Genomic DNA, 72,089 nt, shown 5'->3' on the forward strand with positions numbered 1-72,089 from the left:
CAAGCCCCAAGGAAGACTGAACCAAAACATCTGGCAATTCAGTTACGGGGCGGGATTAAATGAGTAGGAGTAACTTATTAGGAGGGAGGGAGAAAAAGGCAAGAGAAAGGAAACACAATAATATATAGGAAGAGGATGCCACCCACCCTTCACCCAAAGTACGTAACCCCCTCTACCAGGTCAGGGCAACCCAGAGCCACAGATGGCACTGGAATGCTGGCAGCCTCACTCACCTGCCTGCCCTGTCCTGCCGGCCGGTCCCCGGTGCTGGCCTCTGCACTTGGCTGGTTTTTCTCACCTCGCAAGTATTGCCCCAAATGCACCACCATTTAATCTTCGTAAACCTGCTCGGTTCCCTCTCCCATCCTCGTCCCTTCCTCTTCGCTGCCTGCCTGCACAGCCGCCCTTCTGCCTTTTAGCGCGGCTGCAGTCCAGCCCAGTGTCTCTTTAGATCTCACTGAATGGGAGGTGAGTAAGTAGCGGTCTGGGAAAGGGAGGGAGATTTCTTCAGTTTGAATGATTTTTTAAATTCCTTCCTTTTTCTCTTTTCATAAAATGAAATCTCTCAGTATCTCAAGAAATAAGTGATGTGTTGAAATTAACTCAAAGTTTAAGGCCTGTGAGCAAGTCACAAGTCAAGTTGGATTCTTTTTTTTCCTTTTTCCTTTCATTCTCTTTCTTTTTTCTTTTTAATGGCGAGTCCAAGCAGGAAGAATTGCCAATGTGCTTATGAAGAAATTGACAGATGATCCATCTGCAGAGAAAACAAACAAACCAATAACTAAGTCTCCAATCCAGGAGAAGTACATCAGCTTTCACCTGGCATCAAAATGCCTTAGTGTAATCAGATTGAAAAGCAGGAGAGTCTTGCTGGCTAGAAATGAACACACAGAATTTCAGGTAAGGTCAAATATGAGATTTAAGCTATATGTTGGGTTAGTCTTCCTCCCTTCCTGGCACCGGGGAAGCTGGGAATATATTCCTGGCCCTACCATTGTCCTGCTCTGTAGGTGAGGTTAACACATCTCTGTGGTTCTGTTTCTTCCACTACAAAAATTTTTGGTACTCGGACTACTCTGAAATTTGACCCCTGCAGCTGAAACGTTCAGGGTAGTTGTGGCAGGGTTTATAAAGAGAGAGAATATTTTTTATTAATGCCAGAGATACAGTTGAAAAAAACATCAAGCTTCTGAGATCCCCAAACCTCCTGCACTTCGTTACTGGTCCTTGTTTAGAACAGCATGCTTGAGCTCATTAAGATCACATACTGTTCATGTTAGCTGAGATAATAAAAGCTTATCTGCTCACACACCCGCAGAGGAGCACAGAGAGGCGATGGTGAGGGGGAAGCCCAAACAACACCCTGCTCTGGCTCCTTGCAGGCCCATCGCCACCAGCCCACCACAGCCCATCTCTACAAGCCCAGAGGAGCCCAGATGCACAGAGGTAAGCGGGAACCCAAATTAAGGACCCAGAGGAAGGGACACCCTGCCCAGGCCCCTCCCTGGGCTCTCCCAGGAGACCCTCAGCCTCAGTGGCCAGGTGTGATACCCAACACGATGAGTCAATGCTGGAGCACCTTTCGGATGGGGCGGGGGGGGTGTACGGTTTACCCTAAGGGTGCAGGACACGTTGCGGGACTTATGATGGGATGTTTAGGGGAGGAACCAAAGGTGGGGAAAGGGAGGCATTTTGGTGACCAGGGGAGGAACAAGCACAGGCAAACAGAGGGATAAAGCATTAAAAGGGGGCGGTTGCATGTACATAGTTTGCTAGTCAGTATGCTCATCTGGCCATTCCTGGCACCTGATCAGTGCATTCTGTCCTGTCTTCTCATTAAACTCCACTTCTAAATCTTTTCCTGGGCGAGGGACTCCCCATTTGGTGTGCATGTGTGTGTGCAGGGGTCTGAGTGCCAGCACCTGGACTCAGGCTGTTGGTCTGTGAGTCCACAGTGCCAGCAGCTTCGGCGAGCGCGGGTGTGCGACTGCTGGTGCAGATGAGGCTGGACTCACTGGTGAGTAGATGAAATGGCCAGAGAGCTGCGGCGGTGTGGGTCTCCTCTGAGAGTGACACCGTGGGTGAGTTGGCTACTGAAGGGGCTGGGGGAGCCCTGGCCAGCTGCTGGAGAGCTGTGTGCATGCACATGTGTGCTCACGTGTGTGTGTTGGTGCTTACGTGTGTGTTCATGAGATGGTCTGTACCAGCAGCTGGAGTGGGGCTGCTGCACTGGGGGCTTGTATGTCCAGGTGTCAGCACTGGGGAGACTGGGACCACCGGCAGCTACTGGGCTGACTGAGTGTCTGAGCCCAGCTGATGAAGGGATATGCATTACAAATTTGTGTATTTTCCACCAACAGACCTTCATCCTGATCAGTCAGAGGGGGAACTGTTCGCCTTTGTGTGTGTTTTGAGTGTGTCTGTGTATGTGTGGCCACTGGGAATACATGCTCAGTCCCACCACCGGTTGGACCTGGGGACCTGCTGCAGCCTCACCTCTGTTGGGCTTCCAGATTGGGCTCTCCCGAACAGTCCACAGTGTTCAAGGCGACAGAGCCAGATGACTCAAAGTTGCCAAATTCCGCTGCTGAGGGGTTCAGTAAAACAAGTATTCAGCACTTCACGCTGACAACCACTCAAGCGTGGAAAGGAGAAGCCATAGGGTGGTATTTGAGAGCAGGGTAAAACAGGTAAGGCTGGCAGCTGAGTGACCCAAGGGATCGTGGATTTTACCGTAACCAAAGTTAAACTTCACTCCGTGTCCACCCACCCACCCACTCAGCTGTGGGCAGCCACAGCAGCCACAACAGACACCTGAGTCCGCTCAGGTTGAGTTATTTTTATTGAAAAAAGCAGGATGTGGTTCAAAACCCACTGCAGGCGCTCAGAAGGCTCCCATCTATTTGCATGATATAAGATGTTGAATACAGAAATGGTCTGCTTTGGGAAATGGCATTATTGCATGAACGTATCCTGGAGTGAACCAGCTTGGAAAAAACAGCCTCACAGCAGTGATGTTCGAGTGGGATCTTCCTCTGCACATCCCCAGCTATTTCCCCCCCACCCCCCCGTATATGTACTGTAAAAGACAATTGGACTCAGTGTTGAAATCTTAGAAATATTGTGAGAAACATTATTCTTGGAACAGCAGATGTATGTGCTGAGGGATGAGAGGGAACGTGTGCCAGTGTGGGGTGGTTAAGGGGGCTTCAACCACATTTAGATTAAGGCCAGATTTAGGCTCGGCCCAGGAACTTGGATGGGTATTTGTTTCCTGTTTTCCAAAGCTAAAAGCTGAAACGGAGGACAACTGATTGAAAAGAGGGAAAGAAGCATGTTTACAGTGTTAATCTATGTGGGGTATGAAAGAAGCAGGTTAAAAACGGTGGGGCTTTATTAGGAAAAAATATACATTGAACCATTTCCAATGTTTGTTGTAAATGCAACCACAGTTTAACAGCAGTTGGAAGGGTTGTACTGCCAGATCTGCAGAGCAAAGGCAGGCCTGGAGCTCTTGCCTACGACCAGGTTTCGTCCCAATTGCAAAGGGACAGTAAATATTCATCTGTGGCAAAGTCAAGGCATAAACTCTGCTGATTCTTCAGCGTAAACTCTCCACATTACCTGGCATCTGCCCATTTCACTGAAAAACTGCTTTAGGAGTATGTTAATGAGGAGATTTAAAGATCTTGCTTATAAACCCAACATATCTTTCCTCTACATAAACTCTGAAAAAAAAGAGTAAGTAGTAAACAGAGATGTAAATCCTTCTCACTCTTTTTGAATTCAAATTTTAGCTTCACTAATGCAGCAATTTTTCTAGTTTTCCTCTTCAAAATATGACAGAAGTACCACAAAAAGTAAGATGATTTCTCTTTGTTCAGAAAAAATCTGTTGAGTCTTTTCAGATGTTTGGTTTACCTTTTAAAAAGAAAATTGATTGTGAATAATACTGTGAAAACTTTCTTGTTTTCCATTTTTCAATGTAATTTTTAAATGGAAAATGTTTTTCATGCAAAAATGTTGGCCAACTACAATAGTGCAATTTTTGAAAAGTACCTTTTTTTAAAAAAAGCAATACCACTGGAGATGATAAAACAGTCACTGATATTCCAGGCTGCCCCTTGGTTTGCAGTGAGTGGCATAGGAAAGCAGACTATTAAAATTCAGCGGATATTCTAGAACGACTCCTGTGTCTAATCCCCAAGGGCTGTAAAAAAGGAGAGCTTTGTTACAGCTAAGAGACATTTAGCTTGAATTGTATCAAGCTAGGTAACGTCAGGAATTAAAAAATAAATCTCTCAGGCTCTGCTGAAATGTTTTTTCCCTCCAATTTCCTCCACAAAAGAAAGGACAAAATAGAGTGGAGTGGAGAATTTTAGCCATGCCCAAGTTCAGTGAAAAGACACTTTTTAGCTATAAGAACCAGCTTGTTGCCAATTTCCGTCAAAATAATTCCTCAGGTTAAATCCTGGTCCTATTGAAGTCATTGTCCAAATGCTCATTGGCTGCGAGGGGAGATCAGGATTTGTCCCGTTCAATTCATTAGTGATGGTATGAACCCCAAGTAGTATTACGCTTCCTTTAAAGAAAGAGAAGCTCCTACTTACTGTTTATATACTAACGCTATTTCTCACACGTTTATTGTGTTACTCTCCTTAATTTGGTGCCATGCTGGGTCCCTGTGGGATGCCACTCAAACATTATGTCAATGATCTCAAAATTGAACTCCAGTGCTTTATTTTACAAATGGCTTCTAGCAGATGTGTGGCACACTTTATTAACTTAAGTACCCATTAGTTGAAAATTTCATTAGTTTGGGGGAAAGGGATCAGTTTCGTCAATAGATCTGGTATGGGTGGACCCTTTGTGTCAACCTGACCCATATCAAAATGGATTATTGTTGTAAGTGAGACAAGTGACCTAATGTTCTGCCTATTATGCACACATGATCTATAACCTTTTAAAATACTAGTGTGGGAAAGGAGCACACTTCACTGCATCCCCAAACCGCGGATTCTTAACAGGTGGCAGTCCCTCTCTTAGCAACGTTTGCCATGGGCTGTCTGCGCGAGCGTATGAATTATCAGGGGGTACAGTTTCCAACCAGGTAACCAGGGGAAAACCGGGATGGAGAATGAAACCAGAATAATGAACGGCCGCGCAGACGTTTTAATGAGCGCAGAAGGCAGCCGGTGGAGCCGGGTCTGTAGTGCCATCGTCTGACTGACCGGCGCATTTCGGCCACGGCGTTTCGCCGGCTGCCTGCATCTTTTGGGGTAATAAAGCCGCAGAGGTAAAGCTGGATTCGGTTACAGCAGCAACATATGGTATGTTTTACTCCACAGTTTTAATGTTTTGATGCTGTTTGCTCCTTGAATGATGGCAGCAGTAGTTTCCAATGCATTCGCTTGACCTTGTTTTGGAAACTGTTTGAGGGCCAACTTGACGGCCCATGCGAAAATATTTGGTGGGACCACCCACTGAAAGGTGCACTATGTAACCCTCTGGCTGTTTTGTGCAGCAGCTCTCACACCTGCCCTAAACTCCTTGACCTTCTGAAGAGGGAAAAGTAAATCTGTCTGGAAGCGATGAATCATTTCACGCAGCAAAGGACAGTCCTTATATTAAGTTATTACTTCATGTTTCTCCTCACCTTGTATTCCACACTATAACACTGGGATATAAGCAGTAATATTACAGCAGCATAGCAACTTGTTTCTGGAGAGCAACCACTAACCATGATGCATCCTGCAGCCTACTGAGGGCTCTGCCAATACACACGCCAAAGTCCTCTGTTAGTTCCCTGCTGCATCATAAGTGGAGATCAGCACGTGAAAGAAATCCCAGGTAGTCTGATAAGTGGGTTGGTAGAAAGTGCTGTTCAAAGAACCAGAGGGAAAAGTACAACCCGCCAGACACTGCAGGAGTGCTTCCATGCTGCAGGGCACGGGTGCCCAAACATCTTGTTCTGGCGGCTGGCTGACTCCTCTGGAAGCACTTGGAGGTGATCTGTTTCCATTCCTCCATCATCACGCCGTGAGCAACGTGGGCACATGTGCAGTAAAGCTGATCCGAGTGTGTGCCCTTAACCCAACCTAAAGGAGATGTGCCTCATTCGTGCATACAAACTGAAAAGCACATGCAGTTTCCTGCTGTAGAAACCTCTGGCAGCGTCTGGGAAATCCCTGAGAGCAGGATGCTGTTGCAGGGAAGATCGTACAGCTCACCTCTGCTGGGCTCTGCAAGCTGAGGGGTGGGAAGAGGGGTTAGGCTGGATGAACTGCCCTGGCTGGGGCAGCCCCCTTCAGCTGCCATCCTCAGGGTGCTTCTCGGCCCTTTCCCTGTCATATATTGGTCACCAGCACGTTGGTGATGTGATGTGAGGTAGCCAGGAAGATACCAGCTGGGGTGAACTGATCCTGCCACAGCCCTTGACCTGATTTGCAGCCAATTCCTCCCAGCAGTGTCTGGGCAGCCCACAGACAGGACCAGCCAGGCGAAGCTGACACGGAAAAAAGGCTCGTTTCAAGTGTTGTGATTTTGGGAGGCAAAGGGAGGGTTGGTTGTGCTCAGTGTTTGTGGAGAGAGAATCAGTTGTGGAGACACCTGTTCATCTCCAATAAGAGAGACACATTTGCCTGGAACAACACATTTCTCTCTGCTGTTAATTAAAAGCAAAGGCAAAACATAGAATCAGTAAACTCCAAAACCGAACAAATCAAGTTGGGCAAACTAGATTTCCCAGTTTAGGGAAGGGTTTTCTTCCTCCTTCTGCCAGCTTTGCTTGATTCGCAAAAAGAGGCAAGTTTGGGTTTTTTTCAGAGTCAACTGAGCAGAGAGAGGTTGTCTAGCTTCTTCAGGAGCTGATAGGTATGCACTGATTTCTCTAGGAGATACAGGTTAGGTACAGAAAAAATGGCTCAGGAAATCAAAAGGGTATAGTGTGTGCCTTGGCCCATGTATTCCCAGTTGGGTTTCTGGGCTTCTAAGTGGTTGTGGGACACTTTTAGTTCACTTTTAGTTGCTCGTACCTGTTTCCCACCTGCCTCCTACAGAAAGTGTTTTCAGGTAGACTGAAGAAAATTTTATGAGAGAACGGAGTATGTCAATTCTTATCGTACAGTGTCACACCATCATAACTTGTGTCGTGAAGCAAAACCACGTTGATGTTATTACGCTTAATCTTCTGTCTAGCGCTGAACAAAGAACTTAGGGAGAGCTAATTCTAGCCATTGCTTCTGCTGACAAGCTGAGGACCTCCCTTTCTCAAGTCAGCAGGGAAACATGCACTCCAGTTGCTTCTTCAGCTCAGGTTCATTGCAGTAATTTCAGTATATTTTGCTGGAAAGTGCTTTCTCACAGCCAGGTCTCCCATGATACCAATATGAAGTGTACACTATATTCTTTCCCTGTTTCCTCCAGAGCCTAATATATCCTTTGCAGCACTTTCAGCTTGAAATGAAGTGTATGACCTAAAGTCTATAGAATAACATGAATCACTGGACAATAATTTATAGGGTCACCTCATAATTACTATTGAGTATAACGTGACCCTGTTTATTGGAACATATACAGGAGAAAGGTTGTTTTTGATATTTTTCTTGCTTGTTCAAGCCAACATTGCTCCAGATCTGAATGGATTTATTGACACCACATTAAAAATAATCATTGTCAAAACAACTGGGAGAAAAACTTTTCAAAATGGTAGAATCTTCCTGCTCCTGAAATTTTCTTGCAGGGAGGTGGGGAGACATCTATGGCTCATGGCTTTTCTGTGAAAGCTGATTTTTTTTTTTCCATATATAAAGAACTGAGATCTGCTTAGGGATCTCCAGTAAGAATGAACTAACTAAATGATAATAAAGCATGTTGCATGTTAATGTTAAAAAAAAAAATGTTGTATTTGGAAGGAAAGCAGGTTAAAGCAAAGAAGAAGCCAACAACTTAAAGGGGGAAGTTATGTTTTGGGCTTGTTTTGCAGATTCTGAGGTTTCTGCATTTACTGCCCTTAAGTTATAAACCCCTGTGCTCTTCTTCACAGGAAAGGTAGAAGCAGTGAGGGGTAGAACAGGCAGTACTCAAACCAGTGGTGTTTTTGGTAGCAAACGCAAAAATCTTTGGGCAAAACACTTCTGTGTTATTTTGATTATCTGGAAAACTTGGAGGCTCTGAGGAAGCATTTTCTTTTTCCATGACCATATATGATTTTCAGGGCCACCAAGAGCCCCCTTGAGTCCTGCAAAGGCTTAATCCTGACGGTATACCCTCCCTCGGTACTTCTGGTGTTGAGGTGGGGAAGGAGGAATTTTGATAATCGCAACGTTATCTGTGCTCAGGACTCTCCCTGGCCTGCAAGCCAAACTCTCCCAGCTCTCCAGGCTGAGGCAGGGAGCATGAGAAACATGCTGGGGGTGGAGAGGTTGTGGAGACCCGTTGCCTTTTTTCACTTGGGCAACAGCTGCAGTTACAGGAGGGACTGGGGTGTAAATGACCTTGTGTGTTTTTAAAGAGCTATAGTGGGAGGCTGAAATGTCTGACTGGTGTCTGCGTAGGTCTGTGCATATGAAACCTGCTTGGGCATACATTTTCAGAGGTTTCTAAGAATGGTTTTGCATTTAAGGTGGTTGAAGGAAAGACCTCACTTTTCCAGGAGCAGTGCTGTAGAAGAAGTCTACCTCTGGCATATGTTTGTGGGACAAGAATGAGAGACCTTACTGAATTCTACCAAGGTTTGATAGGTTAAAAGCACCAAGACACTTCACACCAGAGCAGCGACTGTAGAGGCCTGACAACCAGAGGAAATCAAAGCCTGTGCAAGAAATATAGTAAATGCTGTGCTCCGGAAGCCCAATTTGTTGCTTTTCTGGTGTTCAGGATCCTTTAACTGTGCTGTTGCACATTCCAGATGTGCATTCCAGACTGCTCCAGTTCTGAAAGTATGCTTGGCTTGACCAAACATGGGGGGTTTTATTCCAAGTAGAGATGTATTCATTTGCAGTCATCAAAAAAATGTATATTTATGGAGGAAAGCTTGGGCGCAGCATGCCAACACACCGATTATGAGTGTGTAGAGTAAAGAGGTACTGTCAGGCTGCATATGTTTTAAATAGCTAAATTCAGAGACCAAAATACATAGGGACAGCAGATGGATTAGTGACACATTTGGAAAACTATGGGTACATGTATTCTGGTAAATTAAACAGTGTCAAGGCACGGGCACAGGCACTGGAACTTACTCATCCATGCTATTCAATTGTTAGACAGTCCGTGGTGTGGTTTTGGCCCAGATCAACTAACAACCTCCCAAACAATTCCTAGGTATGGTTTGTGAGTTAGTACAGGCCAGGGACCATTGCCAGTAGGCAAACATGCAGGCGGCTGTCCTGTTCTAGAGATTAAGAGAGTTTTATATTATGGATGCGATCAGATTGTTCCAGATGGCTTGATGGCCCTGACACTGTTTAGTTTACTAATATAGATGTAACCTTTAGGTTTTTATACTCATCCACTTGGACCTGTGACTCACATACGCCAAACAAGCAGCTGTGGTGATTTAAGATGTTATTGCACCTGAGCTCTTTGTTACTGGCTCTTGCTGGAGGTTGCTGACCCCACTGTAGAGCTGCCAAAAGTAATGTACTTCAAGTGTTTTAGACCAGTGAAGGTCAAGCCACGATGTGAGGTCTGTGCATGTACTGAATATGGGGAAAAGTCTGGTTTAAGAAAATTCTTCCTCCTCCCATTACATCCATATAATTATAAGGCGTTAGCTAAGGCCAGAGCTCTCACTGGAGCCGTTGCTGTCTCATTCTTCAGCACAGGATGCCCTTAATCATGAGTGACCTTTTGGATAATACCCCTTTCTTAAAGCTACTATTTGGCTTCCATGGGCTGCACTGCTTTTCCTGAATCTGTGCTTTTCTGACTGGCATTGCACAAGAGTTTTGCACACTAAAATCTGTATAGCAATGATGTCTTCCCCAATTGCAATCACTCTTGCTTTTAGAGATAAATTAACTTTAAACAATTTAATGTCTGTTCAGTTGTGCCAGGCAGATTTATTGTGACTAGAGCTTCCAGCTGCCGGTGGGACTATGATGTAGGACTGACGGGGGCTCTGTGTGTTTCCTTATATCTTAGATCATTTTCCTTTTAGAAAGTTGCAACACTCTGGCCGAGTGGCAGAGGCTATGGTCTCAGTCCCATATCCAGAGCTGTGGCTGCCAAAGGACAGCAGAATCAGCAAATGGGGCAGCCACCCTTCATCTCCATGGAGAGCCCTTGCCTCCCTGCCTGGTGTTCTCCCAGACTCCAGCCAAGGCTGTCCATCCCATGTCTCCCTGACAGCCAGCAGACACCGCTCCCAGACCACCCGTGGCAGCCACCAGTGTCCTGCCTGCTGTGACAGGGCCATTTCATCACCAGGGATGGTGCCAGGAGATCACGTGGGGCCCAGCCAGCCCTTGGCTACCCAAGGCAAAAGGGTGGCAATCTCCCGCTGCCCGTGGCTCTGGAGAGCTTCCAGCTCCCTGCAAGACCGTGATGGGGTACTTACCTGTCCTGTAGGGCTTTGACAGCTCTCCAGAGGAAGAGGACAGGACCATGCTGTGGTCTGGTTGCATCCCTGTCTGTATGTCCAGCTATAATGCACAGGAGAAACGACGACGGTGGAGCAGCCACTCTGCTCTGCCCTGCCCTCCCCTTCCTGCCCTTCCTCACCTGGCCAGACTGCCAGCTTGACCACCAGCCTGAGCTGGCACAGCCCTTTTTATACCCACTGGAGCTGGCTGTGTCACCAACCAGCCTGTGACATGGCCACCACTAATGTTCTGCCTGCCGTGACATGGCTGCTGCACCACCAGGGTTGTGCTAGGAGCTGGTGGCTGCCTGCTGTGACATGGTCCTGACATCACCAGGGCTGGTGCATCACTGTGACATGGCTGTTTGCCACCACTCAAGTGAGAATAAACAATTAAATAATAATAATAAAATAATATAATAATATAATAACAACAACAACAACAACAACAACAGCTAATGCGGAGCAGGGAAATTAAGTAGCTGTACCAGCAATTTAAAGAACAGCCTCAGGACAGGTTAAAAGAGAATTAAAAGCAGATGGTCCTACCCACTGCCCAATTTTAACAACTTGTGCTGCTGCTTGCTGCTGAGATGTGTGAGTTTGAAGGGTAAATTCTGAAGAAAAATGCTTGTCAAGTTGACTGAAGGTAATATTTCACACCTTTGGAATTAAAGACACGTCCACCTCCAAACCCTGCATCCACGAGTTACTGATGGCACTGAGGATGTTTCAGTGTGAACTGCAAGGCTCACATCTTTCTTTCCCTGACATGAAGCAGAGATTTTGCCAGGGAATGTCTTGCGCTATGCACTTCAGTTGGACACTGGAGCAAAATACATAAGTTAGCTCCCATCTCCTTGGTTCACTGCCGAAGTGTTGCATCCTCTTTAACTGACAGGACCAGAGGCAATGGGCACAACTGAAATACAGGTGGTTCCCTCTGAGCATCAGGAAAGACTTTGTTATTGGGGGAGTGGCACAGGTTGCCCAGGGAGGTTGTGGAGTCTCCCTCCTTGGAGATACTCAAAGACCATTTGGACACGGTGCTGGGCAGCTGGCTCTCCGTGGCCCTGCTTGAACAGGGGGTTGGACAAGACGACCTCCACAGGGCCCTTCCAATCTCAACCATTCTGTCATTCTGATTCTGTGAAAGTATTTAACAAACAGGGGCATGGTCCGACAGACACTCACTGTGCCTTTTGGCAGCCACATCAGCGGCTTAAACAAAGGGTAGAATATGGAGAACTCCCCCATGGCTTTCTACCAGACACTTCTAGGGCAGTATCTGAAGGGACATGAAAAGGACATAAACAACTTTGAATACAAGGAATTGAAGCAGTTACAGCCCTCTGAAAAAGGTTCCCAAACTCTGGTGTGCATATTGCAGTTGGTGTACATATTTCAGTTCTACAGACACTCCTAGAAAGATGTGCATGTATGCATGAATGGTCTTTTTTGTGTGCTTTTTCCCAGAGGGCACTATCTCCAAAAAACTATGCTTCACAACCTGGTATTAGAAAACAAGTCCAGAGATAAGATTAACTGGGCATAGGCTGCTTGTCTTGCTTAGAGTCTCCTTGCTTTCTTACAGTGTGTCTTTGGTTGGAGAAACACAGGGCAGTAAATGTAATTTAAAAGGCATCCGTAACATTTCTGACATCCTCAGCATCATAGCACATGCCATTCTCATCCTCCAAAATATGTGGGAAAAGTGTGGTCATCTCACACAGTGCAAAAGGACAGCTGCTGGTTAATGGTTCTGCTAATCACAAGTGCATTCTAATAACAAACAAATTCTACTACTTCTTATTTTAAGCCAAGTTTATGTGTTTATTTTAAGAACAAAGGCCCAATTGCATAAAGTATCAGTGTTGCTCTAGCCAAAAAAATTGTAGACATCCCACCCCTCCCTTCCCCAAAAGAAAAAAGAAGCCTTATGTGGTTGACTGCAAGAGCAACATTCTTAGATTAATCTCAAAAAGGCATCTAATGAGTAAGAGGAATGCATTACATCAAAACAAAAGATCACATTTATTGGCTTATCTTTTCCCAAAAACAGTTTCTACATGTGTTGAAGATAAACAACAGCAGCAAAGCAGGGAGTCTATGACCACAAAATGTCATCTAGGGCAATTTTCTGTGACTTCCAGTGTGAGTGGGAAACATGAACTTCCTCCATTTACGTTGCACTAAATAGTTTGGGGAGCACAAGAAGTGCTGAAGCCAGATTTAATACACATTTGTGTTGCGTCGTTGATCATGAGTTCCACTGAAAGATTTTCTGGTGGCTGGAGCATTCATAACTAAGCTTTTCTTTGAGGAATCTCTGCCATTAAATAGGTGTGAACTCACAGCCTTTCAGTTTTTTGGGGTGCTTACAGGGTTCAGGTCTTACCATGAAATTGAGTAATTGAGCCTCTCTGGGATCTGTGCTGGTGTTTGATCACTCACAGGGTGACTTTTTCCTTCTTTTTTTCCTTCATATTACTTTTATCTATTGTTTTTTGTCTTTTCACTCTGAGAAGACCTTGACTCTGTCTTCTCTATAACCATGCAACAGGTAGTGGAAGAGAGCAGTAATGTCGCCCCTTAGCCTTTTCCTCTTAAGACTCAACAAACCCATCTATCTCCCTCTTGTTTGCATGCTGTGTGCTCCAGCCCCCTGACTAGGTTGCTGGCCACTGCTGAGCTCACTCTGGTACGTCCATGGCTCTCTTTCACTGGGGATGCCCAAATCAGACACAGTAATCCAGATGTGGTTTCACAAATGCTAGCTACAACTGCCCAGGATGCAGTTAGCCTTCTTGGCCAAAACACCATACTGCTGACTCCTGTTCAACCTCTTGTCCACAAGGAGGACACAGATAGGTAGGTATAACACGTAAATGTATATATTATACATTGCAGATTACATATTATATGCATATCTTAAACTTTATAATCCCCAACGGAAAAAAGTGTGCTTAAAAAAGTTCTGTTGCAACCTTACCCACAACGGAACAAATGGACTATCTGCTAACTACATTATGGTGGATATCAGTAATCACTATGGGAGTACTCGACTTCAGAAACAGAGACTGGCTGCACACCAGCCAGAGACGGGGTGAAGAAGCAGCTGAGCTTAGCATCAGACTTTCCAATATGTGCTGACTTTTCGGTATCAATCTTTGCAGGCTATGCTTTTCTACTTTAAACACTTTTTTGTTGCAATTATTTGTTTTTTTAATGGAAAAAAAAAAGTAATGTAATTTTATTAAATAAATCATCTTCCCCCTATAATATCGACTAGTTTGCATGCCTTGCTAAACATTAAACCAGATGAAATGGGGCTTGGTTACATACGGTTAAGTGGCATGCTTTTTGTGAACGGCAAATGAGATAACTATTTGTTATTTTTAAACAAATGTTCACCCATAAAAAGAAACATCTCTATTAGACAGAAAAGTGACTTCACAAAGGTGCATTATGTGGCAGCCAAAAAGTGAAACGGGTGGCAGATTATTTCCAAAGTTAAAAGTTTATGGCGAAACCACGATATAAATTAACTGCTAGCAGCCGTTGAGTCCATTCCTCGGATCATTTATCTGTATGAGTGTTATATGTTTGATGCCTGGTATGTATGATAGTTTTGGGGTGGACTAGAGTGTTTCTGAGTGATTTAGCACATGAAATCAACTCCAAGTTTCTAAAACAATAAACATGATGATGGGAGAGAGAAGTCAATACATGTATCTTGATTTCTTGTTACCACTACAGTGTGTCTATCTACTTCATGGTCCTGAGCACCATTAGAGGTATTAGATTATCTCCAGGATATGAATTAGTTTTATTCTGACAAATCCATTGAAAAGCAGAGAAGTATAATTCCCATTCTAGTGCTGGGAAACTAATATATGAGAAAATGAGGTGACCAAATCATGCAGTGGATATAAAACTGGCCTAGGAACTGAATCCCAATCCAGAACGTGAGCTATTAAGACTAGATCCTGTCTCTGTAATGGGCAATATGTTGTAAGGGGGGTACAGACGTGGGATACATATTAGGAAGATTTGTAAACAGCAGAGAGATAGTGACATTCAGTGGAACCTTAAGAGGGAAGATATAGAAGTCCAGATGACACACACATATACATGGCCACAAAGAAGTCACCAGGTCATTACCAGGCTAGCAAAATATCAACAAATTTCTTTAAAACAAAAGTGTGTTTCTAAAAGGACTAGAGAACTTCAGTTCAAATCTTTTGGAGGAGGAACTGGCCAATGTTGAATAAGATCAACTGTATCACTTCAACAAAATTGTACATCAAATTCATCAGCGCATTTCAGCTAAAAGGAGAACAAAATTAAGTGAAACTGCCTCACTGCAACATTTAAAAAATATAACTTTCTGATTTTGTGTTTAAACAAAAATGGAAGCTTTAGATGATGAACTTGGTGGAACACCATTGGTGAAGCTGCTGAATTAATGGGACCTGAGTGGGAAGAGTTACATCAGCTAACTGCTGACAGGCATGGTGGGAAGCCTTGGCTGGCTCGATGTGTTGAAATGAAGGGGATGACCTAAGGATTAAGGATTAGCTTTAGGCTTTTAACTTGACAGTAATGTACATTGTACGTGTGCGTGTGTTTGCATGGATGTATGCACATATAGACAGATGTGTCTGAGAGAGAGACGAGGTGGGGTTTGTGCTGCTGTAATGCATTTGACTTCATAGCTTTGTGTATATGGGCTATGTGTGAGGGATGTGTGTTCCTTCAAATTTGGCTGGTTTTCTGTTCTGCAACTTTGAAATTACATGCTTTTGCATAATCTTCTGTATTGTTTGTAAGGAGTTGTAAGCCAGTCATTACCATAGAGAAAAACAAAGGCTTATTAAAGAAACAAATATAATAACAACCGAGAAGAAAGAACATTATGGAGAGACAAACAGCCTGCTAACAATGTGAAATGTCTGTCTGAAGTGTCACACAACACAAAGGTAGCAGGTGTTTGTGAGATTTTTTTTTTATTAATATCTCTTTGAGAACATTCAAAGGTAGTAATCTTGAAATAAATTAACACCTATGCTGAACTTCAGAGACAGTGATACCACCTCGCCACTCTTCTTTTTTTGCAGCATAATGTGATGCAGATTCAGTGGGAGTGTGGAGTGTGAGGGAGTGAGGATGTACCTGGGAAATGAGGATTGCTGGCTAGATGCAGAATCTTGATTCGATTGCCTTAGCATAGGGGTCCAATAGCATCTTGTTACTGGCTTTGGATCTTAACTGCCTCTCAGTCTAGCCACTGATTTAAAACTTAAGAATATTAAAGGCTTTAGAAGGAAAAGAAACAAATGGCATTTCAGAGTCACTGGAGGGTGCCGTGTGGGGATGTTTGAGAGACTGGTGACAAAACAGTATATTAGTAGATGGAGTGATATCTGGGGCTTCCAGCAACAAAACCTTCCATACATGAAACCTACCAATAGAGCTATAATTACCAGTGCTTTCAGAGCAGTGGTAGAGTTGAATACAAGGGCATCCATAAAACACTTTCTACAGAAAACAGTTCTGAATAAAAACACTATCAAGCTTTTTAGAAATGAAGTCCTGTAATCATAGCAAATACCAGAAAAGGTGCTACTGCAAAATAACGAGTAGGTGTATGTTCACTTTTCCCTCTACTTGGCAACAATATCAGAATACATCTTAAGTGTGGCAGAGGTAGTGCTAGCAAGGGAAGTGTGTGAGGAAACAAAAGTATGTTATGGAGGTTAGCTATTTGCTTTCCATCCTTAGCCAAAGCTGTACACAAACCAGAGCAGAATATTACCTCTGTAAGAATAACCAGGTTGCCCAGAAACCCAGGAGTCCCCAGCCTCTTTTAGTATAACTTCCATATAGCAATTATAGAAGTGGCAGGCAGCACTCAAAGAGTTGCAGGTCTGTTACTTCTCCCCATGCATCTCCTTGATTAAGAACATCTTTACTCACCCCAGTGGCTTCCTCTAAGTATCTAACCATGCCATTTGTAGGGTAGACATAGTGAGCATTTTCATTCTGTATGCTCTCTCTGCTGTCCCTTTGGTTCACTCCTTGCTTCAGACTAAGTCTCAGGTCCCTCAGACATCTATACTGCATATGGCTTTTGGCTCCCTCTTTAAGGAAACTTGGACACTGAATAGACACTTGTTCCAAGTCCTGTTTCCTACAGGCTATATAACGTTTGAGCTAGTTCATATCACTTGTTCAGAAACCAGAACTTGCTCCTTGAGTCCCAGAGGCAGTATAGATTTATCCATAAATTCAAGATTGTTTCTAGCATGTCCTCTTGAAATCTTTTGCTGGGAAATCGAAATGAGGTTATAACTTGTGGTGGGTCTCTGCTTACAGCAAACACCTGGCAAGTTCTTCACAACAGAAGCATGGTGTAAGCATCTTGCATGACCTTTGTTACTTCCATAAGTTGGTGGTGGTACTGCTGCTCAGTGTGCTCAATCCCCTCACTCTTCTGATGCCCAGACTAGCAGATGACCCTTCTCCAGACATTCTGAGAAGACCTAACATTGCTGCTTATTCTCCTAACAGCTACCAAAAAATCACACTTTTGTAGTCAGTTCCTGCATGGTGGTAAAGCATTTGAGGGGCAGAGGGGTTCTTCTGTCTAATTCGACATGACTAACACAGAAGAGGAAAGATGCAGAACTGGCTGAGAAGATTTCAATTGCTGGAATGCTTCAGGGGAATTTAGGATGCTTGCAAAGTGAGTATGGACCAGATAAAGAGTACAAGATATGGTTGTGGGGAATGATAGCATTAGCCATGAAGAATTTGTCCTACATTGTTACCTATACTACCCACTTGATTTTGCAAACCTACACTCATGTAGGTACATACCCAGTATAATAGGACTGACTGGCTGGTTGTGAGCACGATTACATATCCAAATGCATGGCAAGCTAACAGACAAAAATACTTTAAGGACGGTAAAGGCAAGGGCAGGCCTTGGCCCATCCCCACTGCAGAGGCATTCTCATCAGTAAGAGAAACTGTGAGATGTTGCTGCTTGTGCAAGAGTAGGTGAAAGAAAAGGTTTCCAACACTATAAGTTAAAGCAGGTCTGAAATCTTGTGGACTCACAAATTCTGGTGGGCTTGGAATGCAGAAATATTAAAGAGAAATTAAGGAAGACTTCTGCAGAAGATGGTCCAGGTTGATACAAGTGAGCATCACAGGCATTGAGGGTCAAAGAAAACGATGTATTATATCAAATAATAATATCAGATAGCTGGCAGGTAATACCCTGGGAACCATGCAGTTTGCTAGGGGGTTTGTGTGTTTTATATATATGGTTAAGGATGAAGCTATTTCCTGGAGAGAAGACAGCTGGAATAGAAACATTGTGGAAGAGCTGGTGTAATATCTTATTGTCAACCTAAAGACAGAAGTTCAAGCCCCCTAGCAAACTTGCCCTGACACCTACTTCCCCTTAGTTTGGCCATGACTGGTTATCAGGTTGCTTGAACTGGAGATAAAAGATGGATGGACATGATCTAGTTTGCCTTGACCACACTATTTCGATTTCCCGCTATTGAAATGTGCCTTCATCATACCAGTTCAATAGCATTCAAAACTTCTGGCAGTACTCTAACTGGACTGTTGAATGGTGGATATAAAGGTTTTATCAGAAATACACTGGTATGTACATGCGTGGTGTTTGATGCTGCCACAACAGTAGTAGGCTAGTGACAGAAAGTATTCAGATTGGTGGTTCCCTATGAGTTTGGTATTGGGACCTATGCCTCATGGTTGCAATCAGAACGATAATGTATTTACACACAGGGATACCATAAAACTTCTCTGTCTTTGTGTAGTGATATATTAGAATGATGATGAAGCCAATTTTTCATAAACCATTTACCAAAGGGTAAGTATGGTAACCTAAAGCCATATTGGTTTAGTCACAGAAGATCACAGAGTAACTCAGGTTGGAAAGGACCTTGGGAGGTCTCTAGTGCAACCTCTGGCTCAAAGCAGGGGCAACCTTCCACTCCAACTGGGTTGCTCAAGACTTTGTCCAGTCAGGTCTCACATGCTTTTGTTCTACAAGGTCCCAGTTTCCCTTAATGCTTTCGATGGGTAACGAAATGAGGGAAAGGGTGATGAGAGGTATGTGGATATTTCCGTGTTTAAGGCATGGGACCGGAACCCAGGATTCTTGGCCCTGGCAGACTTTCTCTGTGATACTAGGTAAAACTGGGTAAAAAAAATACAAAGAGGCTCTGGTTAGTGTTGCACAGGCAATCTTCAGTCTGGCCTGTCTTGAATTTGTTAGTGATTAACTTTCCTGTCTGCATGGTTTTTCAAAGATATTTTTGTGTAGATTTTTAATAGATAATAATATAGCCTTTGTCCTACAGGATCCCAAAGTGCTTCTCAAGTTATACACCTAACTGGCCAAAGCCTACTCCTGCTGAGGCCAACAGACATTTTGCCATCGATTTCATTTGGGCCAGGATTTGGCTGTGTAGAAATGGAATACAAGCAATTCTGTATGTCCGTACGGCCTTTAATAATTTCTGGTTTCCCACCTGACCAATAAATCTGCCAGCAGAAGAGTAGTACAAAATTTGGTGTCACTTACTGAACAACTAAATGTTTCAATATAAACTTTGTAAGGCATCAGTAGGCCATAATGACAGTTGCTCTAAAAATATCAATAGCATAATTTAGAGCCAGAGGTGGATGATGCACTGTATGGGGTGTGTGGATGTGGATGCATGTGTAGAATCTCTGTATATGCAGCAAATTATACTTGTATTTTTAAATCACTTAATAAAAGATCAGCTCTAGTTAGTTGCATAATCTAAAATTCTGGAACGTTTTTGCTGTCCTACATCTCCAAAAGTTTTTCATTTAGGAACACACACATTTCTTGTCAATGTTATTTCTACAGTCACTTAGTTAGAGCAGGGCATATTGTTCTCTGAATTTCTTGTTAAAATGTTTCACTTAATTAAACTTTTACAACCAGTTCTGCTCTATGTCTGATACTTGCTGTAAATTATAAAGAAAAGCCCCTCTGGCATTTATGAGAATTCAGATGATGAAGACTATAGGGGAAAAAAAAAGAAGAAAAGAAACAGTGTCACTGAGCCCCAGATAGTTGCTGATTCCCTGTTATCTCCCACACAATTCAATTTAATGAAATATAATATTTCTTGTTATATAAACTAGACTGAAAAAGAAGCCAAAATAGAACCAATAATATTTCAAATCATTATATTGTAAACTTTTCATAAGTGGAATGAATTGCAGCATAATTTGAATAATTGTGGGTTTGTCTACATTTCTGTAACATATTATATGGAAAATAAGGCTAAAATTTGCTAGAACCTGAAAGAAAAATGAACCCAACAAACAAACAACAGGAAAAGTCATGGAAATCAAAGCTACACCTGGTTGTACGTGCTTGTGGGACGTACCTGTGCACACATGAAACAAACACAACCCCTTCCTGTGTCAAAACACTGCCAGAGTTTCAAAGGGGTGCTTGAGATGACCTCTATGGTGTGGGGATTTAACAACAGCTAAATTCCAGCAAGATCTCATTTTTGAGCGCAATATTCTGTTTCCAGGCCCTCCCAAAACCAACTGTGGGATGACTGCAAGATGGCTGTCACATCGATTACAGGATTGAGAGCTTTAATCCAATTGGCGGCAATGCTGCTATGAGACTTGGAAATCTCCTCTAACCTCTAACCACAGTTTAGTGTGCAAACTATTGTGTTTGCTCTTGGGAAGCTTCACTCTTGCCAAAGACAGCCAGTATTTATGCTATTTGGCATATTTATTATTCAGTTAACCCATTCCTTATAAGTAAATCCTTTTTTAGAATTTATAACCCTCCCAAGAGCTATGGGTGATGGACAGAAATAAATAGCCATGAGGGGGAAAACAAAAGAAAACAAAACTTTAAATCTCTCTTCTCCCATAACTTTTATAATTTCTTCTATTGTCCTTTGTTTCACAGGGCTATTTGTCATGATGAAGGGAAGCAAGAATCAGACAGTGTCTGAGAAATCTGGTTGTGCTTAAACATTTGTGAAATTCAGGGAAACAAGTTGTGCAATCTGACATCAAATAAAGATCAGATGACCCACAGGCTTCAGTTTCCTTGTGAATGAAGGTGAAAGGGCTCTGCAGCCAACATCTTTCTTTACTGGGATACTCAGTAGGACATGTAAACAGGGATTTTTATACCTCTGGTTCCCCCGGGCAGGGTGACATATGCAGATTAGTTCTATTCAGAATGAAAACTCCTTATTTTACAGTTCACAGGGGATTACTCCATCTCTTTATCTGAGAATTATTGCTATATTTGTGACGGCTGAAAAGCTTTAAAGAGAAAAAGGATTTACCTTACTTTCTAAGAGGTGCCTACTCTGCTGACAGCTAGATGGATGTGTGTATACTACTGTGCTTGTCGGATTCTAATTTTGGGATTAATGTAGCTCATCTGATAAAAATCATTACTAGCAGACTTACTTGGGTAATAATATTATCTGGCAATAGCGATATCAAAGTTGCATAGCCCAGTTTGCTCTGAGATCTGGCTAGATTGGTGTAGACCAGCTGTGGAGATGGGAGCGTTATTGCTGCATAAACTTAACACGGGCCCTGGACTCTCCCGTTTCCAGGACCTGAGCTAGCATTTTTACGTGGTGCTGCTCTGTGCTGTAGTATGTATCTGCTGCCACAAAACTTATTTGGGAATTTGTAAACTGGTGCTCCATCGCTTCATGTATGTAACCAATCATACCATGGGATGAAACCAGACTCTCTGTTTTCCCATTAATGAACAAGCAACAGCCATATTACAGAGTGAACTGATTGTATCAAAACAGACATGTACACAAAATTTCTAGTGTTGTTTGTTAAAGAGTTTATTGTCAAAAAGGCAACATTTTTTCAGCCTGAGCATGCCTTTCTCAAGGACTATCTATATAGTATTCCAACAGCTGAAAATAAACCATAACAGGTCCACACATTTTCCACTCAAAGTAGTCCTATTTTGTGAGTGAATTCTTTAACATTATTGCAAATTCATTTAAATGAGGTCTAGGCTTCAGCCTAGGAGACTGTGGGGAAAGCTTTTTGACTCCTATCATATACAGTGATGTCAGTGAAACTTTGACAGTTAACTAAACTCGTGATAAGTAAAAGTTAGACAATTTGATGTGAAAACAGAAATATCATGGGGAAACAGGTAAGAAAACCCTGTATTTCTGAATTGTAAATTAGCCAGAAGAAAGAAAACACATCTAAAATTCTTTGCATAGTTTTCTGAAAACTGATACAAGCGTAGATTTATTTTTCTTAACAGAACATTGGTATTATTATCTACAGTTTTCCAGGAGTCAGATTTCTATATATGTTTATATTTTTATGTTCTTTTTCACCTTTTGATATTATTTCCAGAATTAAGTAATTTTTTTCTTCATATTTTTGTACATGTTCTTTTTTTCTTTTTCTCCCAAACTTATCTATGAAGGTGGTTCTATGCTGGGAAATAGATGTGTTTCCAAGTCGTTCTTCAACTGGCTTATGAATGTGACCTTTATCTTAAACCCTGTTTATTCTATGTATTCCTTAGCTTTTGTGACTATTTACAATATGTATTGCACATTATTGGCTTGATCCAACATACAGTGAAATCAAAGCAAAGACTTCCCATTGACCTTGACAATTGTTGGATTAAGCCCTATGGTCCAAGTAAAAGTAGCTGTAATGAATGACACAAAAATGTACTAAAGAACTCATTTATTGTCTTATTAAGCTTATTAAAATAACCTAGTGTAGATTATTCAGTTTTCACTTACAAATTCGGATTCAAACAGTATCTACCTGAAGCTCCAGTATGCTGATTGCTGTTATTTTTAAATACATTGTGATACAAACTTATTACTTCTCCTCTTCTGCATGTCCATTCAGGTCTTCATGCGCTGCTGTATATTTTCCATAATCTGCTGAAGACTTAGTTGTTCGGTGGCAAGTTGTTCATCAATGAACCTTTGCATTTCTTCCCATTTCCTGGAGCCTTGCTCAATGCCTTGCTGAATCAGTGTGCGTGTTAGTTCCACTTTTTTTCTGAGTGCCTCTCTGCTTTTTTGTGGCATTTGGTAAATGGATTGCCAGTCAAATGGCTTGGGCAGATCTATTCTAAGCTCTCCTTGACGAACAGCGATGTACGGCTTTATGCTCTCAGCTGTTACTTGCTCAAACCAACGAAGAAGCTCTGAGATATATTGTAGGAATGCAGAGTAATTTTCTATAGTTAGATCAATTAACCTTTTGGCCTCACTGATTAGCTTTTCTTGGGAATGACTAAGCTGCCCATAGATCTCCTGGAGTTTTTCTTTGACTTGCTTGTTATGTTCATTGATTTTCCTCTTAGCAGCTGCAGACCAATATCGGATTTTTTCCTGAGCAGCAGATGAGAGCTCCATGACCTTCTGTTTTCCTTTCCCTTCAACATCAGTTATAAGGTCATAATATTCCTGGCTGTAGATTTCCACCAATTCTCTTACTTGGTCTGTCAGGCGTGTAACCGAGTCAGCAAGATCTCCAACATACTTGTTGTGCCAACTCACTAGTGTATCTATTAGATTCTTCAGCCATCCTAGTACCTTGTCTTCTACCTCATAGTATTTCACTGACCATCCAAGTGTAGTTGGATCAAAATATTCCTCCCGCAAAGCCTTTACATAGAGGAGCAGCTGGCGCAGTTTTTCTGAAAGGTCCTGGAATGTCTTCTGGCTAAAATCTTTAAGCTGAGAAATGTATTTTTTAACATCTTCTGCCAAGGATCTCAGTTTCTGTGCATAGTCTGAAGCCATTGCATCTTTGTACAGCTGTTGCATTTGGACTTTGATGTCTTCAAAATTTTTGGATTGCAAACTTCTAACCGTTTCTTCCACCTTCTGAAAAACTTGTTGCACTACTTGTTTCAGTTGCTTAAGCCTTTCTGCAAAGTCAGCTTCCTGCAGAGTGGCGAATGTCTGCCTGATTTTTTCCTGCAAATGTTTCAGCATTTCTTTAATTTCATCAAGTACATTACGACCTCTAAGAATTGTTTCAGAAGCAGGAACTCTGACTTCCATCTCATTGATAGCTGCAATCAATGCATCAAAGTACTCCTGAAGTTTTGAAAGGCATAAATCAGCATTTTTTGCTACCTTCTCTGTGGTCATAAGGTATATTTCTTCACCAGTGTACTTTTCGGACACCCCAGGGACCTGGAATTTTGTGGTTTTCAGGAATTCAATGGCTGAGTCAATTAAGTGTTTTATTCTCTTGTGATACTCTTCTATTATGTCAATTGTAGCATCCAAAAGCTTTGCTTTTATTCTTTGATAGTCAAACTGTTCAGCTTGATCTGCTGCTTTTTGATACAGCTGTTTAGCTTTGACCTTCATCTCCTGATATTTGCCAGAGGCCTCATTGGCAGCTGTGCGAAGCTGAGCATCTATTTGATCTATTTGTTTAACAGCCAATGCGTATGCTTTGTCAGCATTATTCTGCATGATGTTCTTCATCTTTAAGGTGGCAGCACTGATTTCCAGTCCCATATGCTCCTTATGATACCGATTAACATACCTATAGACTGAATTTGTCATTTTAGGTACTTTTTCTTGTATACCCAACAGCAGGTCTTTGGCAGCATCTTCTTTCCAGTTGAATTTCATTTGAATTAGGTCAGATTTCTTGAAGGATATCTCACTTTTTAATATGTCAATGTCCTTCTGAGGAGCAGACTGAAAATATAGAACAGGATAAGAAAAAGGTAGCTTGTATATAAAACAAATCCAGTATTATTTATGAGTGTATTTCAACATTCTCATTTTGTATCTTTTATTTTATTATATAGTAGGACAAATACACTACAGTTTTTTGTCTACTCTTTGTTTTCTGTCATCTTAAAACATTATTTTGGAAGAAACTATATTGTATCAAGCTACTTTGTGCCTCTTCAAACAGCAGGACCAGAACATAACTTAGTCTGGTGGTTTTTAAAGTTTGACTGCAAATAAGATTTTTCCTTCCTTTGTATTAAATGCCTATCATGTCTCATAAGGCATGTGAATTACTTGGGAAAATGAGCCTTCTACTCATTCTTGAAATCATTTAAAATTATTTCAAAAAGCATTTTCTTCATATGAAAATATTAGAGGATTTCATTTTGTAATCATTTAAATTGATGAGACCATTTAGAGAGTTACTCAGAGTAATCAAAGATCCTTGAATGAGAATCTATTTACATAAACAAGTTTTCCAGTTTTCAGTAGTTAATAGTGAGTTATGAGTTACTTGTGATTTCTAAATTAATATATAATTTTGGAAGGTAAGATTTTAAGTTTGAAATTGTTGTAGCATGCCAATAATAATAGCATGTTTTGTTAGGAAATCTAGTAAGGTTTTTAATTCTCATAATGTATTCTGATATATTAATGGATTAAAAAAGACACTCTACAGATGGTCTGACTTCTTCCACTGTCCTGATTCCTATAATGGCCACTTTTGTAGTAATTATAAGTAGCCTGATGGGTATACATTAAACCTGATGGGTGGCTTATCTAAAACTGGCTTTGTACTTTCTTCAGTTTCAGTGGGTGTTGTCTTCTTGATCATAGGAGAGGGCAAAATTAACTGTGTGGAGGAGCTGAAACAGCCTCTTCACACAGATGCTACTTCTAGTATTGGAAAAGCCAGTGTAAGAAACAAAAACTTTAATGACTGATAATATACTTTTTCCTTGGACAAAGGGTGGTTAACTTATGTCTTAACATAAACATACACAAACTTTAAAAGGGAACTTTTCCTCTAACCCCACCCAACCTTTTTGCTTTTTATTGCTTATACCAAGCTTACCCGAGTTCGGTAGTAAACTTTTGCTGTGAAAATATCAGTGTCCATTTCAATGACATAGCCCAAGGTCCCAGCAGAGGGTGAAGATACTGAGCCGGATAAACTCCTGTCAGTCTCTTGATAACGCATATGAATGTCTGTAAAAGTTGGGCTGATGATGTCTAGTGATGCAGTGTTGTCCATGACTCTACAACAACAGTGAATACACAGCTATGAAGGAATGCACAAAGCACAAACCCAATGCAGTGTGTCTAAATACAATACCACCTATTATTTTGTGTATATATATGTATGTAAACAATGCCTTTGTCATTGAAAGAAAATGTAGGGTTTTACTATCCATATTTCTTAGGATTTAGCCTAACGCATTCAAAACTTCACGTCACTCCAATTGTCCTGTTTTAGATAAAACTATATTGAGCTCTGTTGAGAATTCTCATTAACTTAGGGCGGCAAAACAAAACCTGTAGCTGTACCCCTGTCAGCTTTCTACAGCCTTCTATAAGCTGACTGCAATTTTTTCCATCAACACAAGTATAGGCAGTATTTTTTATCTGCATTTGTACTTGCCTTCACAGACTCTGTCCTTTGGATATATCAGCACAACACTTGCAGATCAAAACAGGCAGTTAGAAGGTCAACTCTGTAATCCCTAGTACCAGTACTTGTAAGTAGAAATTACTCTTTGATGGCTTGTGGTGACAGAGGGATCCAGTGAAAAAAACCCAACAAACTATGTTGATGGTTGGATCTAGAATTGCTTTGGTTATAAAATACTGTGTTTATATCTCAGCAGTTTTCTGAAATGGGGCTGCTGAGAAAAGCTATTCTAGAAATGCTGAGAGGCAACAGCTTTCCAGCTATCTCAAGAGGGAAAAAAGCACAGCCAATAATTATGACAGAGTAGCTACATACATTATTATTAATTACAGCAAAGCACTCAGGAGCATTAGAGATCAAAGCAACAATACATCATTGGCAATTTTGTCTATTATAAATTATATAATTAGAGCAAATCTTTACCTAATTCCCAAAACAGTAAGATCTTCCTTGTAGTTCGCGCTCATGTCACGATGTGAAAAGCTGCCAGTTGTCTTCATAAGAAACATGCCTTCTTCATATTTGTAGTTTGAAACAACTGTGAGAAAGATTTCACATGTGTGTATTTCCAGAAGTTACCAGCAAACAATACAAAATACATATCCAGTTGTATGTTAGATGGCCAGTTGTGGGGTGTTTTACTAGTATGTAAAATTATGCATCAAGAAACTGAATGCCCATAATGCCCCAAATGGAAAGAAATGAAAATATTTGTTCAACTGGAGTATTTTAAAACTAAATTTTTCTCTATATTTAGAACAACATGGATATAACATTTTGCATTCATGCAGATCATCAATGAGGATTCTAATTTCCTGAGAGTTTAGAATTTTATTCTGATGTATATTTTTAGTATTATTATAAAGCCTAGAACTCGATGCTATATGGGACTCTGGAGTTTTCTGAGCTGAAAAAATTTTTGAAATCAAATATGCTGAGTTCCTAAGGAAAAAGATAGGTATTTCTTTACCTGAACTGAATCAGATAAAAAGTCAGCCTGCCTTCTCTCCTTTACATGTATTATTGTAAGTAAGGGGGGGAATGTTAGGTTCACAATTTCAAGTAAGAAACTGCTATACAGAAAAGAGAACTTTTCAATTTTTTTCACAGTATGACATTAGTTATACATATATCTAGTCATTAGCCTTCAGGGTGACTACCTGAGACTCTCATAATAATTTATGAAAAAATGCTGCTGATGACAAAGAAGTATAATCTAATGTCAATGCTAAATAGACAGCAACACCTTCATATACAAAGTCCTGAAAAAAAAAAATCTGAAAAACCCCAGTATACAATATTTTCCCCAAAATTGTGGCATACAGAATTTTAATGTCTTACCATTCAAGTCATATTCCAGGAACTGCAATGTTGAGCTGCAGGTAGAGTCAATGGACTGTTCGAAAGAGTCCTTTTTGTTTGTTAAGTCTGTTCTCCAGGTGACATTGTACAAAGGGGAAGCAACTTTGAAAGATCCAGTCAAGGCACCAAATGATGGGATGTAAATTCCAGCAGGCAAGGATATTTTGAGAGGGGGGATCTCAATTTTCTGTTCAGGAATTGTAATTGTAGGCAGATCAAAATCTGCAATCTTATTAGCTACTTCATCTAGATCTACATGGAAACTGCCAAGAGAAATACTCTTTGGAAGAGTGAATTGAGACACAGTTATTTGGTATTCAGGTACTGTCACCTCAAAATATGGTATTTTATATTCTTCTAATGTAATATAATTGGCTCCTACATCCACTTTGGGGAATCTTAGTTTTGGCAGTGTGGGTAAATTGACATCAAATGGCATTGTGTTTAATGTCTGTGGAATTTTTATGTTGCGCAAGTCAATGGTGTATGCCGGGACCTGGAGAGTCGTGAAAGGAACTGTGAACTCTGGAGTGCTGAGAACAGGGCTTGGAGCCTTTAGGTGTAACTCAGGAATACTGAAAGTGAAGCCATCGGTCAGCTTATTCACAGGTATGGGGAAAAAGTAACCATCATCACTCTTTGTGTACACGAGGGATGCTGAACCATTTAAGTACTGTTTTCTGTCAGTACTGGTAGTGACATCCAACTTCAAGATATCCCATAAGCTCTTCTCAGCAATGGGACACTGTATGTTTTTGAGGAAGTCCACGTATCCTTCCAAAGATCCAGAAATATCAAACTTTGCCTTTGATTTTTCATTTGATAACTGCATATCATGACTGAGAGATAATGACTGAATTTGGCCTTCGCCCTTCCAGCCAACTTTCTGGTTTGCAGTATTGATTTTCACTACGATAACTTGATTAACTGAGGCTATGTCCAGGAAGGAATTTGGCTGAGTGGCTTGAATCTGAAGATCTGCCGATATACGCCAAGGAGCCAGCTCTAAGGTTGCTTTGCATCTTTGAGCCCCCGTTGTTGTGAAAAGAGGTGTATATCGTGCATGGTTCTTCCCATTGTGCTCCCACACTGCATAAACATGACGCGTAGATGCTTCAGCTGCAAGTATTTCTTTCAATTCACTGTTCCAGAGTCCATCTGCTTTGGAGTGGGCCTCAAGCTTGAGAGATAACCGAGCTCCATTAGCATTCAGATAGGTGTTTGCCTCATGGTCTAGACTTCCAGAAAATGCATTTCCAGTGTAAAATACTCCATCAATATCCCCGTTTGTAGAAGTTTCTACTGATATGTAAGATGTAAGGCTCTCTAAAGCAAGTTTGTGAGCAATTCCTCCCTTAGCACTGGTGCCATATTTAGGAGTATTAAAATCATACATTAATTTTAGCCCTGAGGAAAGAGTGGGTTTAGACTTAGTATTTCCAGAAAGTTCTTGGGTGAAATTCATTTTTAAAACTGGTGTGTTGATTTCTGCATTTGTTGCCACTGAAGCTTCCATGTTCCTCTTTGTGAGACTAATAGTGCTGTCATGATTTCCTCCTAGAAATTTGTTATTACTCAGGGACAATGCTGTGGCCAGCTTCAACCCCCTTTTTCTTGTCAAACTTGTTGAACCATCCAGCTTAAATTGCAGTGCATCAATGACAGAAGAGGATAAGACACTGAGTTGCCCAGCAATATCTGACTGATTGAACAGCCCGGCATTTGCAGTTAAAGTGATCACACTGGATTTAAATGAGAAGTCATAAGTAATGTTTCCCATGGCAGGAATTAGGATGTGGTTTGACGGGCTGTTGATTCTGAATCTAGGAAGCTTTAGAGTGCGTAGATCCTGTGGGACATGAAGGACTGGAAGCTCCAGAGAAGGTAAGACTAGTGTGTAAGATGGTACTGAAAAGCCAATAAATGGGACTGTGAATCCTGTTGTGCTTATTTCTTTTGGGAGCATGTAGCCAAAGGCTGGCATCTCAGCAGTAAAAGGAGAAACCTCAATATTCACAATTGGAATGGTATATCCTGGAATCCTGAAGGTCCGTGGTAGTTTGTTCAGTGATGTTTGTATTTTGTATTTGTCAAATTTTGTTTTCGCTTCATTATATGACTTTGTGAGAAAATCTAAAGCAGTGTTTCTTCCTCTCTCAAAATACTTGTTGAAGAAAATTATGTATTTATTAAGTGCTTCATGCACTGTTGCTAAAGGAAGTGGGATTACATGCATGTCTTTGTTTTTCTCATACCGAGCATTCAAATTTAAATCAAAGGATTGTCGTGTTGTCTTCAGTAAATCCTTCAGGCCTACCTGTTCCCACAGTGAATAATCTTTTAGCTGAGGAGTTTTGATTCCAGTGTAGGGAATCTGAAGTTGAGGAGTGGTTAGAGGAATATTTAGGAAGTCCAGGTTAGCATCTCCATTCATTTCAACATGAGCTTCAATTCTGTCATCATTGTTGCCAGCAGACATATTATGGGAATATCTGTACTGATTGAACCTGCCAGTAGCTTGCCAGCTGACCTGCTGAACAGAGGAACTGAGTGCAAAACCATAGTTATTCAGGAAGTCAATTTTGCCAGTCAGTCTCATTGGGAAACTGATTTTCACATTTCCATCATTGTTTGTTAATAGACGAACTTCAAAAGGTTGTGCCAAGAAGGAAACCTCGTTATTTACAGTTCCAGTAATCCGTCCATTGAGCCGAGCATTGTGAGAGCCTGTTAATTCTACTTTCATTCCTCCAAGCTGTCCTGTGCCTTTTACATTCAGAACACTACGTCCCACACGCTGTGACTCAATTTCAGACTGAATCTGAAGTGTTGCATAATTTAGGAAACCACATTCATATCTCATAGCTTGGTTGACTTTCAGGTACTTATCATTTATTCTGTTGTTGGCAGAAAATGTAATAATTGGGCCCTCCACCCTGAAAGTGGCATGTGAATCATGAGTGCCTTCATCAGAGAAATTAGGAGAAGCCCATTTCCAGTTTCCTTTACCAGTGGTAGTAAATGATACATGTCCTGCTTCTACCTCTGTTGTCATATTATTGACCAGATCAGCCTGGCTGGAGAAATCAGCTTGTGGAATATTCAGTCTGTGGGAATATGCCGTTCCACTCTGCATCCAAATTTTTCTTTGCAGCTTGACCATTAAATTATTCTGTAGTTCTATTGAATTTTTCGTTGTATGTAAGTTTGCTCGAGTTTCAGCTTCACCTTCTACCGAAGTCCCTAAAAATACTACTTCATTGGTGTGATCAACTTTAAGGAACCTGTGGTTGACCTTCATGGAATTTTTAAGGTTCAGCTGCTTCATCTCAGGGGCCAAGAGACGTGAATCCGCAATAACACTGAAAACTAGGAAGTCTAATTTGGATGTTGTTTGAGCTGAAAGGGAGGTCACAAATTCTGGACTGTTTGCAGATGTTGTAGTATTATGAACCTCAGCTTGTGTGGACAGTGTAAAGAATGGAGAGGTGACTCTGAAAGCACCAGACAATTTGCCAAATGTAGGGACAGTCACAGTATGTGGGATATGTGGAAGCTGGAACTCTGGTATCTTCATGTTAGGAATCTGGAGCTCATTTAGATTTAGCTTTGGAACCAATAATTCTGGTATTTGAAACTGAGGCATTTGTATTTCTGGGAAAGAAATGTCGGAAAAAGGCATATCTCTCATCTTCAGATCTTTAAAATACAAATCAATTGCTGGCAACTGAAATTCAGCAGACATGAGTTTGTCTATCATTCTCACAATCTGAAGTTTAATCTCATTCAAGTCAATTGTATAGGAAGGAACTTTAAAGGTATTTAGAACTGTAAATTCTGGGGTAGTAAATTTCATTGGGATTTTCATGTCCTTTAGTCTCTTAATATTTATCTCATAGGAGGGGATATGCAGATCAGTCAGTGGAACAATGAAGTCTAGTGTTCGAAATGTTGCTTCCCGAAGACTTCGGAGACTAACCTCAAAGGCGGGTACAGTGACTATAACAGTACTGATTTCAGGGACTTGAAATCCTGTTTCAACAAACTGGTTTAAATTTTCAGCCCAATTTTTTAGATCATACTCTTCAGCCAAAGCAAGGATTTTCTTAAAAGCTATGTTCCACTGGTCAGAAATGTATGTGACAACAGAATTGTAGAACTGGCTTATCTTCTGAAGATACCACTGGAATTCTTGAGAAATATCCATTTCAGAAATCCTCTCTCGCAGGTCTTCCAGATGTTCATTTACCTTGGCTTTCAGATTAGCAAATGTTGTTGAGTTTATGAGCTCCTTGAACCAATTAATTATTGCAGCAAGCTTGGTGTCCCTTAGTTGTTCCATACATTTTGAAATCACAGTTCTAAAATCTCTCATATACTGTTTCAGTGCTTCTGCTTTCTGTGGAAGTTCTAGATTACTGAGTTCCTCATTTATTTTCTGGGTCACTTCTCGGATTTTGTTATTTGTGTCATCAACAAACTGGTTATAGTCAAAAGACTTGAGCTTTTTAATAACCATGTCAAGGAACTTGTTGACTTCCTTAATCATCATTTCATAATCAAAGGTTTGCACTTTCTTGACAGCATCATCAATAAAAGCAACAACTTTATCAAAGCATGACTTCACATCAATACTTTTCAGGTAGATGGCCAGTTTCTGGATAGTTTCTTTTATTCTGTATTGGTTAAGCAGTTCTATCATTCTGTCCATTAAAAAATATACTTGCTTATCAATTTCATATTTTACAATCAGTTTGTGCATATGACCTCGGAAAGTGCTGATCTTCTCAGACACTTCATACTCCTCCATCCAATTTAGAATAAAGTCTTTGATTTGTTCAAGAACTTCATTAATCTTTTCAATTGGTAATGAACGCTTCAATTTTTCTAAAACTTCTTTTGCATCAAACATTTTAATCTGCTGTTTCAAATTTTCTGCAATGCGTCTGACATCGATATTCTGAATCTGAATCTTGAGTTGTTCTAGGTTTTCCTGTATCCTAGCTGTAACCCTGTACTCATCATCTACATTTTTAATCCAAGCCAAAGTGCTGCTTCCAATTTTGCTAGGATAATACTGCTGAAAAAAAATTTGCAATTTTTGAATAGTGTCAACTACAGTTGTTCTTATCTTATATTTGTTATCTAGAGCTGTCATTGTTTCAACTATTTGGTCAAGAAGCTGTGCAATAAGTGCTTTAAAGTCATACTGTTCATAATGATCTTTGATGTATTGCTCAATTTGTATCAGATAGACCTGCAGCTTAGACAGTATTTCTTGAAGATTGTCCATGTATTTTTCCAGCATAATTTGGAGATCATCAGATGTTATTCTGTAGTCCTTTGTGAAAGCAATGAAATTATTTTTCATGCTGCTAACTCTGCCTTTCATATCTAATTTGTCGATGTAATCATTAATGTGCTGTGGCAGTTTATCCAAAGTTGCCTTGTATTTTCTCATATGTTGTTCTATGTTAATGTTCTTCAGGTAACTTTGTATAGCCTGCAGTGTGGATAAAACAATGCCTCTGATTTGTTCAAAGTAAACTGGCAAATGTTCCAAGAATGGTAGGTTAATAACATGCATATCTTTGTTTTTGTCATACTTCACAGAGCCAGAGATGCTGAATTCTTGAGGCTCTGACACACTGCCCCTGAGGTCCAATACATCAATTAAATTAACTTCTTCAGATGTGAATGGTAGCATGACTGATGTATCCATTACAGAGAGATCTGCTAAAGCTCTTCCACTAAGTTCCACACCAGTCTTTTCTGCATCATTGTAAGCACTGAGATCTTGTGAATATACGTTATTGTTTAGCTGACTTTTCAATTTCCAAGCGCTTGACTGCTCTGATGGAGTAAAAAGCATATGAACTTTGTTATCAAGCAGGGTGGTGTATCTTCCTCTAGATTTCAGGTTATGACTGGTAGATCCTCTGTAATCATGGGAGAAAGTGAAAGCAAGAGGCTCTGCTTTAAACAAGAATTTGCTGTAAAGGTCTCCTGTGTGTTCACCCATAGCAATCAGCTTTCCATTACCATTGGTATGTATGTCAGCACTGATAGCAAATGGGGCCATAGTGGAACGCACAGCATTGCTGAAACGGAGAGATTTGGAATCACAGTTTGTGTTCATAGTAACTGAGGAAGCAAGTCCTGCCACATTCAGATTAACTCTGTGACTCACTGCTGTGCCTTGAACATTTGCGACTGTATCTGTTTTAAAGTTTGCAGCTAGATCAGCATATGTAATGGTGTAGGTATGCCTTATTTCATCTGCTCCATAGGCTCCTCTGACATTGCCACCCAAGTTCAGCTTCAGAGGCTCAAAAAGCAGTTCTGCTTTGTTGGAAACTTCTGTTTTAGTGTATTTAACATTATTGCTCAGTTTAGCTGTAAGTGAGCTAGGCTGCAGTTGTAGGTCAAAAACATGCTTGTGGAACTTGTCAAAGCTGAAGCTGTTGTCTAACTTCGAAGCAAATGTTAAGGATAAGCCAGGAATATTCAAGTCATTTGTGTACTCCAACTTAATCTCTTTGAACGATCCTTGCAAATTATTTGAAAACTTGAGTCCTTCTCTATTAACTCTGAAGTTTAAAACATGTTTGTTGTCCATACCCAGAACTGTACTCTGATATTCACTTCCCAGTGTTACTTCCGTTAGGCTCACTCTTCCACCTAGATTGAATTTTGCATTGTTTTTACCATAGCGCCCAGAAGAAGATAGTGACATGGAGCCTCCAGCAGTATCAAGTTTGGCATTCATTTCACTCTGCATTGTCAGTGGACTGAACTGCACATTTGTAGTTGCGCTGCTGGCTAGACCGTACTGATTTACATTGAGTGATGACTTATGTGCAGCTCGATTCCTTTGATCAGTCATAGAGATATCAGTGTTGAAAACAAGATCCTGGGAATTGAGAGAACCTGCAAACAAGGCATAACACTGGGTTTGCTTGTAGGTGGCTTGGTACTCAGATCGAAGTGCTGCTATCTTCTTTGACAAAATTAATTCAAGCTTATTGACACCTGCAATATGTCGATACCTCCCATTTGTTTCAGATGTCATTTTCAGCTGGCTGTTTTCATACTTCAGTGAAGCTGTGTTCTTTAATAGTCCGCTTTGTACATCAGAAACTGAAGTGATGGAAAATAAATCATCAGTGTATCTGCCAGATATCTGATTGGTAGCCTGAAGGTAAGAAGAATCCAACTTCAGATTTGATTTTCCTTCTAAAACCCGTCTCTTTTCATTGTATGAGCTTGATAGAGTGTAAATGCTTCTTGCAAAGACAGAAGCCACTTCCAGCTGCCCTTCCATCTTGACGTTATTGATTTTCACGTTATTTGTCCTTTCAGAAACAATATCACCAGAAAACGAAAGCTGAGGACCCAGAGTACTGGATGCCATAAGTGATATGGTGTAGTTTGCAACTGGATTAGGTTCATAACTCTTTGTCCTGGCCAACTTAAAAACTGATGTTAAAAGCCTGTGCTTCAGGTGATTTTCGTATGCACAGGTGAATCCATTTCTGTTATATGATGCTTCTCCAGAACCTGAAATAGGAAAAAGGAGACAAAAGATACTGGTGTAATTTATACCTTTTTGTCTTTAAGACTTTGCCTGATGCCACTAAGCTTTTATGTTACTGCTTGAATTGCAATTACTGTTATTATAACATTTTGCTTTAAAGGACAAAATGTTTTGGTAAATCCTGAATATTTCTGTAAAAACTGTTATTATTTTGATATTTCAGGCTAAAGTTTTGCACTATGAATAAATTAAACCTCTACACTACTCTACTAAATATAATTGTGTGAAACAAACTGAAGTTATGTCATTATTTAAACCTAAATTAAGATGATGGACTCTCAAGAATAACCCATATTTAACTTTCCTGTTTTTTAATGTTTTCTTTATCATGCTTCATTTATAGTGGTGAGTTTATTAAAGACTGAAGTTAGCTTGTCCTTTTGCAATTTGGGAACTCAAACTGCAATTTTAGAGGAACTAACTTAAAAATACCTGTCTTAAGACCTATCCAGTCTGAGTCTGAGATAACTGCGATCTAGTTATGGCAGTATATGGACATATATAAAGGATAAAAAAAAATACATCTATCTATATATAAAAATAGAGTGAGAAATAAACTGTGGGCATACCTACATGTACACCTGCACACCTGATTTTGAAAACACTTGACTTGTCAGATACACAAGTATTTGTAGGATCGTGCCTTCAGTTTTGAAGGACTTTTTCTTCAGTAGGTAATATCTAGGAAAATACGGACCTTAAGAGTCTTTATTGAATTAAACTGACTTCACCTTTAGTGCCTGAATAAACAGACTCACATAATATCTTTAAAAACAAAGAGAAAGTGATTTGAGATTATACACCTTTCTTTAAATAAGCAACAGGAAAATGAATGTGCTGTACCTGATACATGGAAAATAAAGTCATTAAAGTAGTTTTGCCAACATTGCAGTATTTAGCACACATTCTTACCTTTCACACTGTAGGAAAGTAGCTCAAAAACTGAATCAGCATTTGTGGTGTAAGTAGTTCTTATGCCGGATGCTTTCTCTGTGGTGGTATTAGCCAAAGTGTATGCTGCTGTCCAGTTGTAATAGTTGCTGTACACATTAGCAGAGACCTCTAAAGTGCCAAGTAAAGGCACACGAAGAGGATAGGATTCTGGAACAGTAAATGTCGGGATTCTGTATTCCTGAGATGGCACACTTATTCCCATTGACTCCATTACCAGAGGAGGTGTTTTAACCGTCTGTGGCACCCTTATGTCATGGGATGATCTTCCACCAAATGGCAGCCGGATATTAATTAGAAAACTGTTTTTATTTAAAATGTATCTGATCCGGCCTTCACTAGAAAATAAAAGTGACTCTATTAGAAACTGCAAGTCCATGAAGCATATACAGAAATTTCCATGATTTCTACTATTCCCATGATACTGAGCTTACTTACATGCTTATATCAATGTCCTGACTTTAGGTTTAGAGATAAATGTAATGATCATCTATTACTATCAGCATCTTTTAAGCGCTCATCTATCAGAATTTACTGAAAGCACTTTCAGTATCAGTGAATTCTGTCAATGTTTTTTTCCCCTTATTTCATAATCAGGGAGACTCATAGGTCAAGTAGTGCCGAAACACATTCTTTCTGTAAGACCTTGCATTAGAATTCAAAGGTTCCTGATTCTTTGTTCAGAGCTTAACTAACTTTAGCTCACAGGTGGCAAGTGTCATTCAAGGGGATAAATACACAACTGTTATGAATCTTGCATTTAATTTTCTACTCTGAGAATCCAAATCTACTTTATGAACATTAATGAAAAGATGTATTGGCATGAAAATGATCCTCAAAATGAAGGAATTTGAATGAAAATAGCTGACATATAGGAAAAAAAAGTCCTCCAAAACCACTGCTGCACTTGTGCAATGTGGCATGCTAAGTACCAGAAAAAGGCAATTATGTTCTTTAAAAAAGTGATGTATTCTTACAGAAATGCATGAAAAGTCTTATTAGCATTAGAAGTTGTAAGAACCTAAATTATAAAGAATTTATCTTTCTGATGATAAGCATTTCAAAAGTTTAATCCAAATATTTAGCATTTATTTTATTCTGAATGAAAATAAATAAAAATCTAACCATTTGACCAGGAGCTAGGACTGGAAAAAATGGATCGTCAGCTGAAAAGCTTCTGGGGAAAAAGTGTAATTACGAAAAGGCAAAACAGGAGGAAACTCGGCCTTAATTTGTACATGAACAATAAGCTGGCAAAGATGCTTTTCTTTGCCTAACTGGTCTTTTATATTACAAAATCTTCTTTTTTTACACTTAGAGCTACATCCTAAGATGAAAATTAAGGAAACATTTTTGAAGTTTGTTCCTTTATATCAAATGCTTAAAAAAGCAACATCACAGAGCAGTAGAAGTTCCTATTATTATTATTATTATTGTAATGTGCACTGCTGATAAGAAAATGGGAGAAAAAGCAGTGTTTTCCTTGCTTCTACTTAGCTTAGGAACACAATAGAAACAACAGAGATGTGTGTCGTTAACATAGTTTCATATTACCACAGTGAAAGATAGTACATGGAAAAACAATGCTAAGAGAGACAAAATGCAAGACTGTTCTCCATCTGTTTTTGTAATCCAGTCTTACACTAGATTCTGTTGTCCTTTACATTCATTTCAGCCATCAATATTTCCCTAGCTTATGGGAAAACTATACAGACATGTTTCTATTTATCACTGTGGTAGCTGTGAGTATATTCTGAAGATACTACCAAGCAACAAGTTCCTTGAATTCTTATGCATAGGCAGAGCAGCAATGTGATAGGAACACTAAATGGCAAGAACCGTATGTGCTAGGAACTATAAGAAGAGCAAATCCTAGCAGGTGCACGGGCATTTTAAAGTCTAGATCCACTCTGGCTGACTTACAGTCTAATTTCCTAGAAACAGAAGAAATATACTATTCATCTGCCTTCCAGTCTCTCTTTTTGTTTGTCAAACCCTACTTTTTAGAAATTTTTAACACATTGGATGATTTCTATGAAATTTGACAGGAGGGTAAATGCCTCAAGGGTAATTACATTCATGCAAATTCTGTTCCCTATTAGGTGGAGGAGATAGGCCCAGACTCATGCAAGCATCCAGTCCATATGTGCGCAACCATGGCATGTGTTGCCTCTGAGCAAGTGACAGACGGAGTCAGACATGGGAAGAGGTCAGGGTACTATATTGGTGGAGGTCAACCAGTATGTGTAGGGGAATGGGAAGAACTGTCCGATAAGACTGCACAGGAAAAAGTAGAGATATTAGGGTTGTGGCCAAAGACAAAGGGTCTGTAAGGATGCAGGACACAAATCTATGGGAAACTTGCTTCATTAGTTCTGTGGCTTAAATATTGTTGAACGCTGTATTTTTGTTCAGTTCTCATTACTATATTACAGAATACTTCAGGATATATTCATATACTGCAGGAGTGACTGCTGTAAAGTCCAATCTGTATTAAAGATGTGCATCATTTCCTCCATATAATTTCATCTCTCTGGTCTTAAAACTCTTTGTTACAATTCCAATTTTATGCTAATGCTTACGGCAATTCCACACTGTTCTATAAAACAAAGTAAAATAAAATAGCACAAAAATATGAACAAATATCTATTTTCAGTTTCCTGTGTGACTATCCTAATTTGTCTCCCTACCTTTTCAGGAAAAGTTCTTCAGGAATGGTAATAACAGGCAGGTTAATTTTCTGAATGTTCAGTTCCTGCAGTCCACTTAGTTTGTCTTGCAGAGTCTGGGCATAGGGGACACCTTTTGATGCCTTTTGCAGCCAGGTGTTGGTTGCCTGCAATGAGGAGACAAGTTTTTCAAAGTAAATAACAAGTTTTAGGACTTCCCAGTAAGTTATCTGAAAGCCATTGTAACTATCCATATACTGAGCCCTAGGCATCTGATAAAGTGACTGATTCGATCAAGTTGGAAATATACATCTTATTCAATCTGATGAGTGCTTTTACAAGTAGTTCCCATTTTGGCTTCCATGGGGGAGGCAAGAATTCACCAGGGCTATGTGGTCAAGCTGTAATATCTGCTGTAGGCTGAAACCTACCACGATAAATTGTGACACAATATGTCGCAGTGTCATATCTGTATGAGCCACTTTCCGATCCAGCAGTTCATTGGCATGCTTCTCTAAAGTTTTTGGGTAATCTGAAAAGTCCACTGGGAAGCCAGAAGACATTTTTTTCACAGCAGCACTGGCACCTGAATTCCACTCTAGCTCAACTTTCTCTGAATCTGAAAATCATGAATTTAAAAAAAAAGGGTAACATTAGTAATATTCTTATTCTATTTAGGGATATACCATAAACTAGTGTAACAAGATGTTTACATTTATAGGTTGTACACGTGGATCATGTTTTTGCCCCTACCATATCTGAGAAGAACTCTTTCTGAAATTGAGTTTCCGTGAGTTGTTGCAGATGAGCTCATCTGAAGATATCCTTTGGTTGGTGAATAATTAACCAATGCTTCGGTTCTAAGTTCGGTTTGCAGGCGAGGAATAGAAATAGTGCCTCTTAACATTGCCTCTTCCATTCCAGCATATCTGTGAAAGCAAAAAGTAAATGTGAATAAAAAACATTTCACTTTACTTTTTCACTTATGGTTCAGGAGCAATTTCAGCATTTAAAACTATCGTAAAGGCATAATAGGTGTTATAAAAAAATAGATTGAATCAAACTTGTAAACTCTGCTCCAATTCAGTGAATGTTTTCTGCTTCTGCTAGTTACTTTGGGAAATCTATGCTAAATTATTATAATGCTACTATGCAGATACACACAATAATTATTCTGTATTAATTTCATAATACTGAAATGGATGGAAATATGTACCTGTCTTGATAAAGTACCTGAACCAAATTCTGAACTCCTTATTCAAGCTGAATTCTCTACTATGGATACAGACTGTGGCCATGAATCACATAGAAAAAAAACACTTGACAAAATATATTATGCCACTGGGCTTCATTTTCCTTTATTCACATTTATTTTATATCTCTGTAACTTTGTTGACTTGAGCAAACTTCTAATATTATGTTAGTGCAAATGAAAGGGAATTGAGGTCCCTGACATCTGTCCAAAGCTCCCACTGATATCAGAGGCAATTCTGCATGAACAGCAAAGACAAAGACTCCCTGGGGCACCATCAAGATCACAGAATTCCATGGAAGATTGAGGTTTATTAAAGAATGTGATCAGCTCATTTCACTATGGGTTTGTGAGGCAGATAATTTTAGAAACCCTGGCAGGCTGAACATTTTTGTTAGCTCCCCTGTAGATGTTCCCGGAAATATTCTCATCGTGAAGCGTGGGAATTTTTACAGGAAGCTCTCAGTTATTTTTGGTTTTGTTGCTTATTGAGTGCCATTAGATTTCTTCATGGGGAGATGTAATAACTTTTTTTTAGAGCCAAACATATCCAGTAAAAGATAATACCCGTCTGAACAAACCTTGCCTTGTTTATATCCTTGGACTGTCACACCTGCAATAACACTAGTACAATGTCATTCCTGTAGTCATGTGTGTGCAAACATGGAAGAACTAGGTCAAGGAACTTGTAATACAAATTATATATATACATATAGTAGGAAAGATCAGTTGGTGTGTTAGATGTATTTATTTGATGTATACATGATGGATTACAAATAAAATACTTGAAGGGTTTTTAAGGAGGGTTTGAACGACAAGTTTTTGTGTCTCTCTATATACGCAGTTTCTCCAAAATGGGATAAAATTTTCTACCTTCAATAAAACATTTAGCTATCTTATCCAAAAGTATCTGTAAAAGTCCAAGTGGTTTTCTGAGTTACCTTATCTGGCCAGTAAGAGTAACTTCAGAAATCTTCTTGTTGTTAAAGTCTAAGACAAAGATATATGCTTTCTTCCCAGGAACGGATTCATCAGTAATTCTGAAGTTTGTACCAAAGTCAACATCAACATCTGGAATGTGGACATCACTGGTCAAAATCTTTCTGTCCCTGTTGTACCTGAAGGTCAATGTGGCCTCATGCTGCTTTACACCTGGAAAAGATAATGTACTTTGGTTATTAGCAACTATGGAATCTGTTTGGACTTTTCTTAAAAGAAGAATAAAAAAGGATCAACTGGAAGCTATATTACCCTGAGGTTCTAATGCAACCTTTAATAAGTCTGAATCAGAAACTGGGTCATCTTTTTTCTCCTCATCTTCTAAACACAGAATGGATTTATCCACTAATCCCGTCACTACTTTTGTTACGTAAACTTTCCATCCCACAGATTCTCCCTTTGAAAATTTGCTGTTTATACAGTTCTTCTCAATTTGTATGGTTTACTTCCGTATGTCATCAGAAATGGTATTTTTCTCTTGCTTATATAGAACCCATTAACTTCTCTTCCTTGCTTCCATTTACCAACATTACACTTTTATTTAAATCATGGGGAAGGAATTTTTGGATACAAAATCAGCCTCTGATCATGAAAATCTTGCACTGGGATAACATACATGAAATGAAATGGTATTAAAGTGTTGGCCTGTTTGGGTGTGAAAATGGTATTCTATTTTATACTGTAAAGAATTCTATTATGATTTATTCATATAAATCTTCTTCCCATTAAATGATGCAGTTCAAAACTGAGCTAAACCATATTAGTTTTTCAGGCTCTTACCTTCTGCCTGGACAGCAAACTTTAAGGTGTCTATCAGGTCATTTCTCTCTCTCTGCAGGTCATAGTTTGCAGTTGCAGAGTATTCCTTCACTTTGCCTGTGGACACCATTTCAACTTCGAATCTAAAGAAGAAGTAAACAAATGTCTTGTAAATAACTATTTTGTCCATGACCACAAACAGAAGAAATCATACAGTTCTCAATAGCTCTCCTTCTGAGCTGCTCATGCTAGTTTGTTTTTAAAGATTTTTAAAGGTAAGTGTTATGTGAGAGGGTACTGTAGATACTAAGCCCTAAGAGTTAACACACAATAACATAGATAAAGCTGATATGACTCACCTGGATTCTCCAGTCAAGGGAAAATACGGAGCTGCCTCTGTGGCACTGGCATTAGAGTACAATAATTTGGTGCAGAAATTTAGACCAGCAATGAAAGGCTTGCAAGAAGTCCAGGTTTCTCGGTTCTCGATCAGAGGTGGGATCTCTTCAGTTTTGGCTGAAGACACCAAATGTAGCGTGTTGCTGGAACAGAAAAGTGAGCCATTTATTCCCAGGACAGGTGTTCAGACATTGTCCTATTAACAAGGTTATTTTCTGAATAAAAATCACTTATTAAGGTAGGGGCTTAATGAAATAACATTTGGTGGTTAAATGATCAAGTGGTTTATTATTATAAGTATTACTATTGGTAATTACAATTCTGTGTATTGAGCCATTTACCCTCTCTAAAATTAATGCAAGTAGTTTATTTAAATTCAATCTAAAAATAGGCATTGCTATTATAATAATTTTATGTGAAAGAAAACAAAATAATAGAAATGGTAAGAGTCTTGCTGAAAATTTCAGAAAATAGTGACAAATTAAAGAATCTGTAAGCCATGACTCCCGGTTGCCACTTATCTGGGCTATTTGCTTATCTTGCAAAAGAAGTTATCCCAGTTTTACAATGTCTGGGATTTTTCTGAACTGAAAATTTCTCCATGCCTGCCCTAGCCTCTCAATTCCATCACAATAAAAATGAAGAAGAGAAAGGAAGAATATAGCCTTGGAAGTTCTCATTCAGTTCTCATTACCTGATACTGAGGAGCTTTGTTGGAGTCTTCGGAGCAGGAATGCTGAATTTCAGCTGTCCAGCTTTCATACTAACATGTGCTTCAATTCCAGACTCATGGAATATATTAGAATTAATCTCCACGCCACTTCTAGCAAATTCAGGCATGTTTATTCCCAGGTGTGTTACAAACTCAATTGCTACTGAAGGTTTAGCAATGAGTTCTGCTTGCATCTATTTAATAAAACCAAAATGGTATATTTATTTGCCCAATACACTTCTTACTGGTTTTATTAAACAAGTGTAATACTCTTGATATCTAGAGGTAGGCTTATATAATTGATTTTGCTATTAAAAAAATTTGATTCCCAAGTTACATAAGCAGAGGGAACATGTACGTGGTAAGTGTAATGTAACAAATACAGCAAGATGATAATACCAAGGAACCTAACCTATTTTAATGTAAAAATACACATGCTTCAGAAAGATTTTGCACGTGAAGCTACTTGCATGTATTTTTAAATCTGAAGAGAAGAGCCAGTTTTCCATTGTAAGAAACCCAGCAATTTTCAAAAACAATGAGCAAATTATTTGACAAAAAAGAAATGGATCCAAGATTTGAATTTCTCTAAATAGAAAACAGCTTATTTTCAAGCTTTTGGTTTGGCCATTACAGAAACAAGGGACAGAATGCAAAATTCTGGAAAAAGTTCCAAAGGTAATTAAAAGGCATTCAGTACTAAATTTGAGGACTTTTATTTTTAGTTTTACTTAAATCATGTATATGATGGAAAATTAAAAGTTTAGGTCAACTGAAACTATTGAGAAATTTATATAAATTATTGACTAAATTAGAGCAAAATAGTTATTAAAACTGTAAAAAAGAATGGAAATATTTAATTGGTTTTATTTTAACCAAATAATTAATTTTCTGTCACATGCTCTTTAACTGTTACATTTTAAAAATGTTTCCTTTCAGAACAAAAAATGTTTCATTTAACTCAATTTTCAATATTTCTTTTAACTGAAATTCAAAATTTTCACTTTGAATTGGCCACATAATTTTTTTTTTTTAACTGCTTTGAACAGCAAATTCACGAGCTGTAGCTTTCATGCTATTCTCATTTGAGAGCAGGGAGAAAGAAATAAACAGAGGTTAAAAGGATTATTTTTGAAAGGGTGATTAAAATACTTTGAATTCATAAATATTACGATGTCTCATACTTAATTTTTTATATGTATTACTTCTTACTTTAATGTAAATGTCATCCACAAATTAATTGGAGACCTCTAATATGTAAGGTGTTTTTTTTTTCATTTCAAGAGTATTTTGTAGTCTTTAAAATTCTTCTGATGTTACAGTTTTATCCCTAAATGAGATTGTAGATTACTAGGAGGAGACAAAAGATACACAGCTGCTGACACTTACACTTTTTTGATGAAGCTTTACAGCTACTTTGGCCCCAGGTGTTGCTATTCCAGACAAGGCAAATTTCAGTTGCAAACCTGCTCCAGTTGGGAGCTCAAACTCATTGTCCATAAACATGTAGTGGACAAATAAATCCCTGTCAACACCTTTTGAGATGGCTTGTGCAATCTGTGAATCAAACAAGGAAGTGAACAGTAACAAACCTACACTTTGGAATATGTACATTTCATACTTCAAAAATTGATCATGGAATGATTGTTACTGTATAATCCAAAAATTAATTTCATATAGAGCACGGAAATCTAATTTCTGCAGATTCTTTGCTTCAAAAAATGTACTAAAGACTGTTTATCAAAATCTCAGCATTAAAGGAATACTAGATTTTATCACCTGCCTTGATACACACAGATCACCTACCCTGACATACACATACAAAGGTGAATTGGTTTAGATAACATGTAACATTCTGGCTTCCTCAAAACGGCAAAGCGGTTTTTACTTCAATGAAAGAAGGGTTTTACCAAACACTCTTAAACAGTGCTACATCTTTTCTTTTTAACACGATGAATTATTGCTTAATAATAATATACATTTTTCTTAATTAGAAATTTAGTAGTAACATAATGGCCAACACTAAGATTTTGGGTATTGTTCCAGTAGATATCTCAATCATACAGTAAGAGCTGAACCTTCCATTTTTCCTTCCTTTCACCCATCTTCCAGGAGGACTCCACTTGGTTATTGAGGAATCTTCATGGGTTTCTCAGAGTCCTTCAGACTAAACCTGGATATCTTATTTTAAATAATTTTGTTTTCATGCTAGTATCAAATATCCATTTTTTACATAATAAACACAACCCAAATCTTAAAAAAATCTTGTAGAAAAAACCCAAATTAATAATACACATTGGTGCATCAGAAACATACCATTTCGGGAATAGTCTGAAGAGTTTTAACACTCTTTAAAATCATGCTTCCCAGCAATTTGAAATCATTGAGTTTCATGTACCCAAGTTCTTCTCCCAGGATTCTCAGATATGCTCTTCCTTCAGGAGCTTCCTTGTTGCCCAATTCCTTTATCAGTTTTTCAAGGTTAAGCATTATTCCTTTCATGATATCCTGAAAATTCAGTCAGAAAGTAGTAAAACAGATTTATAAGAAATCTGTAAGATCATATATCTAGAACAGTTACTTAGTGAATGTCAGCTAATCTGCACATGCAATTCTTACAGATTTGTCTCCAGACAAAGGCCCCTCACACATACAATTAAGAAAAAAACACTGTTACATAGCATTAATGATTTCTATTTTAGCTTACCAGAAGAGAAGAAGTATCATATACAAAAAAGGGGGAAGTGCTGTAATTATCGTGTAAAGATAGCAATACCGTGCTGCGCATACCTGATCCTGCTTGCCATCCTGGGAGTAACCAAAATAGTCAAAAAGCACCTTGGAAACCTGCTCTGGCACTCTGCCGTCAACCCAGTACAAGGCCTTGCTTGCAGTGTCTGGAAAAAATCCCTTCTCTCCAAACAAAGCTTCCAGTGTTGGTTCAAACCCCTTTCCATCCAAGCCAAGCTGAAATGAACAGGACAATGCAATAACTGAGAGAGTTTCCCCACTTCTTTGGAACTTTACAACAAACAGACTTTCTGGGGAACAAACAATGTATTTAAAGTGTATCCTACAAGCCTATGATTCTTAAGCGAAGATATGGAATACTAGGTCTTAATTCATCTCTGTGGTGAGGTCCAACAAAAAACCTACACATGGGCTGTATCTCGCTTAAAATCTACTGTGAGTACTTCAGTGTGCCAGTAATGATTCATTAGCATGAAGTCAATTTGTTACAGATGGGTTCATTTTACCCTAGCTGAGGCCTTTAATAACTCCAACAGGGTCGTCCATCCAGTCAGTGGCAAGTGACATCACATAACAAATGGCTTGCTCTAAAGCCCATTGAGATCAAATGAAAGTCCCCTTGTAGGCATAGTGATCTTTAGATTTCTCCCAAAGCTTGTAACAACAATACATTATTCAGAGAAAGTTGTTATAAGAAAACAGAAATGAGAAAGAAAACAGCTGAATACTAGCAAAGTTTTTGATAATTGTTGTACCTCAAAGATATCACTTGGGCCAAATCCATACACATTCAAGGTGGTTTTTAGCATAGTCTCTTTAGGAACATAGCTGTTTGGATCAAATACCACATTTCCCTCTACTTTGGCAGAGATGGGATCAACTCCAGGTACAGAAACTGTTTTGGAAATCTGATAATTTTGTGAGAACTTTTTGAAATCTTTGGCTGTTGGAACCTGGTTTCCTTTCAGAGCTTCTTCAACTCGGCTTTTTAGACTAGGAAAAAGGATAGCAATGCAAATATGATTAGTACAAATTCCAAAACCTCATTTAGTCTTAGTTGAGGGATTTCTTGTGTCACTTGCAGACATTCATGCAACAGTAAAAATAAGACTTAAGGGAAAGACTGTAAGCTGGCATGGCCATAGGCACTGACAAAGCCATAGATTTATTCAGCAGATGTGCTTGTTCAAAGAAAACAAACAAGCAAACAAACAAAAAAAAACAAGCAAAAAATGTGCACTGCTAAATAACTACCACTGCAGCTACGATCAGAACTTTGTTCTTCCTAGGACACCAGTATATAACTAAATTTTACTTACTCTTCAATGCCTACTTCTTCAGAGTCTAGGATGTTTGCAATGTGTGAGGCAATAAAGCTTTTCACTTGCTCATTCTTCTCCTTTGTGAGGACTCTCAAAATTTTTGTGAGATCACTTGGGGAAGGATTTTTCATCAGTATGAGATAGGCTGCTAGACGTTTGTCTGTAGGTGCATCCCCTTCTTGGAATGCTTTCAGAAGTGCTGAACGGTCCTATATAAATAGAGAAAGGTTTGCACTGATAAGCTGGCTAGTAGATGATATTGCTAAATTCTTTTAGGAATATATAGGGTTAAATAATTTCCAGGATGTAATTTTTTCAGGACCACATAACTATTTCTATACCTTATTTCTATATCTGACAAAAAATTTTTCATTGCAGCTATTCTGATAAAGTTTCTTTTGATAGAAAAGTCACAGAAATTATGGTTTTATTAAAACTGATTTTCCTATAATGTATCTGGCAGGTTACTTTTTTGTTTAGAAAAGTAAATTTTGATTTTTGGGAATCAGAAGTGTTCTGGTCTGGAGACAAATTCTCAAATTTTGGAAAAAAGACCATTCAATGTAGGAAAAGAAGGTGATCAAAGTCTTCTGCTGCGGGAAAATTAAAAACATAGTTTGAAAATAAATAATAATAATAAAAATTAAATGCTTCAAATTAATCTGAGGACATGAGCTCCAGGTGTTTCCAGGCTCCCAGACTTGTTAAGCCTTGTCTGGAAACAAGAGCATGTCTCTTAGAGTAGAAACTTGTTGATACTGAAACTATTTCACTATACTAAGCTGAAGTGCTCTGTATAATGACACCCATTCCGTAGGAGATGCTTTAGTGTCACTGTAATGTAAACATAAATCTAACCAGTACTATTAACAACAATGACAACAAAATGCCAGTATAAAATAGGGATCTGATATTTTTTTTAGTTAAAGCCATTTACATCTGGAGTAATTTGTTAGTTAAAACCACCTTTAAGTAAGTAGAACTCCATTTAAGACACTCTAACAGGAACAGATCCAAACCTCTCATTTAAACTGAGACTACCTATACAAAGGAACTACATCTCAAAGGAGTAACACCTACTAAGTCTGCAGAAATTCTCAGATATGTTTATGGAAACTAAACTAACTAAAGGAGTTCTAAAAAAGCTGGAGACAGCTAAAAGGGAGATAGCAAAACTATGAAATAATGGGAATGTTTTTGCATATTCAATGACTTCTGTGAACAGTCAAGGTGAACTGAAGACAGTTTATGCTGCTTCTTATGACCCAATTTACCTCTTCAGTAATAGTCATTTTCCTGAATGCCTGAATGGCTGCTTTCTGAACTGAAAGTGATGCAGCTTCATTTCTGATACATGTCTTAAGAAAAGATTTCAGGTTGGGTTTGGCTCTCTCCATTACTGCACCCATGTTTCCAATAGCCTGTCAGTGATGAAAACACAGAAAGATGATGAGCATTTTTTTCTCCACGAAGAGAAGTAGAGTAATATATGTGCTACAATTTAAAATAGGGGAAAAAGGAAATAAGGAAATAAAAATACCCGAAGTGTGAGGTATGTGAGTTCATCTTCCCCAGAACAATCACTGCCAAGCAGTGATGCCATGAAGTCTGCAACATCTGTTATTTCCTCTGTCACGATCATCTTCTCATTGTAGAACCTAAATAAATAGAAAAACACATTAGAAACAAAAGGAGAAAATGGGAAATGTCTATTTTTCATTCCTAAAGAGCAAATTCATGAGAATAACAAAAAATCCGACTACTCTTAGGGTTTACCCTAAGCATTGTAATGTTTTCTTGAGGTTATTTTGTATAATTACATGCTATCATTACTTACTTAGTAACAGAATGACTCAAGCCATAAAAAGAAGCTCTGCTTGGCTGATACTGGGCCATGTTAAGAATTTCCCGTATTCTTTTCGGAGTTGGAGAAGGCAATAGTCCCAGGGTATATGTCACCAGGTCTACCACAAGCGGATTCACATTTCCAGTTCTCAGTATTTGCAGGACTGCACCATAGCACTCTGGAGTCCCGCACTGAGTCAGGGCCTGAACTGTGATGGAACTGAAAGGAAAAGAGATGACTTTGATTAATTAATTCCCTGTTTGCAGTTACTGCTGCATGTTGCATGTTTGAAATAAACATTTGACAGGTTTATTAGGGTGTTTTAATATAAATTATGTATGCTTATGAATGACTGGAAGCAAATCACACAATTGCTTATCAAAACGAAGCTTCTTAGTTTTACAAGTTATACTAATAACATGATTAGCTATGAACAACAAGAAAGTATTAACAACACTATAATTACACAGACATATCTTTTTTTTCTCTGCAACAGACTTTCCTACAATTTTAAGTATTATAATATAATGTATTCAACCAGACTGAGGCTCTAGTCCCTCTACAGACTGAGGACATAAAGTATGTGTAAACTGACTGAAGTCCAGCTAGGACAGAAGAGTAAGGGTGGGGAGTGGAGGGCAGGGTCAGATCAAGGAATGGTGCCCTTCCATGTCTCCAAAAATCTCACTTTCAAAACTCTGTTCTTTGCTATAAGTCAGACTTGGGAGCTTGGAATTACAGTCATTGTCCTTGAGCAAAACTGCATGAAAGATATTTGGCTCTAATAACATATCCACAGGATTGCATCTGGCATACAGGCTTGGGATGGTGGTGGGGAGAAAAACACTGTACTGGTCTGTGTTATACTCTAATTTATAGTTCAGCTTCTCCAATAAGTTTGGAAGATTTGAAGGGGGAATGGTCAAAACAATATTAGTTCTTCATAGAAGGCTAGAACTTTCAGATCTATTTGAATTCTTATATTGTTCTCATACATATAATGTTCAAGTTCCAATTAACAACTGAGCACTTCTGATGGAAAATTGTGAAATCCACAGGTTTTACTCTGTCTTCCTTATTTTGCTCTCTAGATAATTCTGATGATACTTATCTTTCTGAAAGACACTCTTTACATCTCATTAACCTCTAATTTAAAACCACTTGCAGCAAATCATCAACTTTAGAATGGATTTGCTATGGCATTGACATGTGGTCACTTGCACAATGAACTGTTGTAACATACCTTGAAGTTTCCATCATCTTTGGTACAAGAGAGCCAAGAGTGGTGTTATGTAAACTTCTAAGTCCAGAAACAAATTTGTAAAAGAGTCTTGCTCTCTGCTGGTTCTGCTGGGAAGCTGTAAGTTTCTGCAGCTCCTGAAGGGTTTTCAGAACAGCATCCCCCTGCCTGGAAAATTTGGCATCTGTACTTTCCAGTGCAAGTCCCTTCTCTTCCAGTTCATCTAGCAATTAAAAAAATTGCATTCTTTATATCTTTATCAAGCAGCTATGTTCATTTTTATCTTCTGTCATACATTCAGTATAAATATAAACTCTGTAGATTAATTTATGTGATAACTATTTAAGTTCAACAGCTGAACAGTTTCTAAAAATAATGGAGTGGAATTTAAAAGTAATTGTCCCAAAAGTAGAATAATACCTATTTGCATAAATTCTTTTACATTTTCATGAAGATGATTCTTTAACATCTTTGGATTAGCATAGTTTGCTTTTTCATCTTTTAATGGTTATATCTTAGAAGAAATATGTTACGACTACGAATAACAACTACATGTCAAAAAAGTGTGTTTCAGAACCAAATCTATAGTAATCATGGACTGTTTACATTTGGCAGCTGAAGCTGAAAGTTGCATAAGAAATTACAGTTAGCTAAAAAGGGTTCATTAAACTAATTTCCAATAAGATTAAACTTACTTTCCAAGCAAATTATAAATTTTTAATTATAAACAATAATTTCAAAATTAAAATGAAAAGACAAAGATTATGTAAAATTAGAGTGTTTTTAAACTTTTCAGGTTTTCCCATCTTATACCCCAACATTTTTCTTTACTAAATTGATCAAATTTCATTAAAAACTGCATCTTTAATTAATTCACTGTTTAAAAAAATATTGTCCCTGTATTTAACCTGTACTTATATTTTGTCCCTGTATTTGTATTACTGAGAATTGCAGCTATACCTCCATCAAAATTTCTGTTATTGATCTTTGGGGTATCTTCAAGCTTCAGTGTCTGGTTGACCTCCGTCATCACACCATAGCGATTTCTAGCAAACAAAGAAAAATACAGTGCTTTAGTTGAGTCTAAGTACCTCTGAGGGGTCTTGCCATGCCTCCTGCCTTCTTGAGAACACAATGCATATTTGGGGATGAAGTCAGGGCAGAATGTGATACATCACCATTTAAAATGAATATTTATAAATAAAGGGCAATGATAAATAGTGAGAAACCTACTTGTATGAGGAGGGCAGAAACAGGTGTTTTTCACTGCAGACAGCATCTCTTATATGCCTTTTCTTTGCATCAATATTGTAATGACAGAATTGAGTGCTCCTTAGAAGAGTAGATAACGGGATGTTCTGTAAAATAAATAGTTTGGCAGTCATTTTACTCAATAGTATAGGAAACAAACATAGTTTTAAAGGCTGCCACAGTTTTATGGTAATATTAATAGTTACAGCATATTAGAAAAAAAAGGTGCATAACTGGAATCGTTCTCACACAAAGAGAAAATTGTGCCAGTATCAATCTTTAGTCTTAAGTCTCCTCACAGGCAAAAATCCCACTGAAATTTTCCCTCAGGCCTTACTGAGGTGTTTGGCTTAGTAGTTACTTCATGATTGATCCCCTACTGCCTACAACAAAGGACTCCTTCATAGAAACCAGTTTGTAATTTTTAGAGAAGTTCAGGCCCCTCGTAACAGCTGATGCTCTTTTTAATTTCACTCTTATTATAAAAACTTTAAAGATTTCTACAAGAAGCTGTAGAAAAGGCAGAAATTAAAAAATGTGGTTTTCGCATGATGTGAAATCCTAATTTTTTTTTTTTGAGGGAAAACACTCAAAAGCACAGATGCCATGATACCAGGAAGAAATCTGCCAATATTCATGCAAGCAACTGCATTTGATTATTGTGGATTAACAGGTAGCCTGAACACCATGTCAAACCATTTACTTTGGGGTATTTAGAGCCCTCTCTTCCTGCACATCATACACAAAACAGGGTTTTGGTGGACTACATGTTTTACATGAAATTGGAATGTTGAAAATTTTGATCAAAAAACCTAAAAATTTGGATATGATCTGACAGGTTATTGTGTAACCAATAGTACTAACTACATCTATGAAAAGCTCTCCTTTAAAATATAAGAACATGAAAGAAGGTAACTACACTTTTTCTCCACATCTGTTTTTCTCTATTGACTGCCAACAAAACCACAGTGTGATCTAATGCAAGGGTACAGAAAACCTTTTTAAGCTTTTAGAAGATAAATACAAAATTTAGTTGTTGTAGTAATTGTTTATCATTTTAAGTGATGTAGTGAAGAATGTTATATCATATACATTTTAATGGTATACTTACTAGTCCCTTTACAATAGCAATAGGGCTGATGTAATCTCTGCTGGGACTGAAGTTGTCACAGGCTTTCAGGTCCCTGTTAATTGAAATATCTTCTGCAACATTTCCTTTTCTAGATTTGAATTCAACTTCACTGTCACATTTTCCATATACAGTATCCTGGAAAGAAGAAAGAAATCAGTGTCTTAGTCCATGCTGTCAGACGTTTTCTGATCTAGCTGGAAGGCACCCTTTTCCATCTGAACTTCCAGGTCTTTTGAAAATTATGTTCAGGAGTAACTCTGCTAGGTGAGTTTTCTTCCATTTGTTAAGGAAATAAAATTAATGCTTTCAAAACACGTACCATTGAAATTGTTTTTACGTTTTCTACTGTTTCTGTTGGCACAAGTAGAGCTGAGATGATTCCTCTCTTGAGATTCAGTACATTTAGAGGTTCATCCTTCTCTGGATACAGTTTGACTTTTGTTCCATCCTGAATGCTGAATTTTAGCTCATGCCTGCCCAAAAAACCCCCAACATTAGTATGAAATCATGTTAAAGCCACCCAGTGGAGAACATGTTACCAATAAACAGCTGGGCTATAGCTAAAGCACTATGTTTACCTTGGTCTATCATTATTTTCTATTGACTGTTGTTACTATTAGAGAGTATTACTATTAAAGCAGCAAAATTCTAACCAAGGACATTCTGATATCACTCGACTACGTCATGTAAGGACAAACAAGTATCAAGAGCAATGGCTGGAAGTCAGAATTGCACAAATTCAGAGAGGAGATAAGTAAATTTTTAGAATGAGGTAATTATTAACTACTGTAATAGGCTACAAAATGATGGGAAGGATTCTCTACTGGTTGCAGTCTTTAAATAAAACCTTGATTGTTTTCTAAAAAACATACTTTAACACTGTCTCAAGCTGTTTTGAGATCTATGGCTTGTGAAACAAGATGGACTGGATACTGAGGCATTGAAACAAGCATGAAGGTGCATGAGTAAAACATGCCCCGACAAGCACTAGAGACTAGTTGGGTGGAGAGAGTAGTAGCAATAAGTTACGAAAGCAGATAAGTAAGGAAAAGATAAGTTACATGGGTCATTAAAGATCGGGATAGGAAATCTGGACTTCAGTCTCAAAAGCCTTTCTACTGCACAGTCTTTGTACCATGTCAGCAAAGGGAAATTATCTTAAAATGGCTGTACACAGCCATTTGAGAATTTGCTTACAAGAAGGAACATTCTACTTGCAATAATCTTTTAGGGACTACCCAACAGTTCCCTGATGTAGATGATATAAATGACAAAAACATTCCAGGTGAAAATTCTGGATGGAAGAAAATCTTCCCTACGAGCAATTGAGAACTGTGCCAAGTTAGCCCTTAATTGTATCAGGGAGACTTTTGCTGTGGAACCAGCTAATAAATCGACCATGTTATGAAATGTGTTCTATGCCTGGAAAAACATAGTCAGGGTGGACTGTAACACTGCAGCCTGTTCCATGTTAAGGCTACAAGCATTGATGATCATTGATATTGCTTACTTGGACATGGCATTTGCAAAGTCTTCAGAGTTCTTTGACTTTTTCAGCATGGCCCTTCCCTCAGTGTCAACACCAAATGTCTCCCTCAGGGAGCAATGCATTGTCCTCAGGATGAAGTGGCACAGCTGTGGTACCTCCAGTTCAACCTGAAAACACAAATATGATGTGTTTATCTTTTTTTCATTATCATGTTTCCAGGATCATCCAGTTACAGTTTTGAAAATATGGTATTCCTTGGATTTTGTAAAGTGTCAGAATCACCCTGCTAGCAGCTGTTGGGAAAGATTCCAAAGTACTCTAAATAGCTTAAGGTAACTTGAGGGAGAAGATATGAAAGCAGGTATTTGCTTGGCTAATGGCATGGAGTATACTATATACACAGTAAACAAGCAGCTTAGGTTCTGAAAATTTATAGTACTAGAAGAACTGCATGAAAACTTGAGTCATTACACTGATCAAAGTTTAGACTCTGTAAGAACAGCGTGTGCTAAATAAATATTTTCCCCAGTTACTCCATTTCAGAAAAAAATCCCCATGATGGGAAAGTTTGGGGCAAGATGGAGAGACATTGGGTAGTTTAATGGCCTACGGAATCTTTTAGTCCTACAGCCCTGATCCTGGCTTGACTACCATCAACAGGCTATCAAGTGGTCTTCATGGCATTAATGAGCTGGTTTTGTTCAACTTCTAGAATTGTTTGATGGACACTGGTAGACTCAGCCTAGGAGCTAAGGAAAACTGAACTACCAGGTCTTCCCCCTCTCTTGTGTAAAAGTACAGCCAGATCAGAATTGAAATGCACTGGCACAGTGGTATGAAGCATTTCTGCCATACTCAGTGCCTTCTGTCTAGGACAGGCAGGGCTTAGTCTACAGGCAGGGCTTAGTCTTCAGGACTCTCAACACATGCCTTTCAAAAGAATGACGTTGTTTGGAAAAACATTGAAGGATGCTCCCCAGCTTCCAGCTCCCATGTTATTCAGTATACAGTCCCACTTGGTTGTATTTACTCCTCTTTCCCTACCTTGCAAGTAATCTTTGAACCACTTCGAGAATCTGCTGTTCCTGTGATCCCATTTGATGTTTCTGCTTCATATAAGTAAACATACTTTCTGAGGTGTTTAAATCTGGTTGCATCTTCTGCAATTGGGAAAACAAGAGTGCTTTTATGACTTGGGTAGGATATGCATATGTTGACCATTACAATACACGCTTAGTGTTGTGCAACTAAAATGAATCCCACATATAAAGGAAGCATGAGGACCCTCTCACTATTTCATTTTATGGAGTAGCTTTCAGACAAAGAAGTAATGCCTTCATGTCAGCTGGATGCTTTCTGAAGCATAAGACAAAACTTGTGGGGGAAGCATAAGTTTTGGGGTCCACCACTCTGATGAGATCTGACAGTATGACTCTACCTGGCCTTCAATCATGCCCCATTAAAGTTAATGATAAAAACAGGAGAAAACTTAAGATATGGAACCGTTTTAAAAATGACCCTATTTCTTCTTAATTAAAGCAATCAAATGGTGATTTTCAAATTGGTAATAGAATTATTCATTTCAGCTCAGATTTTTCCATCATAACTCAAATGCAAGGAACTGCTTTATCTAAGTCACATGACTGAGACTGAAAGCAAATAAACACAGAAAGAGACAGAATACCAAAACTAGCATTCCTCAATACCATTTCACCTTAATCTACAGAGTATCTTTCTGCCCCAGACTGTCCTGAAACATCATCTGCTCTAATTCACTTATTAGATCAGCAAATTTTACTGGAGTAGACTCTTTTTAATGGAGATAATCTTTAGTTATACGAAGAGCATCCAGAAGAAGAAAAAGCACTAAGTTATGAATAAGAATAAGGCAGAAGGAAGTATTTGCAGAGGCGTTTCTCTTTTTAGCAAAGGAAGCCCCAAAACCTAATGGGCTTCCTCAAAGGGATTAATGTCACCTGTGTTTTATCTGTCCCTGTTGCTTTCAGAGGCAATTAATCTGTAATTTTAAACCCTACAAGCAGGAATGGACGTGGTAATAGAGACATAAAGAAAATAATATTTTGTCTCAGTGTCAAATACAGGGATATAAGATCTTTTGGTGTATGGAATACCAAACAATGTTCTCAATTACAATTCACTCCTATTATAACTGCAGGCATTTTAAACTAAACATATGATGATCAGGCATTTGAAGTTACTGTGTTAGAGCAGTTTAGGTCTATCTGAACCAGAAGTTACTGGTCCCTCTGTTTAGACTGAGCAACTCACTGGGATTGTGACACTGTGGTGATGCTGAGTGAAAAGCAATTTCCTAAATTGCTCCTCTGTGGTTATGTGTGACTGTCTGAACATATTAGAATCCTGATCTACTTTTATGGAAAAAAAAAAAGGTAAAGTCATCTCGGTGTAAACCCACACAACCACCATCAAATCTGTATGATTTTGCCTGCCTATACTTGCCATGAATGTATCATCTTACTCTTCCTCTTTCACAAAATATTTTTCATGTTAGAGGCGAATGGCAATATTATCTTGCCCTTTATGTCACAGAATTGCATACTTAGAGAGGAGAACAGAACAGCACTATTAATTTTGTATTTCCTCCTTAGACTATCACTTTTATAAGCTTTACATACTTTAATAGTGTTTTAACTGACATTACTTTTATGTAATTTCTAGACAGAAATAATATATTTAATACTAGCTATCATACAGTAATCAACATCTTACAAACAACTGAAAACTGAATTAAATTATCTAATTAACCTTAAAATTAAGTGCTATAAAAAAAATCAATACTACCTCTGTCAGTTTTGGGTATCCTGGACTATAACATTGCTTAACTGTACATTCTCAGAAATTTTTGCAACACCAGTATCTACTATGCTAAAGTGAAAAGGCTAATTATTGCTTCATTTCCTGCTTTTAAACAGAAATAAATGGCAAAGGAATAGGGAAATGATAAGATTAGAAATGCAAATACCAAATAATATATTGTATCAAAAGATACACAAGAAATTGGCAACAAAACCCAGAAGTCTTTGAGTTGGTTCAGGCAGCTGAAATAAACCCAACTGCCTGGAGATGGTGCTAAAGCATCCAACAAGGGAAAAAAACCCTGAAGACAAAGAAAAAACAACTTATTTGGTACTTTGACCCTATGGTGGAACATTATGTATTTAACCAAGCAGTCAGGGCCAGTCAGAGTTCATTAGAAAGATAGGGCATAAAGTCAGCATTTCCTGAGTCTTGACTTGTTTAAAGAAATTGCTGTCCTTGCTGACAGAGTTGATGATTTATTCTACAGGTATTTAGTTAGACATCCAAGTGCAATTCTGGGGGTTTAGCAGCCACTGTGAAGGGTAAATGAGCAGTGAGATTCAGCCCATGGTAAAGTGTAACGTACATAACCTTACTGCTAAAGCTTCACATCTGACAAACAGGGATTTCTAAATTAAGGAATTTGTACCTGACAATTAAGAAATCAACAAAACAAAGGAAAGTAGTTTCTTAATGGGAGCTTTTAAAAAGTTTAGAAACTCAATCTCAGCTCCTCCGATCCTAGGAAACTTTTGAAATTCTTTTAGCCAAGCCTTATGCATAATTAAATAACTAAAATAAATGCAATAAAGACTTCAGAATATTGCCATCACTTTTGTTTCAGTAATTCCAGAGGAAGAGATTTATGGAATAGGAAAAATCAATCTTTGAAAGAGGTATTCAGTTAATATAGTGACATAAGATAACAAAAGCAGATGCAGGAAATCAATTACTTGAACATCCTGAATTTCCACTTTCAGGCGTTTCTTCTTCTGTAAAGAATAAAAACAAGAATTAAAAGCTGGAAAAGCAGTTTATAGCTATAAAACAAGGGCTGTGGAAATATAAATGGAAATACTACATTTTCATTATAAGACCTTTTTAATTCATACCAACTTTTGGTGTAGTTTGGCACACTGATGTAAATAGCAAAGTTACTATTAACATTGACAGTACAGAGTCAAATCTAAAGGGAGTTACAGTAGTTGCCCTGATATTGTGAACTAAGACCTCCGAATAGGATCTTTAAGTCACTGAATTAAATTGATTTAAACTGAGAAGAATCAGCTTCAAGGTTAACAAGTATTTGAAAAACCCTATGTTATGTGAAATAGAAAGTTTATAAATAATGAACAGATGAAATGCACCATATAACATGGCCTACTTTTAAAATTTTAGTCTATTTGAGCACACAAAAATACTGCATAATGGATGAATGGCTATATTTTGGGTTTTGTACATTTAAAAAAGGACAACTTTGACAATTAATACTACAATTCTCTGCTATTAAATCTTTTCTGAATATTGAGAGTTCATTCTTTGGAAGAAAAGAACACTGATTAGAAGCCTATTCAAGTTAAGAAGAATCATTTGCTCCAAAGTGTCTTAGGTATGTCCCATATGACTCTATTTAAAATAAAATAAAATAAAATAAAAAAAAATAAAATAAAATAAAAAAAAATAAAATCTAATCTAGTAAATTCGCTGCATTCATTTGATGCTGTGCCATTCTTTGGGATATCACACATGAATGTCAGCACTTTTCACAATATTCTCTGCACACTTCCCAAGTTTTCATTCTGGGAATTCTAAGGTTGACCACTCTATAAATAGAGTGTAACATTAATTACAGTAACAGCAATAGCAACAGTAATACTACTATTACTATTACAACAGTAATAGTAATATCATTATTAATAACCATTAGAAACAAGTGCATCCTTTAAAATTGTATAACATCAGTCAACAACAGAATTAGTTCAACAAAGGTGTATTTATGATAAATTCCATCTGCATATAAAACCAGACCTGCATAATTGGCCCCAGACGCACTTTCCTCCTTAAGGTTCCTGAAGTCTTAAGTAACACTACAGTGTCGTATTCTAAAAAGCCACTTGTTGGGAAGCAAGGAGAGCTCACAATCCACAGCACCATATTGATCTAGGCTGTCTTTCCTGATCTTAGGAAAAAAACTCTACTGGCCTACTTCTTTTACTACTACTACCGATGACTATGTCCCTTTAATACAAAATTGTATTTCAAATGTCACTATTGCCTGCCAAACACATTCTGCTTTATTGCTCTCTGTATTCACATTTGCTGCAGAATAGGTTAGCAACAGCTGGGATAAGTCTGTATGGTATCTCCAAGCTACAGTATCTCCACAGGGGTTTAAAAGGACAGCATTACAGAAAAACAATTAGGCCAAAATAAACTATGTGAATTCCTTACAAGTTGCAAAACACATTAAATCTGATCAAAAGATACCAGGTGACATTTGTGACTTTTTCTACATTGGGATCCTCCGATGATTGCCCAGTTCTACAAAGGGAAGAGATGATATCTTTGCCACACTTACCCTCTCTAATTCTATAAGCCATTGTCCTGTTGATTTTTGTATCATTGTTGTTTTAATGGGTTCATAAATAAAGCAGCAAAAAGCACTAACATAAAAGGCAGTACTTACGTGTGAGAACACCACTGCTGAGCAGCAGCAAGAGCAGCAAGAGCTGCACAGGGCCCATGGTGAGCCCCGAACCCTCTTGCTGCTCTTTCTTTTCCTGTTTTTCCTTCCCTCCCCTCTTCACCTCTTCCCTACTGCCTCAGAGGGAGAATGAGCCTTCTGACTTGGACCTCCATTTATATAGTCTGTAGCAAGCAGCTGAGGCAAACGGTTTAGAAAGCTCAGAGCAAATTGCCAAAGGTCCAAAGGTGAGAGTCCCAGATCCTCACTGTGCTCCAGACAATGCTCTGCTTGGGTTGCTGGGAGTCCCTGAAGGCAGAAGACTGAGCATATACTGGAGAGAAGTCACTCTTCCAGTTCCTTGGGCTTTTTATTTAACAGAGTTTTAAAAGCAAAATCCCTCAGCTACAGACTCTAACAATGTATTCAAATAAATTTCCCACATCTACATAGGAGTGATTACAATGCAAAAATTATAGCTGGAAGAAATGACAACTGCAGCATGCTTTCAGTATAGATGTTGAGAGGCTTAAGGGTATGAGTACTTGAGAAAATGAGAGTATTGTGGAATTTAGACATCTTCCCTCTACAGGCAGGAGAATGAAAGTTTAAGATTTTTTTCCTTTGTTGTACCAAAATTTGTCATATACCTTTCTAAAAATAATTTTATATTTACTTGCAATATTCTAGTAAATCAGGCCATGCTCATGTTGAAAGTAAGCGCTGTATAATGATTTTGTTTCCTTATTTTTAAATGCAATTTGTTTTGTTTGCTAATGATAGCAAAAATATGAAAATAAGATGATACAATTTGTCTGAAGGAAGAAGATAAACCTATGAAGAAGATAACCCTGATTAAAATACAAACAAACTCCTTTTTATGAATACATATATTGGTAAAAAAGACTGGGTTTATGTAATGAGAAATTCTAGTAGTTTGAATTCTTTCTCTACTCATATCTATCAAAGCCAACTGCAGTAAGAAAAAATTGACTATGGAAATAGTTAAGAACATTTTGTTCAGTAAATTTAATTTTCATATATCTGATCAAATGGAAATGTTTTGACATTCCCAAATCAAAATATTTCCTCTTAGCTTGTTGAATCAAAAATAAAATTTTGGCTTAGCTAAGCAGTAATTTCTTTTCCCTTGAAATGTTACCATGTTACCATGCATCACTGTAGTTATCTTTAAAGTCTCTTATTTCTTCATACCCTTTTTCTCTTGGACTTCATAGTTGGGTTACGTTTCCCAGGATGCACTATGATCATGTAACTCCTAACATCAGTTCAACCATATGGTAAGCATTGATGTACAATGCGGAGTACTTTCCAATAAGGGAGACCTCTTCCTTGTAATTAGGATTTTGTCTGATGACATTAACAAGAGCATGCCATTTCAGAGAGATCTCTTGCAGAAATTTCTTTCATGGATTGATTCATCAGTATTGGAGACATCACGAAGAAAGCACTTCTTAGATTTTTCCATTTCGGTTTCTGTCCTTGGCTTATACCAATCACAGATACAATAAAACAACCAATAGGAGATTATTATTTTTTACTTCCAAAAAGCAACATAGGTTTTTGTTTACTTTTGTGTTCACAGCTGCTTCAATACGTGTTATGATACGTAACAATGATTTTACTTTGTAGTATGATTCTACCAAAGAGACTGTACAAAAATATCATATTTTTGCCCATAGCATTTGATCCCTTTCTGCGTTCAAACATCAAGAAGTTTTGACTATTATTTAAAATCTACTTATTTGTTCACTTTAGCACTGCAGTTAATAGAGCTCTGGAGTGCCCAGCATTCAGAGATTTGTTAGCTATTTCCCTATTTTGCCTGTGTCTCCTCACTTTCTTCAGGTGGTTATTTGGGCTTAAGCTGAGGCTGACTGTATTAATAGGTCATTGCAGGGACATAAACAGATTACAGAAGTTATGACTCAGCCCATAAGCATGCAGGTAACTTGGGTGCACCTCTCTACTGTGACAGGTTTATATTGCTGTATTACCTAGTCAAGGGACAGCATTTTTTTCACAACAGGTGCCACAAAATGCCACACACTACTTTTATCTGTTCAATCATCAAGGAATCCCCATGCTTCCAGCTCATTGGAAGAAGTCAGTATTCACATGGAGTTAGACAACATTAAGTTCTTATTTCACCTATTTCTGTGAAATGTTGGGCTTTGACCTCAGAACACAGTTTATCTTCCAGGCCAATCTGTTTTAAATCATATTATCTCATTTCATTCTTTGGGTTTCTCAATTACTTTTGGCTAAGTCCCACTCTCCTCTGAGTGCATCTCTTGGAAGTGAAATGAAGACTTTGGAGATGGAACCATTCTGAAGCCCAATAACTGTATCGCAGGTCTTACAGTGTTGCATCTTTTGCACTCCATATGACAAAGACAGGCAGAGGGTATTGGTGCAGATTTGAAAAGAGAAAGGACAACAGAAACATCAAACTTTGCTCCCTGATGTTCTACACTGGAAGTAGCTCCAATCTTTGGTATATGCTGTATATCTCTAATCTGCACAGATTTGGTCCTGATCTAAAAACCAAACACCTAAATGGAAGTTCTCCAACTGTCTTTGGATCAAGCCATCTGAGGTGAGTGCTGTGTTCCATGATTCTTCTCCCTTAAGAATTTTTTTTTCCTTTAGTCCACATTGCTCAGAAACAGGGACAGTTTGAGCCTTTGTGCTCACCATGGTAAGGTAGCACTGTTGGAGCACTAGGTACTGCTGGAGACCATTAAGTTTGTTCACCATTCCCTTCAAAAAAATTAAATACTAATATTAAAAATTATTTTAAAACAATTATGAAATTATATTTAGAAAGAAACTATTTCTGGACATTTCACATCTTTTTTTCTTAGGAGAACCTATTACGGGGAAATTCCCTAAATGAGATAAAAATGTCATCGGCATCTGGTAACTAACTCTTACTGAAATGATGTTTCATGGCTTATTGAGGAAAATGCAGGACACCTATTAATGCTGATGAAATAGGGTAGCTGGAGCTGTCATACATTTCATGAATTTTGCCAGTTATGTCTTCTTTCTTTCCTAAAAATCTTGCCATTGGTTTAGGATGTTCTGCATGTTCATATGTTGATACAACCTAAAAATGAAAAACAGAACACGCACAGATTCTTTGTAGAACACAGGGTAAGTGCAGTTCATATATGTAAAGAACAACCGATAAACTGAAGGTGTCACATGTACATGCATGGACTGGGTGTTCATAAAGTCCACTACTTCATGCATGCATCAGACATACTGTGTACAGATTGAATCAATGGTCTTTGAAATGTAGGAAGTATGGTGATACTTTCAATAAGCTGAATTAATTTTGCATGGAGAGATAATTTGTGCATGGGTATTATGGATATGGAAAATCTCTGACATGATGTGGAAGCCTTAGCAATTGTAGAATCATAGAATAAACACGGTTTAGAAGGGACATCTAAAAGTAATCTAGTCCAACTCCACACTCAAAACAGATTTTACTAGATCAGGATGCTCTGGGCCTTGTACAGAGGAGTCTAATCAAATGATGAAGGCATGATCATTTGATGTTCTGTCCTTCACAGACTTCCATCTAGCTGCAGTATTAATAGGCTACTGCCTCCTCACACGTACACGAAGAAGTTATGTATTTGGGTGCAGTACTCTAAATGATGGGAACAGCTGCATTTCCACTGGAACTACAGCACTTGCCTGAGAAGTAGATGACCAAGTTTCCTGCTTTGCCATCATGAGAGAGGGTTTGATCCTATGTATAAGTGTCCTATGGATAAGGCTACATGTAATTCTGGTTGGGAGCAGACTTTCTAATGAACCTGGACTACTATGTGGCCATGACTTGAAGTTTGTAGAGCCAGAAAATTGAACAAGTAAATAATGAAACAACTCCTGTGCATGTTGGGACATGTATCTGGGAGTATGAAGTCCTAGCTTCAGCTATGTAGGTATTGCACATGTGGATGAAATGCAAAAATAATACATGTAGCAGGGACCAGAGCTCAGGATTGAGTACAGGTATTGCTCACTTTCAAACTGCTTGAACTCTCACTCATAAGCCATGGCACATCATACACATAAGTATACCACTTATAATGAAAATGGATTTGATGGTCACGGTCACGTGTAGAATCTAGAAAAGCTAAGGAAACTGAGCACAGTAAATTAATGCTAGCTGGGAGTCAGCAGGCAAAAGCATTTTTAATAGCTCCTATTCCATAATGCGTGCTATGGTATCCTGTATTTATGGTACATATGGCATGTCTTGATGGCCTCCACAGTACTGCAGAGGCACATTCATTGATCCCTTTCTTTTCAGTATAAATATGTGCATCTCTGTAACACTTCTTCTGTTGTATTTAGGGATTGTCATATGAATACCATTAAACAGAAAACCCATGTAACACTTAAACTTTAACTGAGTCTCTTAAACTGATAGGATCTGGGCTTTGAATTTCTTTCTTAGCCACACTGTGCATTAAAACTTTATTTTTGGTAAAGTCTTAGCTGTAGGAGTCTCCTGACATTCAGAGTCTAGATTTGATTCTAGAAAGAACAATTTATTTTATCAGATTTTGTCTTCAGACTTCACTACACTTTTTCCCACAGCCGCACAGAGGAAGCTGCATCAAATCACTCATTTGAAACTGAACCCCCTCCTTCCTACACCTGTCTTTTCCATGAGGAGCTGGTTTTGCTGTGCCTGTTTTGGCAATGCCAACAATGGTTTTGCTAATACTAATATAAATACAGAAAATCCATTAAAATGTAATTATATATTCTATAGTTATTATATACATTATGTATATGTATATAGTATAGTATAGTTTACATTACATTATATATTAAAGACCATGGTCTTTTATTCTGCTTGATGATACCAAGATTTCCTTTTTCTATCACTCGAGACTAGTCAAATGTTTTGACAGTACTATTAAGAGAGGGACGTGATAACACCTTCACTGGACACATCCACCAGAAATTTTATCTTGTGCTTGTCACTGCATTGTCTCAGGATAAGGCCCTCTTCAATTAACTCATTTAGATTCTTTATTAAGTTTTGCATCTCATTTTCACTCAATGACTTTTGCAAGACAACAATACAGGCAGTTTATGGAAGCGATTATGCTTGGTACTAAGTTGCTTATATTCCAAAGAATCCTTGTGTACCTTCCCTTCCATTCCTCTCTCCCTTCTCTTTTTCTTTCTTCTTTTCTTATTTCCTTTCTCCCCTTTTTCTTCATTCTTTCTTCTCGTCTTTCTAAGAAATATACCCACTAGATGGTGTTCACATTTTTTTAGTTATTACTCATTCAGGTCAAGGCCCAGCACTTCTGGTTCTTTGGGAACACCTTGGAAACATTGGTCTTAGTCTTCTACTGTGTTTCCCAGATCACAGTGTCATCTGTTTAGGTCTTAGCGTGTCCCTCATCACAGAAAAATGGTTGTATTTTCTGGCGAAATACCTATGGTGCTAACTATAACCCAATGGCAATTGGAGGAAACTGTGTCTCCCAAAGGAGGTGTTGGAGGTGCATAAACATACACTCTGTTTGTCTAAGAACTGCTGCCAGAAGCCTGCTGAGGCATCAAGAGTAGAAAAATATTTGGCATAAGCCATCTCCTCCAGAATTTCTCTCCTTGTAGGTAGTGGAAAATGTTTCCTTTTTACATATTTATTTAGTTCTTTTGAGTATATTCCTGGGCAAAGGGTCTGTCTTTTTTTTGCACTAACAAGAAAATGTATGATTCTGTTGAACGTTTTATTCACACTCTTCTTTCAAAATATTAAACCTCCCCTGTTCCTTCACTTTGTTTTGTTCCTAGGCAAAGAAATGTACTTTTGAACTGTGGTAGGTTGGGATCTCTAAATTCATTTTTGAATTCTGCCAAGAGATTCCTACAAAGATGTTGCAAACCTCTACTTTATTCTTTCTCGCCAACAAGGTGACATGGTGAAGTGCTCGATGTATTTCTAAATGAGCATTTTTTCCATGTTTTTTTTCATTTCTTCCAATTTCTTATTTATCCATACCTTCCATTCAAATGCTCCCTTCTAAGCTTACCACGGGAAGATTGATCTTCTACTGTCTCTTTTAGTACTAATAACACTGTTTCTGGTACAGATGTCCAGTGCATCTGTGAAAAAGGTAAGACTAAGAAATAACCCATTTACTTTCACAATGACAATCCAGGGATTTCCTGCAGCAAAATTACATGCTGCTGTTCTAGTAACTTCCATCGAACCAGTGGCATTTTTTCATCCTTTTTGTCCATGTTGTAATGTTCCAGTACTGCCAGCCCTGCCAAGATATTGTATTCCAGTGGAGTGTCATGACATAAGTCTTCCAGTGAACCATGGTTTTTGAGAAATCCAACTTGAAAATCTGTGCACCGTTTTGCTTCATCTCTCCCATGGTTTCAACCCTCCATTATCTTCATACTGCCAGAGCTCATGCTGTCTCCACAGGCTTTCATGTACACAGGATGCCATCTCTGCCTGCAAAATTCCAACTGCTTTCCCAAAATTAATTCACACCACCACTGTGCTTTCTATGATGCTTTTCCTCATCTCCACATCTGGCCACTTCTCAGAGACTCAATTTGTTTTCCAGACTTACAAGTTGAGTTCATCAACATAGAAACAGTTTCTTTCCTTTTTTTATTCTTTCTTTTCAAATATTTATCTGTTACAAGTTAATTTTCTCAGAATACCATGCTCCTCAAATAGGCACACTACAGTTAAATACTTAGGCTTCTGCATTTCAATTAAATGGAAGCTTTGAATGTAAGAATTATCATTTATAGAACTACTGCCTTGCTGTTTTTCCTTTTGCTGGCTTCTGCTGCTCACAAATACACTGAGGAGTAATGTTTAAATCTTTTCCAGTTGTTTTGGGAGCTCATTTTTCCACACTCTGAGCAATTAATTTTTTTTTCTGCTTTTGAGAGCTGTTCAATAATCACCCAAAGAGTCTGACAGGTCACAGTCAGTGTCTGAGCTGATCCATCAATTTGATAGTTGTAACTGACTGGTATTGTGCAACACGAATTTCTACACAATATTACATGGAATTTTACTAGATCATTCCTGAGCCTTTTCAAGGCACTGTTCTCCTTAGATAGGGAAAAAAAATCTGTCTTCACATTAGCAATAGGGAATAAAATGACAAATGGACTAACTTGCCTTACAGAGCATAGGAAGGCCTCACTACTAGCTTCGTCCTAGTGTTAGATAATTAATAATGCAGAAGATGCCCCTGTGACATACTAGCTGCTTGAAGGCACAAGGAAGGCTCTGTGGACTAAACTCGCACATGATAGTTAAGGAAATAGTTAGGTTTACCCAATGTCTCATCTGAGGAGGAGAAAGAGATTTTTTTTGGTTTTCATTTTACTAAGGTGCTGATGTTATACAAGGAAGGAAAAAAAAAAAAAAAGTCAGTACTTTTTGCATGACATTACCAGAAATGATAATGAAACATATGAAGCTGCAAGAGTGATAGTAGATATGGCTGTCAGGTGGGGACTGAACTTTAATCTCTATATGGACCAGGTTATAAATTTCATTACTGGATGATGAACTGCACCTGTTAGGCTTGAGGCTCTGAAAAGTTAGAAAGGAAGGGGACATGTCATTCATCTTATTGGTACTGACATCAAAGGCTTTTCACTTTCTGGTCACCTTCAAAAATATAGCCTTAATGAACAGTGGGTTCAGTTTCCTTCCCAGGGTAAAAATGTTTTCAAAATTAGAAACGTTATTGTAGTGGTTGTGATTTTAAATTCTAGGACAGGCCAAGAGTCACAGAGATTTGAGAAAAAAACCTGCCTTTTATCCCTAAAGAGGCTTTGCATTCTATCATTGAAATATCTTCAGCTTACCCATACACCTAAGTATTTTGCTGATTAAACAGTACACTTCTACTCATGATAACCAAAATTCTTGAATTTTACAAAAGTCCTCTGACAAGAAAGGTCTTTTTACCCTCTGTGTGGGTTCCTTTCTAAACTCAATATAGCAGCCTCGATTAACATACAACTGACAGGAATCAAGTTCATATTTTAAAGAGAGATACTTTGGATATTTTTAATTATTACATTAAATATTTATATTCTTACTTATCTGGGGCAACGTTGTGGTGCAGGAAAATACTACATACTTCATCTTCACAGGTACAACTCATCTAAAATGTGCTGACAAATCTTATAATGTATTTTTTTAAGTAAAGCATTTGTCTGTACTTCATGAACTTTTCAGTTTACTGGTAAGTAGCCTCTTTCTTGTTCTTCATTAATTTGTTATTACTCCTTTTCTGTCCAGCAAAATCACAGTGACAAATATTATCTCTTCATATATTACTTTTAATCCAGAAACATCTGTTTGAAGTCACCTTATTGTCAGTTCTACTGTATTATCTTTTTAAGGACTTTATATCCCTATAGCATAATTCAAGCTTATATATGAGCTCTTATTTCTTTCTGAGTGCTCTTTCTCTCCTTTCATTCAGTTAAGAATGCAACTTTTCAATACTAGATATCTCTGTACTTGATAAGCCACTAACAGATAATGGTAAGAATACAGTATTAATAAGCAAAAGAGAGGGAAGGAGGGAAGAAAGAAGGCAAGGAGGGAGGAAAGGAGGAAGAAAGCAAGGAAGGGAGGAAGGGGAGAGGAGGGGAGGAAGGAAGGGAGGAAAGGGGAAAGGCTATTTTTGTCATCTATACTTTCTGTTGTGGGTCTGTGAAGTATGTATACCTAAATCCACCCTGCATGTGGCCATAATAAAAAATGAATTCATTGTTCTCAGCAGAATGATTTCAACAGCTCGCACTGGGTATATGGAAGTTATCAGTTTGTATTAAAAAAGAAAAAAGTAGCAGACTTCTAACTAGGATGAGACTTTTTAAATTGTATTGCTGAAGAAGGAAATGTGTTTGCTAAAATCCACATTAGTAAGAGTTATATGTTTGCAACTGAAATTCAGTTTTGATGGAATATGACTTTGATGGAATATAAAGCAGCATGAGACAAGTGTGTTTATTCAGAACACTGACTTGTCCCTATTATTTCACATAGTATATAGGAGTTCTACTGTGAACATCTTGCACGTGGAATGCTTATTTCCTCACTTGGCTATAGATACACACTTCCATGCATTGATTAATAAGGACTTCTGCCAAAATCAAGGGGTTCCCAAATCTGAAGTTTTCGTTAAAATGTATTTACAATATTAGTATATTTTTATTAGAAAATCATGTTATTTTTGTTAACTCCACCATACAATCAGAAAGAATGGTGTTGGAAATCAGCATGCTACCTGTTACTGGCATTGCCTACACATTTGATGATGTCCCAGGGGCTAGAGTGACATTGTAACATGATTCCAATTTTAAGTATCAAATGATGTGGTCAGATTCTCACATTGGGCACAGAATTCCTTCTGTTATACAGCTTCTGTTATGGGGTCTGAGGGTTTGAAAATCAGTCCATGACATCTTTGAAAAATGTGTCTCTCTGGATAATATTGGGTTGCAAACAGTTGCCACTTAAGCTAAAACTCCTTTACATAAAGGGTTCAGTGAAGATGGAACATTTTGTTTTATGTTTGTGTTATGACTGTCCAATTGTCTCTGCTATCAACAATGTAGTGATTCATTATGCTGATCACTCAAATGAAACCAAGCCTCATTTAACACAAAGATAAGGTATAAACTGCAAAAATAGGTTAAAGTTCATCTTTCAATAGCAGCTGGGGCTCAGAAAAGAAAAGGTAACATCCTGTTGTTCAAGGCGTTATTTAGTTCAGATGTTATTTAGTAACAGAAGGAAAACTTCCAGAAGTTAATTTTTTTTACATTCTTTGAAAACATGCTTAAGCAAGTTAGATAAAACATCTAAATATTTATTTAGTTGGCAAGAATGAAGATTTCTGAATTATACTTTTTGGCATAAAACCCCAATATATCAACAGGCCAACTATGACATAGTTTAATGAAAAAGGACAGGTTTCTTAGAGAAATGTAACACTGAGTCACTTTATCTGCAGGAATGAATTGGTTGACAATGATTGGAGTTACATTACTCTATCTGATATGAGGATTTGGCTCAATTCTGAAGCTCCCTCTTTGTTCTTATTTGATGATTTCAGCAGCTACTTCTCTGCTGACTGCTCCACCATTTGCCTTTCTATTCCTTGACCTTTCACCACCTTTTCCCAGTATCCGGTATCTCTGATTTTTCATTGCCACAATTGCACTTAAAGAATTTTATTTTCTAGTGTTATTCTTTCATTTCTTCTTCCTATTTTCTCTGTTTCAGCACATCACCTATACCCCACACTATCACAATGTTACCTTTACTTCTTCTTCCTCATAGTTAGCATTTTGCTAGGTCTTGCTTTGGTGTCAGACTGCTGAAATCTCCTCTTCATCTTCTTGTGCACTAAGCCTTTGTAATCCACTATCCGATGCAGAATTCTTCTGCAAGAACCTAGCAGATTCTCATCACACACTACTTCAGCTCCTTAAAATGGCCACTTCTGTTGCATTAAACCACACATAACCTCAGAGTGCTTTACCGTGTGGCTTCCTGAAATAACCCTCTGTCCTAAGCTCATGATACAATGCTTGTGCACCGTTTCCTAGTCTAGCGCAGACTTCAGGCCTACAATGTTCACATGGTAAGTTTAGATAAGATGTATTCCACTGTAATGGTAAGGATTTGGTGGGCAGAGAATGTTCACATAGTTGTGAGCAATTCACAATTGTGGTCAATGTATAGAGGTGGGCGAAAAAGCAAAGTAGTAACATAACAAAGGAAGAGAATGGAGAACAGTGTCAAAATATTATAACAGTATTACAGTAATGCAAACAATGGTATGTTCTCAATAGTAACAATACTAGTGACAGAAGTAAACAGAGCTATTATTCAGTTCCTGTGATTCCAGTTCAAAGAACGTATAGTGAAAACTAAGAAGGATCAGAGATAGGCAGGTCAGAGCCATGAAAAATACTCCTAACCGAGAGAGACCGAAGAGACTGTAATTGTTTGCTTTGAAGAGGAGATAAGAAGAGGTAAGATAAAGGCACACAAACCAATTACAAATATAGAGAAAGACGAAAAGCACTGAAAGTCTCCTTTTCTTGCAGTACTAGAAGACATTTGGGGGGTGTTTGTGTGTGGAATCAGTACCCAAAACATAGTAATCCAATTTTATTTTCACCTCTTTGGGTATCAAGGACAGCTGTATGGTAGTTGGAGATAAGACACAGATCTTACAGGAGATTTTCACTACTAACTCTTCTCAGTTAGCAGCTGAAGGTCAGAGAAGATAATTCACCGAGTAAAAATGATACTAGATGCCCACATCTATTTAATCTTTCTTTCAGTGAATTTGAAAGTTGGCAATAAATCTGAAAGTAAAACCTAAATTAACTCAATAAACAAGTATTAAACATGATCCACAGGTAGCATTGGAGACCACTGTTTTAAGTCTATTCATTTAGGTACCTCTTGGTTTAGCTTGTCTCCTGGACGTCCTATTATAGCTGGACTGGGACCTTATCACAGCAGTGTTTTACAAAGACAAAAAAGAATACTTCTTTCCTTGACTGAGCTGGTCATCTAAATACAAACAAAAGAGATTGAAACAGGCAGATACAATAATACAAGGATACAGAAAGGATGTGATTTATGTATTTGCCAAAATTTGGACATCTTAAGTAATTTCATATACTAGAGTATCTTGCCTGGTTTTCAGCTCTCTTCAAAAGGGTAGGAACCTCTTGTAGATATTGTATCATAACTGCCATTACCTCAGTAACATGAGGAAACTCAAATAGCATCAGACACTCATGATTAGGCATCTGATTAAACATGTACATCTCCACTGACTGTAATGGAAACTTAGATATTTAGATTACCTGCAGACACTTACATCACAGACAACATAATTTTGAAATGATCCAAATTTTCATGCTTAGGCATGTGAGCTAAGCATTTTCCTTGAGAGGAAGGGAGTACTATAGCTCCTCCTGATAGCTTCTAGCATTTCTCTGAGAATCACCTGACATTGCCGGGAAAGTGTGTAGCTGTTTCTGTATGTCTACTTTATACTCCATAAAAATCCATCTTTTAGTCTGAATACTAATTCCTGAGGCATCATTCTAGTGGGGCTAGAAAATAAACTTAAAACACTCAATTATGTTCCCACATAAAATTTGCTCTCAATAGACTTATGTCGATAGACATTTGTTTTCTCGTATCTTAAGTGAAATAACTCCTGATGCAGCCAAGTAAGAGTATACAATGTAGAACAAGGAAGAATGTAGAGTGTAGAATCAGGTTCCTTGGTGAGGGATGGTAGAGTTTGAAATGGGTAAAGCTGAGAATGCAGAACTTTTCCAATTCTTTGAAATGGCAGTTGTGCTTAGAAAGTCACATGTGAGCATTTTTATTATTCAATTTCATGGGATTAATATCAAGCCTAATGTTGAATTTCAGTTATCTGAGATTTATGTTGGGAAAGCGTTTGAAATTTTCCTATTACTTTACACTTTGGTAAAAAATTATTCTGAAATGAAATTACACATGGGCTTAACATTTCCATGTCAGTTCTTAGCTGAGTCTGTGCTGGAAGCTTTCTGCCTTTAATCACTGCTGATGTACATCTAACTCAGCCACAGCACAGAAGTAGGATTA

The 72,089-nt window shown here is 38.4% G+C and overlaps 1 protein-coding gene across 1 annotated transcript; it reads right to left on the minus strand.

Moving 5' to 3' along the window:
- Window positions 1-22,079: 22,079 nt before the first annotated feature.
- Window positions 22,080-59,489, minus strand: APOB (apolipoprotein B). The gene is made up of 29 exons (XM_010584252.1): window positions 59,354-59,489; window positions 57,621-57,659; window positions 54,871-54,986; window positions 53,848-53,993; window positions 52,657-52,810; window positions 52,317-52,472; window positions 51,188-51,312; window positions 50,915-51,000; window positions 49,958-50,177; window positions 48,706-48,933; window positions 48,409-48,526; window positions 48,143-48,289; window positions 46,866-47,077; window positions 46,302-46,539; window positions 45,586-45,762; window positions 45,112-45,303; window positions 44,185-44,352; window positions 42,778-42,989; window positions 42,044-42,226; window positions 41,706-41,827; window positions 40,868-41,078; window positions 39,428-39,603; window positions 39,106-39,293; window positions 38,696-38,841; window positions 35,967-36,343; window positions 27,437-35,017; window positions 26,519-26,633; window positions 25,499-25,682; window positions 22,080-24,384 (listed from the first exon to the last, which is right to left on the minus strand). The coding sequence occupies exons 1-29, from the start codon at window positions 59,409-59,411 to the stop codon at window positions 22,558-22,560; spliced, it is 13,902 nt and encodes a 4,633-aa protein (XP_010582554.1). The 5' UTR covers window positions 59,412-59,489; the 3' UTR covers window positions 22,080-22,557.
- Window positions 59,490-72,089: the final 12,600 nt, after the last annotated feature.

Source organism: Haliaeetus leucocephalus, unplaced genomic scaffold, assembly GCF_000737465.1.
Source record: "Haliaeetus leucocephalus isolate CR32 unplaced genomic scaffold, Haliaeetus_leucocephalus-4.0 Scaffold964, whole genome shotgun sequence".
NCBI lineage: Eukaryota > Metazoa > Chordata > Aves > Accipitriformes > Accipitridae > Haliaeetus > Haliaeetus leucocephalus.

Coding starts and splice junctions, on each gene's coding strand:
- APOB (XM_010584252.1), bottom strand. CDS start 59,411: ATGGGCCCTGTGCAGCTCTTGCTGCTCTTGCTGCTGCTCAGCAGTGGT. Junction 41,079..41,705: donor GTTTGCTGTCCAGGCAGAAG/GTAAGAGCCTGA, acceptor TATCTTTTCCAG/GTGTAAAGCAGCATGAGGCC. Junction 24,385..25,498: donor AAGTTTACTACCGAACTCGG/GTAAGCTTGGTA, acceptor CTATATTTTCAG/TCTGCTCCTCAGAAGGACAT.